The 67,800-nt window shown below is 43.5% G+C and overlaps 3 protein-coding genes across 14 annotated transcripts; 1 reads left to right on the top strand and 2 right to left on the bottom strand.

Moving 5' to 3' along the window:
* The first annotated feature begins 10,202 nt into the window (after positions 1-10,202).
* On the top strand, positions 10,203-35,031 carry B4GALT4 (beta-1,4-galactosyltransferase 4). 5 transcript variants are annotated; one of them, XM_035116204.2, is made up of 9 exons: positions 10,203-10,501; positions 12,197-12,269; positions 15,285-15,465; positions 19,261-19,730; positions 21,554-21,786; positions 24,849-25,036; positions 26,020-26,142; positions 33,735-33,839; positions 34,289-35,031. In XM_035116204.2, exons 4-9 carry the CDS (start codon positions 19,460-19,462, stop codon positions 34,428-34,430), a joined length of 1,062 nt encoding a protein of 353 aa, XP_034972095.1. In that variant the 5' UTR covers positions 10,203-10,501; positions 12,197-12,269; positions 15,285-15,465; positions 19,261-19,459; the 3' UTR covers positions 34,431-35,031. The 5 variants fall into 5 exon arrangements, with proteins under 5 accessions (XP_034972095.1, XP_034972097.1, XP_034972091.1 ...); XM_060273771.1 differs by lacking the exon at positions 10,203-10,501 and adding an exon at positions 11,567-12,096; XM_035116206.2 differs by lacking the exon at positions 12,197-12,269 and having other exon boundaries at positions 10,203-10,385.
* A 440-nt stretch (positions 35,032-35,471) lies between these two features.
* LOC118085305 (beta-1,4-galactosyltransferase 3) lies at positions 35,472-54,005 on the bottom strand. 2 transcript variants are annotated; one of them, XM_035115825.2, is made up of 7 exons: positions 53,900-54,005; positions 48,765-49,242; positions 42,680-42,915; positions 41,570-41,760; positions 40,460-40,582; positions 38,600-38,704; positions 35,472-37,836 (listed from the first exon to the last, which is right to left on the bottom strand). In XM_035115825.2, the coding sequence occupies exons 2-7, from the start codon at positions 49,015-49,017 to the stop codon at positions 37,668-37,670; spliced, it is 1,077 nt and encodes a 358-aa protein (XP_034971716.1). In that variant the 5' UTR covers positions 49,018-49,242; positions 53,900-54,005; the 3' UTR covers positions 35,472-37,667. The 2 variants fall into 2 exon arrangements, with proteins under 2 accessions (XP_034971716.1, XP_034971717.1); XM_035115826.2 differs by lacking the exon at positions 53,900-54,005 and adding an exon at positions 53,140-53,692.
* Positions 54,006-56,449: 2,444 nt separating this feature from the next.
* On the bottom strand, positions 56,450-67,179 carry LOC118085304 (galactosylgalactosylxylosylprotein 3-beta-glucuronosyltransferase 1-like). 7 transcript variants are annotated; one of them, XM_060273769.1, is made up of 5 exons: positions 67,042-67,179; positions 65,136-65,280; positions 64,441-64,927; positions 64,064-64,390; positions 56,450-61,220 (listed from the first exon to the last, which is right to left on the bottom strand). In XM_060273769.1, exons 2-5 carry the CDS (start codon positions 65,198-65,200, stop codon positions 61,134-61,136), a joined length of 966 nt encoding a protein of 321 aa, XP_060129752.1. In that variant the 5' UTR covers positions 65,201-65,280; positions 67,042-67,179; the 3' UTR covers positions 56,450-61,133. The 7 variants fall into 7 exon arrangements, with proteins under 7 accessions (XP_060129752.1, XP_060129751.1, XP_060129746.1 ...); XM_060273763.1 differs by having other exon boundaries at positions 56,451-61,220; positions 64,441-64,973; XM_060273765.1 differs by having other exon boundaries at positions 56,451-61,220; positions 64,441-64,973; positions 65,136-66,501; positions 67,042-67,159.
* Positions 67,180-67,800: the final 621 nt, after the last annotated feature.

Below are 67,800 nucleotides of genomic sequence, written 5' to 3'. Positions count from 1 at the left end.
CCTACATTACGTGAATGTGTGCCAGCATTTGGAACAGAAATTGAATTTATATGGTAGCCCGCCTAGATTCTACCACTTACGTTAGGAATGGATTTTGGGGCGCAGCTACGAGTTACCTTTGTGTGATCCTTAGTAGAAGTAAAAGTTGAATGTTCTCCCTGCACCCCTGCTAATAGTAAAAATATAATAATAAATCAAACTAGAGAAACTGTTTGAGCAACCTCCTTTCGTTGAGTGTTGCAAATTTTTGTCTGAGCCTCACCGTGCCCCATAATAGTAGGCAGAAACCATGTTTCAGATGTAGTACTTTCAAGCCTATATCCAGGCAGAGAGCCGGAGGACAAGTTTCTGGTTTGTTTGCTGTACTGGGATGGGGGCGGTGATGCTGATAAGTTTATGATTAGCAGTACTTTATATTTCAATAGGGTCTTTCATCCCAGAATTATGAAGCATTTACGTCAAACAAGCTAGATTCTACGGCTAGGAAAATTTAAACAGGCACACGTTGAGGAACAAGCATTATATCTGCCTTGGAATTTCTATCTCTAAAATTCCCTTGCATTGTTCACATCAATTAAGTTGTTAGCAGTGCTAACAACCCCAATGCCCCTGACAATTCATAGTAGATCAAAGTACCGATGGCTATGCTAGTCCTACAGAGATAGCAATGCAAAAATCAACCAAATGATCTATTTTATTGGGCCAGTCAGTAACCTAATGGTGATGCGCAAGCTTCTCTGTGTCAAAGGAACTATTAAACAACTAAAATGTATTCATTTCAGTTTCTCTGTGTGTTTAAGCTGCATATTAGTTATGGACAGAAGGCAGGCATTTCTTCAGCGCCAGTGGTGGGAGCAAGCCTGGGTCCTTGGCTCAAAAATAAAAACAGCTTGCAAAATATTGACTCAGTAGGTCCCAATTTGTTTCTGTCAGCAACAATATGAGATATGCTTTGACAAGAAATGACACGGGGCAGGGCATTTGCACCATAAACACACATTTTAATGGGTATTTCATTTTGTTGTGTATTGTGTTTTGAATTGTTGTGACCAGCCTCCATGTACGACGATGGGGCTGTGATATAAACCTTGTTTATTTATAAGTTCAGCTTTGGTTGCCGAGTTTGCTGAATGTTGCAGGATAAAATGTTGATAGGTTTCCACATGGGGCCATGGTGTTGTGTATTCTTGGGTGGAAAATGGGTGGGATGGTCATAGTTTCATAGAGAGCCAAGTGTGGTATAGTGGTTAGAGTGTTGGACTAGGACCTGAGAGACCAGGGTTTCAAATCCCCACTTGGGCACGAGGTGAAGGCACACCACGTCCCCAAACAGCACACTAGGTCTCAACTTTCAGCACTGGAATAATTGGTTCTACTGAGCCAACATTTCACCCTCTTCTGTTGCAACAGCAAGCATGTAGCACCTCTGCTTGGGAAGAGACAAAAATCGGAGAAAGCAATCCTCCCTGCCCTCTGCTTTATAGCTAATCATAAAAGTGCTTCATCTGGCCTTGATGATTTGTACAAACTGCACTGGGTTTCCATGCTGTGATATTAGTAATGTTTATTGCTGAGAATTCAGCTGGGTAAGTGCCGAACGACTCTGCTCAACCAATCAAGCAATGGATATTGCTTTACCAATATGGCTCCACAGCCACTAGAGTGGCTTTTAGGATGATAGTGGTCTGCTTGATTGAAAGCCACAGATGCATTTCTAGAAAAGAAAAAGGGCCCATTTGTTTCTGTTTCAAAGATACAGAGAGACTTACATGCATTCCGAAAACCTAAATCGTTCACTCCTAGTTTTTTGTCTGTTCGATATGCATCGATATACTATGAAAGTAGCTGTTAAGTATATACTGTCCAAAATATTATTCAGAAGAGTAACCTTACAAACCGTATAAAGACATATTCAAAGGTTAGGCTTCTCCAGGACAATGGATGGATAACAGCTATAGAGAAATGCTGCTGTTTGATGCATTATCCCTTCACCAGCTTCCGTCCAATTAAAAAAATTAAGCTGTGGTTCCATGGAGATGCAAAAATTCGAGACATCCCTTGCATGTGCGTGGACACCCACAGATGACACCTTCATTGTTTGGGGGGGCGGGGTTTGCAGACGCGGGGCAACAAATCAGGTGATGAGCATTGAATGAAGTACTTCCTCACCTTCTCTCTGGTATGTACAACAAGTGCATATGTGACTTGCTCAAATACAGTGCGGAGAAAACGACCTTGCTGCTAATATGTGGCACATCCTCACTCTCTAAATGTATTGAACCATAGAATTGTACAGCTGGAATTGTTCCTGAGGGTCATCTAGTCCAATGCAGGAATCTCAACTAAATCTTACATGACAGATGGCCATCCACCCTCTGCTTAAGAACCCCAAAGGAAGGAGAGTCTACCACCTCTTGTGGGAGTCTGTTCCACTGTTAAACAGCTCTTACTGTCAGAAAATGTATAGAAGGACCAATAAAAAAACCAAACCAAACAACAACACTTTAGTGGGAAAGTAGAAAAGGGGGAGGAAGATATGGGGGTGTTCCTGAATGGTGGATATCAAAGCTGGAGGAGAGAAATTTCCCCCTTTCTACCCTGACTTCAGTTGCTTTGGAAGAGATAACAGGGATCTCACCTTCCTGTGGAGCAGGAAGCCTCAGTGGAAACTTTGATCAGTTACGGTAATAGAGGAGGCAGAACAGGAGCTGGCAGTGACTGAATGGGAGCCTGAACAGGAGGGGCACAGTATTGTTGCCTAGAACCAGGCACTGCTTTTGGAGATGAGATCACACCCACCCACCCTGACAGAGCATGTGTTTGCAACCTCAGCATTCCTACAAGGCCTTGTCTTTAAAAGCTTGGCAAGCAGGGTGGGGCAGCTTGTTGGGACACCTTCGCCACTTCTGTCCAGTTCCGAACTTCTTGCCTTGCTCCTGAACTGTAACCCCTGAGCCTTGTGTCTGCTGCTGAGCCTGCACTGTTACCTGCTGAAAGAAATGTATTTTTCTTGCATGCAAGCTAGAGCCTCTGTCTGCATGTATTGGGTGAGAGCTAAGACATGGCATGAGATTGGCTGTCTATTTTCACCTGTCCTGCAACCTAGAGGATTATAGGCTATGGCCTGTGAATCTCTCTGCAGTTTACTCTCCTGGTGAATTATTCTGGGGTGCTCTAGTACCTGATTCACAGGAGTCCTAATTCAACAACACCTGATAAGGACTGAGAGAACTTTCCATGCAAGAATGGGCAGGAGATTACATTGAAACTTGTGAGTCTGGTACACATCTCATAAGCTGTTTCTTCCTCAGCAAAGATATTTGAGCTCTGGTGGTATTTTTTTGGGGAGGGGGTAGCATGTAAGCAAAGGGGTCCAGTAACCAATAGAAGCTAGTAGACTGACTCCCAGGACATCTACTGAAGTATAAAGAGCGCCCTGAACTTCACTTTCCTTCTGGTTGTTACCCTCTGGGGTAAGCATTTTCAAGGCAGCCTTGAGTATGTAAAGAATCTCCACATCAGGTGGCGTACTGGAACAGGAAATAAAAAATGCAATGATATTTATTCTCAGAAGAAAGGCTGGTGCTGTTTTCATGAAATCACTAGCAGAGTGTAATTTAAGGAGCTTGGTGTGCAGATATGAAGTTTACATTAACACTCTGAAGGTCAAATAAGCATGCAGGGTCAAATAATTATATACCTAATTGATTAAAAGAGTACAGATTACATTACTTCACTTCAAAATGTCTACATTCAGAGACAGGTTGCAGTCATTGGATTTGTATTTAGGTTTTTTGTTTGGACCAAGGTTGCTTTAAGACATTTGATCATTTAGCTTCTGTTTGTTGTGCTGCTAGTACTATGAGTTTATTATAAAAGGTTTGCAAATGCTGATTTATTGTTAGTAAGGAATGCATGTTCTATCATGAAGCTGACAAACCAATCCAAACTCTTGCCCTAAGACATCCCATAACTAAAATACCCCCAAAGGGAGCTTGGGTCATGGTTGAACTGCCGCTTATAAATTTGTTTCCTATGGTTCTCCAACAATCAAAATCTCTAATAAAATATGGTTTAAGGCAGTATAGTGAGTCAAGAGCAATTGCTCAGGGTACATTGAAATTGTCAGTATTTATTGGTCCCAAGTTTGTAGGGTTCCTTTGTATATATTACTTTTCTATGAAACCTTTCTATGAGTGTCACTAAAATATGCAAGTTTCAAAAAATTTAGGTTTGTACAAGTATTCAGGGACATGATGAAAAGCCACTGCTAAAAATAATTGCAATATCTCTTTCATTTTCAAGCACAATGACATGGTGTTTATAAAACTATTTATGAAATAAAGAAAAAGAATCCCTCTGCACATGCAACATCTTCATTTAAAGATCCATTCCTGGGATGCCAGCAAGATTTCACTCTCATAACTCATCACCTTAAAATTAAAGCATGTGAAATATTTCAATTATTTCATAGACGGGTAAACCGAGCCATGGAGAGGCCAGTGAACTGTTTAAGATTACAGAATAATTAATGTTGCCAAGAATAACAGCCAAAGGTTACAGATTCCTGTCTGTCCTCCTTGTTTGTACACTAATTATTCCTGTTGCTTTTGTTTAAAAGGCATTTAGTTTAACGAACTCTTAAACAGGAAATATGAGATTGTCATTACAAACCACTGAACTATTAAACAATGAAGTTCATAATACCCAACATTTTCAGATAGGAGAGAAATTGGACTTGACAAATAAGCCACGAAAACTGGAGATCAACTGGAGGATAACTTGGGAGACAAAAATAAAAGTGAAATTAAATCTTATTTCAGAACGGGAGGAATGGATGCCCCTGCTGTGGAGACTTCTTACCTTCCTTAATGAGAGTTTCTGAAGTGCCCATTTTAGGATGATAACAGACCAGAGGGCTCATATTTACTACCTTCATGGTCGAAGAAGAATTTGAAGCCAGGTTCTCCTGCTCAAAAATCAAACATTAGCCCCAACACAATCTTTGACTAGGGTTGCCATATTTCAAAAAGTGAAAATCCGGACACAAAAGTTGTTGAGCCAAAAAAGCAAACACTTCTGATATTTGAAGGACGAATCCTAGCTATGTCTGGGAAATTCCAGACGTACGGCAGCCTTATCTTTGACCATCAGTATAGCTCTGAATATCATATGTTTTGTTTTTTTAAAAAAAAAGAAATGAGGAAGTTGAAAAACCCTACCTGGTATGTTAACACACAGCAGACAAAAAATAAAATAAAAAATAAAAAACAAGACGAAGGGAAAAGAATGGGGACCAATGGTGGACAAACTACCCCAGAAGGAACACAATGTATCTTCTACCAGAGGTACTACCCCTCCCCATACACCTCAAACACTACCTTCTCCTTTGAAACACTAATCACTTCCTGGATGCATCCAGTCAACCTCTTTTGGTTAATTCTAATAAGCAAAGTTTAGCAAGGCAAGGGTCAAGGGGGCGGCTGATTGGCCACACTCCTTTATGAGTTATGAGGTTACAAAAATGTACAGGTATAGGCAAATTGGCACTTAGCATGAATTAATAGCCTGTGACATTCAAAAAAGAGAGATTAAAATTAATTTTAAAGGCACTTCCTGTTATAGTAATAAAGTTTAATAACTGTAGTTGCATAAGTAGCAATAAAAATGGGGCTGGAGTTTGTATTCCCCCCCCCCATGCACAATTTCATGACTTATTTTAAAATAATGTTTTGGACTACAATCCACAGGGAAATATTATTCTTAACAATAATGTTATAGTGCTTTCTAATCTATGAAGTAGTTATTTATATGCTGTTTAATGGTGCATTTATCTTTAGCAGTTTCTAATAATGTATGTTTGACATGGATATATGTCGAAGATGCATGCAGAACATTTGACTATACTGTTTAGTTATTTCCGAGCCAATTACTATCTCGTTTAGTTTAACTGCCTGAGTAATCCTCGGGGCTTTATATACATTTGTATTCAGGATCAATTATATCTCTGGCAGGTTTACCACAAATTAGTTTCGTGCTGCAAACAGAAGCAAATCCACAGATTAGTTTTTAAATTAGGACAACATCTGAAGGGCTACAGGTTTCCTACTTTTGGTTTATGTGAAATACCTGGTGGGATCTCTAGATTTATGTGACACTGTGAAATGTAGCAGAAACGTGAGTCATATAAATCATTTGACAGAGGTGTAGCTGTGTAGAATCTTGCAGAGTTGACACCTCCCCAAAATATACCTGGTTACCCCACACATTCATCTTTACAGAGCTATATTTGGGGGAGGGGTCATTTTGTTGCTGCTATAAATAATTGGCAATCAGAAATTCTTTTTTTTTTTTCAGAAATTCTTGTCAAACTACCGGTACAGTACTAATAATCCAGAGATATTCTGCTCGCCCTGTTTTAGAGTTTTCAGGTAAGATTTGCATAAATCAGTTAGTTAGCACCACCTAGTGTTTGATTGTGTTTTTAAATATATATGTATGTACCATGCATATTGCTTTGGGTAAGACTAGATCTAGATCTAAGCTGGTGATTATGAGTAGGGTTGCCAGACTCAATAGAGGACAGGGCTTCTGTGCCTTTAATTGCCCTGCTCTCTTTTAAGTCTGGAAACCTTAAAGAGAAACCAGCAGACCTGGTTTTTCTTTAAGGTTTCCAGACTCAAAAGAGAGCAGGGCAATTAAAGGCACAGAAGTCCTGTCCTCTATTGAGTCCGGCAACCCTAATTATAAGTTGTGGATCTGAATCTTTACATCACCTGCCTCTAGAGTCCCCTGCTACATCCCTAGGATCCCAATCCTTATCCTTTAGCACCACCCTTATTTTATGTATGCCACCACGTCAAAAACACTACAAGTGCATAGTGTATGTTTTTAAAGGCTGTTGCTTGGTAATAAATAAATAAGATGTGACTTACCATAACATACCTTAAAGTAGGGTATAGGAAGAAGTTTTCCAAGTGCCAAAAGTTAAAAGAAAATATCTAAACTAAAATCTCTTCTACCAAGCGCATTCCTTGTTGTTGTGGGCAAATATGCGCATATGATCAATTTGCACTGAAAGGTCGGCAGTGCAGTTAATTAAAACTTGCTTTCACACTTCTACTGTAGGTATTGTATTAACAAATGTCATATGTGGGATAAATAGAATAAGCAAGACAACTGGTGTATCTTGGAAAGCTGTTTTCATGGAACCTGTCTTTAGAAATGTTTTAAATAAATAATTACATAAAGCCAATACAGCCTTAATAAGAAAATCACACCCAATTACCTAGTGAACACATCAGTGCAGAGGACAACTGGCTGCAATATTTATTAATTTAATTTAAATGTATATGCCGCTTTTCCATGCAAATATGATCAAAGCAGCTCTCGACACAACAGAGGTGCAAGTCATACCTGCACCTTCCTTCCTCAGGAGGAGGATGGGGAATCCCCAACATAGAAGCATATTACACTGCCAACCAAGTACCTGAATGCCATATAATCTCATACATACTAGAAGATGAGATAAAACAATGGATACACCTAGAGAAGGACACAATTGAAAAAAACCTCCACCTCAGCATACCCATTACCCACTCCTCCCAAACAAACTAAGGAAAATACCCACAACACTTAACAGGTACACACAGACCATGCTAAAAGCATGGAAGGCAGAAATAGGCAAACTATCCCCATCCCCATCCCCACCCCCATCCCCACTAATTCCCCTGGCGTACCACCCATTATTCCATCATGCAGCACAAAATCTGGCAAACCAAAGGCTTATATTGCCTAATAAACTTCTGTAAAAATAACAAACCTTTGTCAACACAAGAAATACAGGACAAACTAGAAGACACCCAAATGCCCTGGTTAGCACACCACCAATTACATGCCCTCTTAAACAATCCAGTAGTAAAATCAGCAGCAACTAGACCCCTGACAACCTTCGAAAACCTCTTCCTAACGACAAAGGGACACGGCAAAGGGATGGTAATCCACAATATACAAAATACTACTCCAAAATCCTACGAACCCCCCTAGATGCAATTAAAAAACATTGGAAGTACAACATAGGCTCTGAGATTAACCCAACCCAGTGGACCAGAATATGGTCTAAACCCCCCTTTAAATCCACATCAATGAAAAGGAAATAACTCACTCTGAAACTCACCTACAGGTGGTACCTAACACCAAGAAAACTAGCGCTAATGCGCCCAGGAACTTCACCTAAATGCTGGAGAGGGTGCACCGCCACAAGCACATACCTCCACAAGTGGTGGGAATGCCCCAAAATCCAACTATTCTGGACAACAGCCATACGAGAAATATGTAAAATAACTAAGCAAGTATTAGAAATCACCCCAGAATTGGCCCTGCTAAACATCTTCCAAGACAATAACGCCCATTCACATCACAAAGAACTCATAACCCACCTACTTTCAGCAGCCAGAAACATCAGAACCAAACACTGGAGAGACCTGTCAGGAGTAAGCATGGACCAATGGTACCAAGTAGTGTGGGAAACAGTCCTAATAGAAAAATGAAAAAAATGAAACTGACACGGGGACAAATAGAAGAAGATGCCTTCACCCTGGTATGGCTCCCCTTTATCACATACACAGCCCAACAAGATGACAAGAACCCACCAACTATATTGTTTACCCTTATGTGGAGATAAATTAGACATTGCATGTAATTTTGTCAGCAGGTTGTGTTTTTTGTGGTTTATGTTTGAACTGTACGTGACCTAGGTTTGTTTGGTGTTGGATTGTAAGAATCCACCAACAGCATACGAATCAGTATGGCTAACCTGATCCAAAACACCCACCTACCCCACTCACACCTGAAAACAAAGCTCACCACAGCCAATCACAAACAAACAACCACACCCTTGTACACCCGCAACCTCCCTCCCCACCAAAGGAACACAAGCGAATAGCAGAGAACCTGCACATGCGACGCTGACACGAAACCCCACACATATATTAAGTAAAATAGAAACATCGCCACCATAGCTGCCAAGTTTTCCCTTTTCTCGCGAGGAAGCCTATTCAGCATAAGGGAAAATCCCTTAAAATAAGGGAGAACTTGGCAGCTATGACGCCACCCAACCCCAACCCCACTCGCCTTTCCCCCCTCCACCTCTCTCCCCCTTTTCTTCCTAATGCCTCAACAAATGAAACTGATCTGTAAAATGTTACTTGGAATAAAAATTTACAAAAAAACAACAACCACCATCAAAGATGCAAGTCGATACATAATGACTATAACCAACAAATATTGAACAACTTCAAAGCATAGCATGGTAATCCAAGTAACTCACTTTGAGTATACAGTATGAACATAATTTTTTAAGTTGTTGTAAAACAAGCTATAAAGGATTGAAACATCAGTTAATTATAAATAAGCATTCCAACCCAATCACATACCAGCAATAAAACCATTGCGGCCTGTGTTTTGTTAGCCCTAAAATGGAAAACGGGTGAGGTTCCAACCAAAGAAGAATAGCAACTCAAATTGACAGAATATGCTTGCAGACTTAACATACAGAATAAGAGAACAAGAAGAACATACGTTCAAAGAAGATTGGAAAACGTTTATTGAATATATGGGAAATAACGGTGTACAGCTAAAAACGGTGGCAGCATTAAGATCAATTCAACAGTGTAAATAAGTTTTGATGGATGGAATACTGAATGGTATAGTTTCTGTAAAATATGCAGGGATTTATGATACGTAAAATGAACCATGGAAAGAGGAGGGAAGTCATTGCTATTTTAAGGATGTTTAAATGAGTACTTTAAATTGTAAAACAAAATATAATTATCTATCATAAAAGCAGCTGCCACTGCGAGTTACTGAATACAGGGGAAACAATATCACCACTGTTATTTCAATATGGCTTCATTTGGTATTATGTCATAGGCTGAAGCAGTCCTATTTCAATCGAGGACATCTGTTGGAGGAGAATTGACAAGGTCACGGTTGTCTGTGGTTGGGTCTACTGTATATACAATATGGAGTGCAATTTCAACACAGAGACGGAAGAGGAGCCTTTGGAAGGAGACGCCAAGCGCGCTAACCAGGACGCACCGCTATTTGCGCGCGCGCGCGAGCGAAACGCCGGGTCTCGTTTCCAGGCAACCGTGGCGGGGGTGGGGAGGTGGGGGTGGGCAAAGCTCTGTGACGCTCTATCTGCCGGGAGGAATCTCTCTATGGTCATCGGAGGCTGCCGTTCTGTCCGTGTCTCTGTGGTTGGCGGGGGATTTGGGTTGATACCCGAAGCCCCATGTAACAGCCGGACCAGAGGCGCCCGGCTGGGCGGCGCGTAAAGGACTCGGGTTGCGCCGCGGCCCGCTTCCCGCGTACCAGCTTCCAGCGTAAGAGCAGCGGCCTCTTCAGGGAGCGGGGAAGGGATGCTCTGGGGCTGCCCGAGCCCGTGGGCGCCTTCTCGGGCGTAAACCCCCCCGCTGTGGTCGGCAAGCCTCCTCCGAAGGTAAATAGGCAGTCCGGTCGCCTCCTGAGGGCCGGAACCCTTTGAGCGCGGCGGGACTTGCCTGTGAGGAGACAGGCTGCAGCGTGGCGGGGCAACGGATTTATGGGCACACCGCTCCGTCGAAGTGTCCGTGGTTTGGGGGGTGGTGGTGGTGGCGAGTAAGAACAGGCGTGTTGGGGCGTAATTACAGCAGCCGGGCGCTTTTCAAGCCGGAGGTGCGTAAAATGCGCGTCTCACAACACAAGCAGCGCCGCTCCGTGGGGACAGGAGAGGAATGGGCTCTTAGCGTTTGGGAGGGTCCTCACAGGAGATCCTGCTATACCTGGGTGGTATATAAAACGACCTGTGGAAACGCATGTGTGTTTAATGCATTCTCTCTGTGTGTGTTTTAAAAACAGAACTGTATAATAGAGCTCTGGTTGGGATAGTGCATGGACTTGGGTGGCTGTCAGGGGGAAATTCAAGGAATGTGCCTGGAATGCTGTGAATCTGTACATAAGGCCTCGGTTGATGGCTGATTCGAAAAGGGAGGCTTGTCTGGGAGGAGGCTGACTTCCATACAGTTGTTTGTCTCTGTTAGCTGTGTGAGCCGGATGACAACCATTTGAGGTAGGCTAAGCTAGAGTGAGTGGATGATTTGCCCGGGGCTACTCAGTGAGCCTTTATATATGAATAGGGATTTGAACCTGATCCTCTGCTTCTCGAATAGGATACCTTTTTCAACTCAAAGGATGTGTTTCCTTTTGGGCAACCTGAGGATTGCATGCCCAGGTGGGTGGGGCAGGGACCAAAGTAGGGGGGGGCAGGGTATGCACCCTTTGTACAGTTGGCCACAAGCTAGGCATGCAAAACTCAAGAGGTTTCTTACATGCACATAGGGTTGCCAGACTCCATAGTGGACAGGGCTTCTGTGCCTTTAATTGCCCTGCTCTCTGTTGAGTTTGGAAACCTTGAAGAGAAGCCAGCAGACCCTTTGTTTAATTTCCAAGCAAAGGGTCTGCTGGTTTCTCTTTAAGGTTTCCAGACTCAAAAGAGAGCAGGGCAATTAAAGACACAGAAGTCCTGTCCACTATTGAGTCTGGCAACCCTACATGCACAACTCAGCATCCTCCGTTTGGACAAGCAAGACTCATTATACTTCCAAGAACTCATTCTAGCCAGACAAAAACACTCAAGAAAGAGCAGGATCAGCCCCTTGACCTAAGGTTTCTGGGCATTGTACCCAGCTGGCTGAATGATCCTTTTACTCCAAAAGTCGTTCATCTGCACTATTACGTGCTATTAAGAACTGTATGTTAAAACAGTTTACATTGGATGATTAATCTCATTTTTTTTTTGACATTTGCAGAAATACATTTGATACTTGAGCTTAACTTCTATAAAGCGCAGTTACTTGTATTAGTAAATATAATTCCAACATTTGATACTTTACAGATTACATTCTAGAATAGGGACAACGCCCATAATCCCCAATCATTGGTTTACTTACTTAGCAGCTGTGGCCTTTTCTCCCTCCTTTCCCTATTTCCTCTATTAGTTGCTTTCATTTTCAGTTCAAAAGATCACCATTACATTGCTGATGTGATTCTCCTTAGGTAAGTTTGCAGACCTGTTGGGAATAACACTCTTGTTTAAAAACCAGTGCTCTAGAAGAATAATACAACTGAACATTTCATTTATTACCCAAAAAACTAGGATGCAAGATTTGTAACAGAATTTCCGATAGATAGGGAGAAATGGAACATTTGTGGAAACACATTTTTCAAAAGTAAGTAGAATTCCATATATGCTGTTTTAATTTTTAAAAAGCCTTTAGCCAAGAGGTATAAACTTTTTTGTGGCTTGAAGTCATTTTACCAGTGTTAATTTGTTAGGACAAGTGTTATAGACAAACACTGGTAAGCATGTATGTTGTCCTCCTACGACTACACAGCATGTGAGGATTACTTAGACACTAATACAGAGGCATATGCATTAATTCTCAGTGCTTCCATTCCTTCCTCATCAACAATTGAATACAACAGAGCAAAGCCTGAGTTTTTCCCTTCCAGTCAGTGAAAAGCACTATTGGGAGACAGGAAGTTATTCCTATCTCTCATTTCCTCCTGCAAATTCCTTTTAGGGGACAAATCATACTTCGTTTTAATCATGTTTTTTTAAAAAGCGCACCTAATGTTGCCGTTTCTTAATAAAAAGAAGCCTTGGGTTTGGGGGTAATATGAATTGAGCTCACAACAGAGCCTGTCACACTGGTTTCCCACAAAACCCCCACCCCACCCCACCACAGCATTCCAGGCACCTGCTGTTTGCTCTCAAATATGCTGAGCCAGTTTGACACAACTGAGACAGCTGAAGTGTGCTTTGCTTTGACAGAAGGATTGCGCAGTTTGAGTTGTGCTTCTCTATGTGTTCCTCTATCTGGAGCAAACTCCTGGCCATTTTCTTTAGTAACCCCGGTCCTTGAAGTTGGCAGCAGGGCCAAAAGTGGGTAGTGGCTACAAGGTGAAGTTGCGAGCAGTGAAAATGAAAAGAGAGGGGCTCTTTAGGGTTGCTCCTACTAACCTTGCCTTATAGCCCCACCGTAAGCATCATTATGTGGCAGCACCAGGGAATGCACCAGGATTAGGATTGCAGCTGTTGTACATCAAATGAGTGCTGACAGTGCCTCAACAGACAGGAGACGGAAGTTCAGTGCTTGCTATTTAATTTGCTGTCTCTCCCATCCCAGCATGGGTCATTTTATTGCTCCCTTTTATTGCTGAAACTTAATGAGTGTTTGTGCGCAGGAGTTGCTGCACCTCTTTTAATTGAACCAACTTCTAATTAATTTTCTGGATGCAACCATCACCTGAGGAAATAATTTGTCTCGATATGTGTGGCTGACTTTTTCTTTGGTTTTGCTAATAGAAACTGCCTTGCCCTCTGGCATCTGCAAGGTACACTGCTTTTTCTCACCAGGGCAGCAGTTCCAAAAGATTCCCAGAATGAATTGGATCCTTTGCTTTCCATCTCCCAGGAGCAGGATATTTATATACTCAGAAAGTTTATCACATTTGAAATTAATATTAGTAATTGCTCTAAGTGTTGGAGCCAAGCCAGATAAATTTAATGATGCCCAAAGCCCCACATAATGAATAGAATATGCTTGGATTACAACTAACCAGCCTCATTGATTTCAATGGAGCAAGAACAGATTACTTTTCCTAAATTAAGGTCATTGTTTAAGTACCTTCCAGCTGGAAGCTGTAGGAGGACAAAAGGAAATTACATTGTCTGCTTGACACCTGTCATCCAGAGTCTGTTGTCTTATCTGGCACAGGGAATTTCAATAATTATGCCTAATGTACAGGAGAAGGCAGCAGAAAAAATGTTTTCCTTTACAGACTGGCAAAGAGATAATAAAACTAGAGTTTATTACTATTTGTCAGAGGACATCTGAAATTCTAGATTTCCTAAGCACCAAGGGGGAGGAAACATTTCCTAGGATGTATCATAAGTTTAGTTTGAAACAAGAATGACTGTTAATTGTTAAATGGCTTTAAAGTGATTTTTAGGGGGTGAATGAACCAAATTAAACAAGACAGGTGTTAGTAATGCAGCTGCATTGTGGTGCTCAGATCACATATAATCTTAAGTGTTAACCTGGTTAAAGCCTGGTTGAAATCCTGCTCCTAGGCATTCACTTGAATCCTCAGGTTTCATTTCCAGACCAGATTATACAAACTGTTTGTTACAAACATGTTGGACTTCCTGGGCAACTTGCTGCTTACATAACTCTTGAATTTTGTTAGCACTTTGGCTGCTAAAACTCCTTAGCAGGATTTGTAACATGTAAGTGAAGAAGCAAAGTGCAGGGTAAGGAGGGTGGGAAGCTGCTATTCCTATGCTGGGGTGGCATCAATTGAGCTCAGAGTAGACCTATTGAAATTAATGGACCTAATTTAGTCATGTTGATTAATTTCAGTGTGTCTACTAAGTAAAAATTGATTCCCACTCTGGTCTTTATATGTTGTTTCCCTGTTCATGCTTATGGACTAGGAACATAGGAAGCTGACCTTATTCTGAGTCAGGCCAATGGTTCATTGAGCTCTGTATTGTCTACTCACTGACTAGCAGCTGCTCTCCATGGTTTAAGGCATGGAACCTTCTTACCCCTTCTTGAAGACAGCGGGGATTGTACTTTGGGCTGTCTGCATTCAAAGCACATGCCTGACTACTGTTACAGAAAAACCAGCTCTTCCCCAAACTAGTTTTATTTATTATTAACCCAGGAGCTATGCTGTGTGGGTGGCATATATGGTACATTTAACTCACAAAGGAATTGGTGGTATATCTTGAAGCTGGGACAGCTCACTTGGCAGAGCATGAGACTCCTACCCTCAGGGTTGTGGGTTTAAGCGTCACATTGGGCAAAATGACCTCAGGGTCATGGACATTGGGCAAAAGATTCCTGCATTGCAGGGGGTTGGGCTAGATGACCCTCGTGACCCCTTCCAGCTCTACAATTCTGTGATCTATGACTTCCTACAAAGGCAGAGAAACTTGCAGGACAGAAATAAAACCGGGCTTGTATGTTTTGGTAACCCGATTCTGTCAGGCCACTTTTGCACAGGCATCTGTGAGTGTTTGCCTGCTCCAGCTCTCCAGAATTTCCCCGATGTTGCTTCTTTTCACGTCTTGCTAGAAAGAAAAGAGAAGGGGTGGGAGGAATTAAATGTATCAGAAGGGGTGAGGGAGTGGCTTTCTAATAGGGGAAGGCTGAAACTGTTGACTTTTCTTTCAGTGGCTCCTGCAGTTTTGAGCAGACTCCTCCTGAATCCCTGAGAGGCAACAGAGGCTCCTTTATGGTGTGGGGTTTCAGGTCTGAAAAGTGCCCTGCCACCTGGCACTGGAGTCCTCGTAGCTGTGATAAGGACAAAACAGCTTCACCGCAGCAGGAAGAGGAGCAGCGGTGGCAGGATCAAGTAAGTATAAGGGGCTCGGTTTCTCTTGGCTCAAGCAGCAGGAAGGAAACGGGAGCGAGTGGATGAGCTGCATCTTTGACTCGAGTCTCTGTTGCAGGCTGAATGGACCAGGCTAAATGGGGGCTTGATCACATTTACTCCAGTGGAGGGATTTTCAGCGTAGAGAGCAAGAAGAGGAGCTGAAGCCATATTAGAAATTATGAAAGTTAGGAAAGGGGTGAATTTTAAAGCATTCATTGAACTCAGGTCTTAGTTGTTCTTTCAGTTTCAGGTTATCTCTTGTTGGTATTTTGAGCTTACCTTGCCTTCAGGGTTTTTTTTGTTAAGTAGAAGTGTATCTGCCTGCAAGTGTAAGGAATGCAAATGAACTTAGTCTGTGCTTTCCAGCCCTTTCTAATGTTCTTCTGAAATTTCTTTTGGGAGCATAGGAAGCTGCCCTTATACTAAGTCAGACTCTTAGTCCATCTAGCTCCCTATTGAACTGACTGGCAGCTTCTCTCCAGTCCTACCTGGAGATGCTGGGGATTAAACCTAAGACCTTCTGCATGCAAAGTAAGTGCTCTGTTATAATAATTACACCATCTTTTCCCCTGACAGGGACTTAAGGCGACTTACAGATAAAATAAGAACAGCTGAAAGTGAGGTGGGGGTGGAATAATTAAAAAACAAGTAAGCGTTGATAGAAAACACATACAAATAATTGCAATAAAAACAGCATAGCCCAGTCAGTACAGTCATACCTCATGCTGCATCCGCTTCAGGTTACGTGTTTTCGTGTTGCATCCCGCGGCACCCCAGAAGTACCGTAACGGGATACTTCCATGTTTCGCTGCATGCGCAGAAGCGCTAAATTGCACTGTGCGCAGACATGGCACTTCAGCTTGTGTCAGTTCCGTGTTACGGACGGGTCTCCGGAATGGATCTTGTCCGTAACACAAGGTTCCACTGTATATTATTTCCTGCTAGCACCACATGTCTTTCTGTATGGGATATCCTAACACAGAAGTGGGGAACCCAAGGCTTGGGTGCGTCTTTGTCTGGTCCTTGGGACTTTCCCCAGGCTGCAGCCTCACTGGCCCTGCCCTGCCCTGCTCTCTCCTTGAGAGCTTTTGCATGGCTGGAAGGTGTCCTTGAGTGCCTGGGTGGAAGTGTGTGTGCACGTAGAAAGCTCTGAATTTTTCTTTGCTGGAATTTAGCCTTCTGTACAAAACTGAGAGTCACATCTGTTGCCTCACCCTCTTTTTTGCCACCCAGCTCTGACATATGGCATCCGGAAGGTTGCTTGCAAGAGCATGCAGCCCCTGGAATGAAAAACCGTTCCCCTCTCCAGCTTTATACATTTATTTATGCAGTGTGTTTGCGTCTGTGGTTCTTCTGCAGAAGCATTATTTTCTGATTTTCAAATGCTTAAAATGGGCCATTAGTTACCAAAGGAGAAAAACACAGGCCATTTCCATTCAATGGCGTATGTCCACACCAAGCCAGTACAAAACCTTGCAGTCTCCTATTTGCAGCTATTTCTCAATACACGAAAACACCATTGCTATATATAATTGTGAATAAATAAATGAGCATTACTGCCAAAGCTGCAGTCCATAGTTAATACTGGAAAACAACAAATCATCTTCAGATAATACTGGCATAGTAGCTACACCATGTCCTGAGGTCTCACGATCACAATGCCTTTTCGCCATATTGCTTATTTTGAATGTGTACTATTTATTATCTGCCCTTCACCCTAAGGTCTCATGGGGGGGGGGGTTGCAACAGTTTAAAAATACATTAAAAACAGTTAAAGCAAAAACATACAATTACAAGAAAAAATGACAAAATGTAGTGGACCCTGAAACTACACATCTCATGAGTTGGCGGTATGGGAAAAAGCTCTTTTTGTCATCTTCTCTTGTATATTCCGCTTGGTTAGTTAGTTGCAGGTTTGTTGCAAAACATTATTTGCTTAGAGGGCAGGTGCAAATTTTAGTTTGCCGGTTTCAGAGCTTGCCACAAACTAGTAACTTAAATACTGTAAGTGGAAACAAGATAGTGCATGTGAAAAACTGTCCATGCAGTGGCTTAGTTCTTGTACTTTTTTATTTCTCTATCCCTGTTGCATATTTAATCACTTTCTACAACTTTTTTAAAATTTCTGCTTGGTGGACATTGGACTTTTTAACCCCAGTGTATTTTTCTCTCTCTTTTTCCTGCATCATATGCTTGGCACATAGCATTGCAAAGATGCATTCCTCAAAATCACGTACCTTGCCTATCTACCGGACATCAGACCATATATTCAGCCTCCCTACTTCCTTTTTGCATAGCTGTTTGCTGAGCTGAGACTGAAATGTCACACTTGAACTTGCAGATTGATCAGTGTGTGTGTGTGTGTGTGTGTTTAGCATTTAATGAGCTTGTTTTTTACCCTTCAGTATTGCATTTCTCCTACTGTTGTATTAATAGTGTACTTGCAGGGGAAAGAACCATTGGTGACTTGCCCTATTTGAATGCTACCTTGTCATCTTAGGATGATATGGCTGATGAGGAGGATCCGGGGTGGGGTGGGGGTGGGCGTTTAAGGCTTCTTTCAGATGTATATGAAAATAGGAGTCCTCATGTGTTTTGGTTCCATGGGATGTGTCTGGCTTCCCTTTATCTTCCCTTTCCTACGTATGATTGTTTAAACATGCAATCATATTGTGCCCAATTTTTCTATTTAGGCTTAAAAACTACTCTGGGGAGATGTGAGGGAGTTTTGTGCCCCAGTTGTCCAGCCAATAAGCACTCTTTCATCTTTTCTTTTTCAAGCTGAGATAACTTGTTCCCCCTGGGCTGGGTCCCCAGCAAGAAAACTGTCCACCTGACAACTATTTATTTTAAATCATCACATGCCACCTTTCACCAAAATGATTACAAGCTGGTTTACCTGCTACTTCCCCTCCACAAACAAAAAAAGGTTGCCCATCACAGGAGTATACCTCCTGTTTTTATGTACTATAACTCCCATCATCCCTGACCATTAGCTGTGATGGAACCAATAGACCAAAATATCTGCAGGGCACCAAGATGGGAAAGGCTGCTTTAAACTCTACCTGACCCAGAGTGCTTTTTTTGAATCACCCAAGAAAAGTGGAGATCATACATTTCTTGAACAGCTTGTAACTTGTGACTACTTCAGGCAAAAAGATTCCTGCATTGGAGGAGGTTGAATTAGATGACCCTTGTGGTCCCTTCCAACTCTGCAATTCTCTGATTCCAGGTTCTTAGGTAATTCATATGTTTCTTGAACTGCATTTATACTAATTGGTTGCTATAACATCTGTTCTCAACTTAATAGACTCTGTACTCACTGGGGGCATAATCCAAAATCTCCACTCATGCAGCTCACATACTCTCTTGCCCCACAGAATATAGGAACACCAGAAGCTTCCTTATACCAGGCGATACTGCTCTCTACCTACCCCAGTTGTCTATTTAGCAGCTGTCCAGGCTGTTAGGTAGAGGGGTCTTTCCTACTCTATTCATTGTCTTTTGCCAGGGATCCTCTGCATGCAAAAATACGCTCTGTCACTGAGCTATGGTTTCTTCACGACACAACTGCTTGCCTAACACTTGGGAAATTAAGATTTTTTTTCTATGTATGAAGCTTAGTTTTGGAGCTTGTTTTACTACAGAGGGAGGAAGAAAACCCCACTTTCCCACGACCTTTGTGTTTTGGTATCATAGCTTTTGCACAACTCTTCTGTTTAGAGGTTGGAGGGGTGATGGCATAGAATGACCTTTTCGTCTCTCTCTGAACAGGTCGACTCTTGTAATGCCTGCCTTCCGCTTATCATTGAGCTAGAAAGACATGAGTTCAAAAGTCAGAGGAGACTTGTCAGAATGCGGCATCACAGAACTCCTTGTTTCATCTTGACTTTCCTGCTCTCCTCGAAGTGCACTGTGACAAGGAGACGTCAAGGACAGTGTCGAGGGAGCTGCGTATAAACCAGGCAAGGCCATGGGCTTGAGCTATGCCAGCCTTCACGTCTCCTACAAGCTCAAGCTGCTCATGCTATTCACCTTGTGTGTCTTATTGGTGGGCTGGGCCACTTCCACTTACCTAGTGGATGCTGTGCACGAAACTCCAAGAGCAAAAAGCATCGTGGGGAGTTTCCGAAAACCAACCACTATCACAGAGGAGCGAACGGAAAATCCAAACAAGAACACCATGCCTACTGTGAAACTGCCCATAATGAAGCCCCTGTGTCCCTCTCTGTCTCCGTATCTGCGTAAGTTGATTCAAGTTTTCCAATCTCAGTCTTAAGGCAAGACTTCATGGATTTTGGGGCTTTAGCTTAAAAGTCAAAGAGGGGAGAATCCCCCCCTAAAATCCTTAAGGCATTGGTGTGTTGGGGGGGGGAGACTTCAGGCTTGTGTGCCTAATCAGGCCTGCCAGGCCTCCCCATTGGACCTGCAAGGCTGATTTGACCAAGCCATATCCACCTGCCATACCCCAATGTTATACAGGGTGTTGGGAGTGAGGCAGGTAAAGTCGCAGCTGAGCCAAAAAGAAGATTGCGCCTGCAGAGCCCTGTGTATGGTGCTCTGTGTGGCTCTTGCAAGCCACCAATGATCAGGTAATTGGTGGTGCTAGCAGGGAGCTGTCCATAAGGCTTTGAAGCCTCAACTATCAACAGATTGTCAGGGCTTCAAAGAGCTGTGCAGCGCTCTCTGCAGACACCAATGATCAGCTGATTGTCAGGGCTTGCAGGCCTTGTGGGATGGAAACAGGTCAACTGGTGTCATTATAATGTCAGGTGACTGACAGGTGGGCAGTCCCTCCCACCTTTCAAATTTGGCCCACAGTAGGTGGGGGAGAAGGGACGCGGGTGGCGCTGTGGCTTAAACCACAGAGCCTAGGGCTTGCTGATCAGAAGGTCGGTGGTTCGAATCCCCGCAACGGGGTGAGCTCCCGTTGCTCGGTCCCTGCTCCTGCCCACCTAGCAGTTCGAAAGCACAGCAAAGTGCAAGTAGATAAATGGGTATCGCTCTGGTGGGAAGGTAAACAGTGTTTCCGTGTGCTGCTCTGGTTTGCCAGAAGCGGCTTAGTCATGTTGGCCACATGACCTGGAAGCTGTACGCTGGCTCCCTCGGCCAATAAAGCGAGATGAGCGCCACAACCCCAGAGTCATCTGCGACTGGACCTAATGGTCAGGGGTACTTTTACCTTTACCTAGGTGGGGGAAGATAGGGATCCAGCCTGCTGTCCAGATCCAGTTCCTATCCCTGTCTTAAGGATAATTTGTCATTTGCACATAGATGAGAAAACACTTGTAGCTTGTAAAAATCAGCCTTCTGTTTTCCTCTTGGCATTACATTTCTCTGTCTGACATAATATCTTCTAGTACTATTCAAAAAAGTGATTCATATGTCACAGTTCTGTGGCTGAATCCTATGCCAACAAATATTAGAATTGCATAGAGATCCTTTTCCATTTCTGTGCTGAAACCTGTGAGATGGCAGCCAACCGTGCTAACGCGAGCATCTCCTCCATAATCGAGGCACCCCACGTGATTCCACTATTCAGATATTGCTGGACCAAGTGGAAAAGCCATTCCTGTACCACATCAATAATGTATGAGTCTGACCTTGATAACAGGGATGATGAACTTGTGGTCGTCTTACCTTCCACTGCTTTACAATTTTTGCAGAGTTCCCTTTAGGGTTTGCGGTTACTAGTTCCCAGTTTGGGGGTTATGTTTCTAGCCTGCTCTTAGGATTATGGTACAGAGTCAAAGGTAGGAGCCCCAGGGAACCTCTGGATGGAAGGCTTAATTGACAGCTGACCACACTGAGGAAGAATCTTGCTTGCCCGCCCCAATCATCCTCCCCCAGGTCACTTAAAGAGTAGCTTGCTGGCCAAATCCAGCTGCTTACAAAAGATTTTAGTGTATAGTTCCAAGTTAAAAAAACAAAGCATCAAATAAACCTCCTCAGTCTCCGAAATGGCTTTGCAGATTCCTAAGCATTTAAGTTAATTTGCTCTTATGACTTACAGCAGCTGTGTTTATAGTTTAGGAAGATGAGACTGAAGTCGTGCTTTTTCCCATAGGAGGCCCTAGCAAGCTTTTCTTTAAGGCATCTCTCACCCTGGAGGAGGTGCAGAAAGAGAATCCTCAAGTGTCAAAGGGGCGCCATCGCCCAGAAGGCTGCTCAGCTCAGCAACGTGTCGCAATATTGATTCCACATCGCAACCGAGAGAAGCACCTGTTGTACCTGCTGGAGCACCTTCACCCATTTCTGCAGCGGCAGCAGCTGGACTATGGCATTTATATCATCCACCAGGTGGGTCCATATAGAACATCTGCAGCTAGAGACGAGGGGTGAATCCAAACCTTCCTGCCCTGTGGTTGTGTCTTGCGGTCTTTTGACTGTTGTCTGTTTGTGCAATTGGCAGTCAGAACACCGCTTCAGGCACATTCCACATCCCATCCCCCAGTCCTGATACAAATCCATATCAGTGTGTTACCAGCGGTTAGGAGTCCCCGTGTGCACTGATGCTGATGTGTTTCGTCTTCTGCTGCAAGAGCTTAGAGCAGATCAAATGAATTAAGCGGAGCGGGTGGCAAATTAACTTTATGCACTGTTGGTAGAGCATTGTTCTCAAAGCTGCCAGGCTTGAGAAATGTGTCTTGCTCAAATAATTGGCTGTTTGTGTCCTGGGGCTTGGCTCGCGTTTTTGTGTGTGCCTGACTTCCTTCGGCTATGCTTGGTGAAATTCCCTTGCACTCACTGCTTTAGAGGTGGTGGTTTTTTTGTAAAGAATAAAATGTTCTTTGGCCTTCATCTTCCCTTGAGTGCAAAAGGTGGCAGCATTTATAGCAGTAGTGACATATATTCTTGGCTCACGCTTCATGTTTCATAAGTCAGTCTCCTATTAATAAATAATATGTTATCTATTCAATTTTTTATTTTTTTAAAAAAAGATTACAGTGGAAACTGGAGATGGTATATCTGGGTCTCTTGTTCTCCAGAGCTGCTTTACCTATCCATTATTTTATTGGCTGCTCCTGTTCCTAGGCTTGTAAGCTACATGGATCAAGATGGGGTCAGAGGGGGTATAATGCAGCCACATCGCTGTAGCAAAGCAGGTTGGGTCTGGTCAGGGCTTGGATAGGAGGCTGGAGAATCCCATGTACACCACCTTGAGTTCCATGATGGATGCAAATACTCTTAAGTAGACCAAATTGACATTGGTTTGATGCTATTTTGTACACAATTACATTCTGGCTTAGTGGGAACCTAAATGAGGTTAAATGTGATAACAATTTCCAAATCTCCTGAAATAATACAAATGGGGCTAGGAGATGAGAGTTCCATTCCTTAAACTGCACCACTCTTCTGCTCAGAAGTAATATTTGCACATATATTTGCCATCTAATCAGCTGAGGTGGGCTAAAATTTTAGATAAGCTCTCCTGGCGGAACATTGAAGTATGTTGCAAGTGTTGTACACTTGGCTAGAACTTCTTCCTTAAGGTGTCTGAAGCTGTGAAGATCTGCTTCCAAGTCATTGTAGGCCTGGATTAGGGAACCTCTGGCCTAGGGGACAAATGTGGCCCTCCAGGCCCCTCTCTGTGGCCCTCAGACCTCTACCCAGGTCTGTTCCAGCTTCACACCCTTCTTGAGTTTGTTTGCCTGGCTGTAATGCATCCTTGAACTCAGAAGGACATCTGAAGGCAGCCCTGTATAGGGAACCTTTTATGTTTTTATATATGCTAGAAGCCATCCAGAGTGCCTGGGGCAACCCAGTCAGATGGGCGGGGTGATAATAATAATAATAATAATAATAATAATAATAATAATAATAATAATATGCCTCTTGCTCATCTGGATAGTGGATAAGATGAGAGTGTGAATGTGTGTAGAACTATTATATATGTGTGTATAGAACCCTACTATAGAAGGGTAGGATTTTCATTTCATTTCATTTTCACCAAGGCATTACATTTTGCCTTTGGCCCTGGCCCCTACTGACACATGGCCCTTGGGAGGCTGCCCAGGAACAAATGCGGCTCTTGAGTTCAAAGTTTCCTTTCCCCTGTTGGAGACAAAAATGAGCTAGGTGGACGTCTTGTCCTTTTGCAGCACCTACTTTTTGCCTGAAGCTGCCTAGAATCTCCAGTTCAGTGCTGAAGTGACAACTTGCTTCATCTTGGCAGTCTCAGTCTAATTTAAAACAAAAGCAGCTAATAGTATGGCTTTAATATTCGTCAATACTTGGTTTTTATAAAACCAGCTCTGTATGACAGAGAAAAGAGGAGCTCTTTTTTCCTTTTAAGAAGGCGTTTCATCTTTTATTCATTTCCTGTTTGCCTGGTGAATGCTATTCCGGAAGAGTTCTGAATGCTTTTGTGAGTGTCTCTGTTCTCCATAAAAAAGTATACACATCCTTGCCATTGTAACAGGCGTTAGGTTGCTGAAGGAGTTTCTCTCAATTTCAAAAGAGAGAAGGAAAATATGTATTTTTATTTATGTTTGTAGAAGAGTAAGTGGGGGCAAAACAATATTGTCTCAGTTACACAGAAAAGAAATTAATATTCAATTTTAAATCATCTTTTATTGTAGAGTGAATGAAATACTAGTGAACTTTAGAATGCAAAATATAAGTTTGATGCTGCAGTCCTAATTATTCTTACTAGTGAATAAGCCCCATTGAACACAGTGGGACTTACTTCTGGGTAAACAAGCAGATGATTAAGATTGTAATTCCAAGAAAGGAGTCCATACCCATGTATTTTAAAACTTAAGTTGCAAACTGAATGCCAAATGTTTACATTATCATACCTCTGTTGTTGTCAATGGCTATGGGTTGTGGAGATCTTCCCCAGCAACTTAACAATTCTGTTATAAGGTAAACAAGTAAAACGACAAGAACAAAAAATAAAATTTCCAATGTAGCCCAAGACCTAGGTAAAAACAACCACAAGGCATTTGAATAGATTAAGCAGCCAGTAGTCTTAGCAATATTTCAGAGGGCATAGCTACTGACTGAGGCAGTTCTAGGAGGGGAGCAGCCAAATGGTAGCTGGTCTCAGCCAAGTTAATGGAGGGCACCTTTGTTGCCCTATGTTCTCCTTTACAGGCAGCCAGGAAGGGTGGCTGCTGATGGGATGAGAGACACTGTACATGCAAGACGAGTTGTTTGCAGCTAGAGCTGGATTGGGCTCAAAACAAGCATATGTTTTTTATTCATTTATAATATTTGCATTACCTTTTCTCTCAACCCCACAGCTGCTTTTCTGGTACAGTTGCTGTGAGCCAGGAAAGGATACTGTAAACGTGTGATAGGAAGTTCACTTAGTTTTAACAGGTCTGACGTGAATTGCTTCCTTTTCTTGTTTGTAGGCTGGCAGTGCCACGTTTAACAGAGCAAAACTGCTGAATGTGGGGTACTTGGAGGCCCTGAAGGAAGAGAACTGGGATTGTTTCATATTCCATGACGTGGACTTGGTACCAGAGAATGACTTCAACATTTACATGTGTGGCAGTCAGCCAAAGCACTTGGTGGTGGGTAGAAACAGTACAGGCTACAGGTAGGAGCTAGGAGAGAGAACTTGCATCTTCGGAAGAAGAGTTGATTTGCATGCCCTTTTCATAGTGATAGAAGTAGGGGCACTAACAACAGGTGATTACCATTGCTTGAATTTTGCAAGCAGAATTGAAGCAGGCACCCTAGCCACCCATTATATTCTGTATCCTGTGTGTGTGTGTGCGTGTGTGTGCGTGCACACACACTGCAACCCATGAGAAAAAAGCTTGCCTTGGGAGCCATGATAAGACAGAAGGTGGATACAGTTTCTGGGCAGGTGAGAGAGACCTGGCATGACTCACTTTTTCCTCTGCATGTTTTTCTAAGCAGTGGGGTGAGCAACTCTGCTCCCTCTTGAGTGTAATCTGTAAGGGACCGCATGTCATCTGAGAGTGAACATGAAGCCAGAAGCAGGTGGGGCCAGATCAAAGTGTGGGTGGGACTACCCCATTCTCTTTCTACACCTCTCTTTTCCTGTGCAGTAGGCTGCTGGTGGATGGATGGGTTATTCTTACAGGTGGTATGAGCTGCATGCTGGCAGAGGGCTTCTGAAATTAGACCAACAGCTACATAAAATTAGCCTGAGGGCTGCTGGTTGCCAGCCTGGGAGAAAGATGTGGAGTGCCTTTTATGTATATATGTACATAGCCTTACCCATCTTCAAGGAGCTTCCCCTACCAGTTGTCCTGTCCATTGTCCATCATTTTTTATATCTGTAGGACTTTTCTCATTTCACAGAATGAAATGTCTTTGAGTCATATTTCATGCCATAGGAGAGCTAACACTGAGCAATTGTTACCTTGCTCAGGACATGGCAAGGCCCCTGAGAGCATATCTCTACACACACTTCATTATTCATTTTTTTGCTTCAACAGATGGGTAACTGAACTTTTTTTTAGCTATAAAATAGTTTTTTTTGATAGAGGCTATGTTTGGGTTTATGCCACTTTCTGAAAAGACTTTTCTCCACCACTTATGTGTTCCTAGGTTGCGTTACCAAGGATACTTTGGAGGCGTAACTGCTCTAACAAGAGAGCAATTTTCCAAGGTGAATGGATTTTCTAACAACTACTGGGGCTGGGGAGCAGAGGATGATGACCTCCGCATCAGGTAATTGCGCACCTAAGCAAAGTGGGTGATGTGTAGACTGTGGATGATGGGAGCTCCTTGGCTATGACTCATACATTGCTTAAGATGAATGCAGAAGGGGAAGAGAAGTGCTATGGGTGAGTTGGAGATGAGAAGCTTGTGCAATATAAATAGCCTAAATAGGTATATGAAATCTTGACAGGAGTACAGACACTAGTTTGAATTGACTGCACTTAGATGAGATCGTTACTGGTTGACTAGTGACCAGAAACTGTCTGCTTGCTGGAAGGGTTGTAGCTCAGTGATAGAGCATTGGCTTTGCATGCAGAAGGCCCCAGGTTCAGACTCCAGGTAGGGCTGGGAACAACTCCTGCCTGAAACCCTGGACAGCCACTGCCTTTCAGTGTAAACAATTCTGAGCTAGATGAGCCAATGGTATGGCAGGTTCCTATGCCCCTATCTTTTAAATTGACCCCCTTGTACCTAACTATTACTTAAGGCCTTACCTAATGTGGGTAGTGGGAAAGAATCCTGCTTTCTCTTTATTACATATATATGCTTAAGTACTAAAATTGGTGAGGACCACCCACCAAAGAAATATTAAAAGGAGGAGGGGAAGAAGGACTGTAAAATGGGCACAGCATTCAAAATGAGATGGAGGAGGGGGGGGCTTGTAATGCACTTTTGCTTCAAACACCAAAGCACCATCTAAGAAACATCTATGATGCTTCCACAATTTATTTCCAGCTGGCAAAACACAACTGCATTATTGCCCTTGAAAAGCAGGTGCATCGCAGCAACTAAGGACAAAGCATAACTTGAGGGGAAGCCCCCCTCCCCCCAAAGAAAACAAACTTATGGTTGGAGCTAATGGTGGTTATAATCCAAAATACATGGAGGGCACCATGGGGAAGGTCATTCATATTTATTAACATCACTTTCCCAGAAGGATGGAGGAATGGTGGTGGTGATTGTGAATTCAGAAGGTATCTTGTGCTATTGAATGACAGCTTTGAATTCACAAAGGGCATGGCGTTCATGGAGACAGACTTCTTTCATCGTTTTTTTTTTAGACCTCAGATATTGAGCAGGTCAAGTTAGTTGACTAAACTTCAAAAAAATGCAGCTGATCTCTTTCTCAACTTGCTTTTATCAACCTGAATGCTGGCAAAACAACTATTTTCCCCGCAACACAGTTGGAATGATGTCATTGGACGGTTCAGTGATGGTTGTGGTGTCCCCCCCCAATAAATTGCATAACCTGGAACGGCGCTTAATAGCAGCGTTATCACAAATTCTGTCTGTCACAAATATCTTGTGCTCACTATTAGCGGCAAACTCTGCATATATTTTAAGAGTACAGTGGTTCCTTGGTAGTCGAACACCTTTGTTGTTGAACAAATCAGCTCCCGAACGCCGCAAACCCGGAAGTGATTGTTCTGGTTTGCGAACGTTTGTCGGAAGCCGGATGTCTGACATGGCTTCCGATTGAGTGCAGGAAGCTCCTGCAGCCAATCAGAAGCCACGCCTTGGTTTTTGAACCGTTCCAGGAGTCAAACGAACGTCCGGAATGGATTAAGTTCAACAACCAAGGTACCACTGTATTTCAAATTTTTAACTTCTTGTGTAGAAATTTGAGAAACTTCTGGACATTGATAGCTTTGCACTGAGAGAGGTGCAAATGTCTAGCATGCAGTCGCTAGAAAAAGCAATTTCTAACACATTGAAGCCACAGAAATGTGCAGTGTGTGGAATTAAAAAAAAAACAGTAATCATGGTAATATTAAAGCATTAAGTCTCCTGTAAGATGTGTACCATAATCAAATTTCTCATAAGTCAGCATTTCTCAACTGCTGGCTCTTCTTGCTGTTGTTAGGGAGTCTTGCTTGCCAGCTGCATTGACAGTTTGATTGGCTTTTGCTTACAGGATCTGTTTACTGCTGCCTCAGAGAACTTATCCTTTCTGTTTACCTTCCTCTCTGAATGTCAACAGAACTGCCATTTACAAGAAAATAAATACTGCAAGCTGATAAAAAGGAAAGATAGAAGCATTGTTCCTCTTGACTGAATGCTAAAAAGGGACGGGCTGGGATTGAGAGGCAGTCTTTTTCTGTAGATGGCAGCAATTTCCAGTCGCAGCTGTGTTTATCTCTTGCAGGAAATACAGCAATGAGTCTTGTTGCACCTTAAAAACTAGCACGTTTATTATGGTATAAGCCTCTTTTAAAAAAACAACCAGAGTCAACTTTGGCTCCTTTTGAAAGTTTATTCATCAGCTGGGTCCTGAGGGAAGGCATTTAGTTTCTTCTTTCTTGCATCTTGTGAACCAACTGTTTAAAAAAGGAGTTATTTTTCAACCATGTCAGTTGGCAATTTGATCCGGTGTCTCTCCATATTTCTGGCTTCTCTTTCTCCCTATACCCTTCACTGAGGTCTGTTTATTTGCCAGTGAAGGTTTTATCAATAAGTGCATGGATGCTGCACATGCCCAGCTCTATCAGTCACCACCAGCTACTTATTTTATGATTCCAAGATGAAATAGCCAAAAGGAATGGCTCTTAATTTTTTTATGATGATCTGCAGACCATCTTATTCCAGAGTCTAGATAAATTGTTGCTGCCAGCTTACGGTCCCTGGTGCATATAACCCTCCCCCTGAGATGAGTACACCAAAGCCTGGAGGAGCTGAAATCCAGCGCTGGCAGCAATTTCTAGTTCCCCAGAGCTCTGGTGGACATGGAGTAGGACAGGCATCCCCAAACTTCGGCCCTCCAGATGTTTTGGACTACAATTCCCATCATCCCTGACCACTGGTCCTGTTAGCTAGGGATCATGGGAGTTGTAGGCCAAAACATCTGGAGGGCCGCAGCAACATGCAGCAACATCTGCAATTGTGTGGTCTGAGCAGCAGCTGTGCATTTCTGGGTGGGGCTCACCATGGGCAGAACTACATGTTACACAGACATGCCCGCTCCTGGTGGCTTCTCCTCCTCCTCCCCCTTCTAAGGAAAAACAGAGTTGAGAGGAGAAGCTAAGGAACATGCAAGTGGTGTGTGCAATTGTGCTTCCTCCTCTGTACTCCCAATCTCTGCTGCGCCTCCTGCAGGGTCCTACTTGAATTTTGCAAATGGAGGTAAAGTCTTGTCTAGAATTCTGCAAAGGGGAAAAAATCAGCTGGGGGAACAAAATCTTTCTGGGGAAATGTGGTGGGCAGGCTTCTGTGCTCCTAATCTCCTCATCAGAAAACTGTTTTTCCTTGGGTGGGGGATTCCTATGTATTCTTGCATGTAATTTGCAGTTTGTGGCTAGAGCAGTGGTTCCCAGATAGCTAATTATTGAGGATTCCCTATTTTTTTAAAAGCCAAAGCCCATGGACCCCCTACTTTGGGGAGGGGACCCCTCTATGGTCGTTACCTGTGCAAAGCAATTTTTTGAAGAAAATGTGGGTTAGCCCCTATTAAGCAAAGGATTGTAGGTATACTAAAAACAGACCATAAAATTTGTGATATTGCCACAAATTTCCTATCCCCAGACAGTAGGAAAAACTTGTCTCCATCGCTCCACTACAACTGAATAAAACATAAAAAGCAATTGTGTACCTAACTTGCAAGTGTTCTTTTTGCTGAAGGCTTTTTTTATATGAGAGAGTATTCAAACATGCCATTCCTTACTTGTAATCGGAGATGGTACATCTTAGCAAAACATTGCAGCATATGGTTCTGCTAACTGAGGGAGAAATGTAAGGTACTACACTTGGGCAAAAAAATGAAAAGCACAAATACAGGATGGGTGACACCTGGCTTGAGAGCAGTACATGTGAAAAGGATCTAGGAGTCTTGGTAGACCACAGACTTGACATGAGTCAGCAGTGTGATGCAGCAGCTAAAAAAGCCAATGCAATTCTGGGCTGCATCAATAGGAGTGTAGCATCTAGATCTAGGGAAGTAATAGTACCACTGTATTCTGCTCTGGTCAGACCTCACCTGGAGTACTGTGTCCAGTTCTGGGCACCACAGTTCAAGAAGGATACTGACAAGCTGGAACGTGTCTAGAAGAGGGCAACCAAAATGGTCAAAGGCCTGGAAACGATGCCTTATGAGGAACGGCTTAGGGAGCTGGGTATGTTTAGCCTGGAGAAGAGAAGGTTAAGGGGTGATATGATTAGCCATGTTCAAATATATGAAAGGATGTCATATGGAGGAGGGAGAAAGATTGTTTTCTGCTGCTCCAGAGAAGCGGACACGGAGCAATGGATTCAAACTTCAAGAAAGAAGATTCCACCTAAACATTAGGAAGAACTTCCTGACAGTAAGAGCTGTTTGGCAGTGGAATTTGCTACCAAGGAGTGTGGTGGAGTCTCCTTCTTTGGAGGTCTTTAAGCAGAGGCTTGACAGGCATATGTCAAGAATGCTTTGATGGTGTTTCCTGCTTGGCAGGGGGTTGGACTGGATGGCCCTTGTGGTCTCTTCCAACTCTATGATTCTATGATTCTATGATCTTGCACCTTCAAGACATAGGTGAAGGCATGGTCAGGGCTTGATACAGTATTGGTGAAGATTAAATAAAAAACAGCTGGAATTATGTAATGTTGGTAACAGTAGTAGTAGTAGCAGCAGCAGTAGTAGTGATAATAATCATTTTTTATTATTTAGTCCTCCTGTGCCCAAGTTCCATCCCTGGCTTAAAGAGACTAATTAGTTAAATACAGTACTTATTTCGAGTGAGGTTTTTATTTTTGCTGTTTGCCTAATAGGAACAACCAACTTCTTTATTTATTAGGATTCTGCCGTACATCTGTTTCCTCCCACCCCCTAATGTAGCTGCATAGCTTCCCACAGAAAACATGGAAACAACATCCACCCAGGCTGCCTTTTCCACTAAATAGACCTGGGTGATGTATTGATGAGGAGCAGACCGTGGCGCTGGTAGCACAGTGGCGGTGGTTTCACCAGTGATATACCGCCGACTGAAGCCACTATCCCACTCTGCCCTCATGGCGAGGCATGATGCAGCTTGTTCCTTCCTCTGCTTCTTTAAACTGCTCAGCTGAGGGGTGCATGGTTGCCGCTCCCTTTAGCCAAGCAGTTAGTGGAGCCTCCAGTTGGGGGGCGGGAGGCCTCTTCCACCCCCCAGCTGAGCAGTTCAGCAAAGCCAGCCCCAATGCTCCTCGGCTCGCATATGAGCCTGAGAGGCATCAGGACTCGTTCGCTGTGTAGGACTGGGCCATGTATCTCGGCTGCTTCTTCCTTCCCAAAGGTGGGAACAAGCAGCCGAGATAAATTCCAGTCATGGTGATATGTCAGCATGTACTGGTATTTAGCTGCTGCTATATATCACTATGTTGAAAAGAAACTAGCACTACTGTAAACTAAATCATCAGAGGGTGAGCTGTTGTGCTAACCATAGTGGCAATTTGCTTAGCTCAGATGTTTTCAACCTTTTTGAGTCCACGGCTCCCTTGACCAACTACATTCTTTCTGTGACTCCCCTGTGGGAAAACATGCTCCGAGCCTCAGAAGCCTAGTTAAGCCACCCTTTCCCTGAAGAGCCAGCAGCCCCTCACCCCTTCCTTGTGAAGTGCTCTTTCTTCTCCCCTCTTCTCGGCAGGCATTGCACACAGCAAGCACAAGAAAGTGCAGCGTCTGCCTGCCTGCCTGCCCAGCCTCCCACTTGTCTGTCCATTCCCAACAGCAAGGGCTTGGTGGACTGGCTGGCTCCAAGGCTGCCTCAGCTCATGGCAACCAGCACCCCCCCCCCCCCCGGTCAGCCCTAGAGGCACCATTTGCCTGGGGAGCTTGTAGCCAGGGCTGCTGCAACAAACAGCTATGCAAGCCTTTGGGCGGCAGGGATGTAAGAGGGTATCAGCACCCCTGACCATCAGAGGGTATCACCACCCCTGACCCCTGCAGCACCCCTGACCATCATTTAAGGCACCCCAGGGTGCCACGGCACACTGGTTGAAAACCACTGACTTAGCTATTTCCCCTGTTGGATTTCCAAGATGAGACAAGAATCCCAAACACATAAGGCAAGAAAACCCTACCTACAAGCAGTGGGATAGACCATTAAACTGATAGTCGTTGAATCCAAATACTGTAGAAGTTCTTTTCAGTTAAAAAGTAGAGAGCAAGGGGAAGGGATCCCTTACATTTTTTTTTTAATGATAAGCATGTGAATCTACAAGTTGTTTGTGCTCTCTCTTCCCCCATCCCCCTCCAATTGCAAGAGCTGTAAGAAACTGTATCAGAGGTTTTTGTTCAATCCCAGCTCACTTTCCACCCAGAAACTTTTTCACAAGTTTTTCCCCTGCCAGCAAGGAGGTGCTGGTCTTCAGCAGAGGCTGGATGATCCATAGAAGACTTTCACTGTGCAGTTAACAAGATAAGTGAGTCCCTGGCAGGGGACCCCCTGGGTGTGTGTCCCCTGAACCCCCCAGGTATCCCCGGACCCCTGATTGGGAACCACTGGGCTAGAGAATGTCCGTACTCAAAAAGAATGTCCTTGGTGCTGCTGTCATCCATGAGTCCGATAGAGGGCAGCAGTTCCCTCGGATATACTGTACTCTTACAAAATGAAGTCGGGTTATAGAGCAGAGTGGGAAAGGGTTTTGGATTTGTTTGTTTTTTTGAGAACTTGTTTTTGCTCAGTGCTGTGCTGCCGTGCTGCTTTTTGAGTCTGTTAGTGATTAGTTAGGCCTTGTCCTTCAACAAACTGCTTCTAATTGTAAAAAGCCTTCCGTGGATTTTGTCCCTTCAACGTGACTCCCTAGAATCCCTAAGCAAATGAAGTCTTGAGCTGTAATAACATCATCATTGGTTTTCTTTCACTGGTTGTTTTACAGCTCTAGGTATCTCTGTTTGGCATGTGCACTATAGGAAGATAGGAACCTATGTTATACCGAATTAAGGCGCTGGTCTGTCTAGCTCAGTATTGTCTACAGCAGGGGTCAGGAGCCAACCACCCACAAAGACATTTTAAAGGCCATAGAATGTTAATCAGCCAAAGCCCTGGATATAGAAAAACCCTTTTACCTGTACAGTATGTAATTAATCTGCTATACTCAATAGCTAAGGTCAGGTGCAAGCTGCATTCCCCCTCCCACCCGCCCGCCCATGAACTCTTTCAGTGCATGCCATTGGGTGAAATGGGGTTCTAACCAGAATATGATGGCTTTTTAAATCAGTGGATGGATGACCTGTCTATGGCCCACCCACAAGGAAATGGGATTAGGAAGAAGCAAACGAGCACTTGCTAGCCTTGTTTCTCTTATTTGCATAGCCAGATTGGGAGCGCTAAATGAATTTAAAAGGCCCCAAAGTTTGCCCCACCCCATTTAGGGATATCAGAAAATTTGAGATGGTGCCCCACATTTTTAATAGCAGAGGTAACAGTTAAAGGTCTTCCATTACAGCTTGTACAAAAATGTACAGTGTGGCTGCCATTTCAGTTGAAGGTAATAGGGACCTGCGCACTGCTGCACTAGTCAGGTGCCTATTGTTTTATAGTTTTGAGCTGGGGGAGGTTGGGAGGTTCTGATAATCATTCTCAAGCCTCATTCTCTCTGCCCCCCCCCTCCATGACATGCTTGCAAATCATTGCTATATTTGCATTTAGAGTTGAAATGCAGAAGATGAAGGTTATCCGGCCTTCTCCTCATGTGGCCAAATACACGATGATCTTCCACACAAGAGACCGAGGCAATGAAGCAAATCGACAGAGGTGAGTCAATGGGAGGAAACGTGACATACGGTCTAAACCAGGGTGGCCATTATGGTGCCCACCAGAAGTTTTGGACTAAAATTTCCAACAGCCCAGCCAGCATTTCCAATGGTCAGGGATGATGGGCATTGTCTCCTGCAACAACTGCAGGGCACAATGTTGACTACGCCTGGTCTAAGCATAGTGTGGGCACGGTACCCATATGAGTGGATTGTGAAACACCAAGACTGCCAATATATCATATATAGAAGTTGTCCTTGCTCAGGTCTGTATTGCCTCTTAAACTGCAGTTTGCATCTTCAACCACTGGAACTTAAGATTCGTCTGCTTTCAAAGTTTTACATAGTGTACCTGTCTCTAAAACAGAACCTTCATGACGTTTTAATTCATGCCCTCTTTTCTGTTCTCTCTCCACCCCACCCTACCCATTTTTATTTTTAATTGTTCAGAATGAAACTCTTGCGTCAGGTACCTCAAGTGTGGAAAACAGACGGGCTGAACTCCTGCTCTTACAAGCTGCTCTCCGTGGAACACAACCCTTTGTACACCAACATCACAGTGGACTTTGGCAGGCCGACCAAGATTTCATAACCATCTCTTGTGCCTAATGAACTGTATGGGTAACGGAAGACAACTTCCAGGACCGACAACAAGCACCTACCTTTTTGTTGGTGGTTTCAACTGAATCAAGTACATTACAGGGGGAAGAATAGGGTTCCCCCCGCACCCGATCTCTAGTAGCTTTGTTAGATGTTTCTTCCTGGACTTCAGGACAGTACTGGCCAGTTGGCGACTGCAGTTAACTTGAATAACTCTATGATCATGGTTTTTTCTTTGATTAAAAATATTAATTCCTTCCTCTGGAGGGAATTGACTTCCACTGCCTGAAAGCTATCTGTTTTGATAGCTGATGTTGAATCTCCACCATTTTAAAGTGGAAACAGGGATATAAGGACAATACTGCCATGCTTTTTCCAAGGTGCAAAGATAAAGGGCTTCTTTACCCAATGGACAATTCTTTTTAAAATAGAATAGCCATGTTGGAAATGGCTTTTTCTTCAGCCAGTTGAACAAGCATTCATCATAACCTCTTGAGGTAAAGGTATTTGATGCCATTGTGTTAAGAATACCCACAGTGAGAATGAGGGAGATTTGAAAACTCTGAATAAAATATGGAGCATATTGAAAAGCATTCCATTGTCTTGGTGAAGCTTTCCAATTACATTGTCAGCTTAAGGGTGTGTGAGAAACCTTATTTAATTCTGCAGCTGGTTTGTAAAAATGTTTGTGGTGCCGTTGCCTAAGGACAGCAAGAGAATGCAGAGAGGTTGTGCAAGTAAATATTGAAGCTCCTCCATGCATTTCCTCAAAGGCATAATGCACACATGCAAAGTGGTCTGGAAACAACTGCTGGGGGGGGCATGACAAAGTGGTTGTATAGCTTCTAGGTGCATCTAATGCATTTCAGGCTACAGTACTAAAAGTAGAACCTATTTTTGGGGAGGGGGAGTAAAGTTTCAACAGTTCCTAGAAGGAAATGTTTTGCATTTTAAAGAAATTATACAACTGATATTTGCCCACTGATCCTGAGCGTTTTTCAATAAAATAGTACAGTAATTGGATTTGGGTGGGTGTTCAAAATGAAAGTGGGCTGTAATGCTTAGAATAGATAAATCACTGAGACTTGCATCAAGTCATGACTAAGTTGCATAGACTTCATTAGGTCTGCTCCTATGATTAAGCCTTTGTTGTTACAATTTCAAGTTGTCTGTCTGCAAGTCGCTCCGTAGATACCACCTGCCACTTCTCTTAGTGGATATGTTATCGTTTCCCCAGTATGCAAGGCAGATACAAGCCATGACTGTCTGCACATGCGTGCATCACGGCAACCTGGAAGTGGTCAGAAAATGGGCTGGACAGAGGTGGGGCGGACTTACCCGTGCTCCGCTGACACATGCAGGGGTCAGGAACACAACCCCTGTGCAAAATGGCCTCCACCTATACACAATGCGTACTGTATTTCGTGGGTGAAGTGGCCAATAGGAACTTGTGTTGGCCTCACCCTCAGTGATGCTGCACAATGCATAATCGATTAGCTGAAGAGAGCTTTTATGTGCACTGAAAAAGTGAGGTCATTTGCATCCCTGTGGAGCAAACCATGCCCTTATTGAAGCAGCTCCCTTAATAATATAGGGAGCTGTTTCATACGAAGTCATACTATTGTCCATCTAGCTCTCTAGTGCCCATACTTGCTGGCAGTGGCTCTTCCAAGATTTCAGACAGGCAGCCTTTTCCAGGCCTGCTTGAAGATCCTAGGGATTGAACCAGGGACCTTCTCTATGCAAGCCAGATGCTCCCTTCAGAATAATTGTGCAGTGGGGGGAATCCGGCCAGTACACAGGGCTACCCTTACGTTCCTGTTGCCTGCTTCACACCTAACAAACATTGTAATATGGTTGTTCTACACAAGATGAAGTACTGATGCATCTTCACTGTACAGTACATTACTGAATGCACTGCATAAGCAATTTGCAAATGCTTAATCTCTCACATGTCAAGTCCCCCTGCCATTTGCACTGAAATAAGTAAAGATGATCACCACCTGTTTATGGCGCAATCATCAGATCTCAAGGCATAATGAAGCGATGGAGTAAAAGCTTCTGTTGACTGCTTTGAATAGAAAGGTTATTAATTCTGCTAGAGGCTTGTGGGGGGAAAGGAAAGAAAAACCGAGAGTTGGTACCAGAAAGTTTAGCAGCACATTCCCAAGAGCTGACTGGTCCACATCAGGGATGCTCTAAAGAAAAGAGGCACAGTACAGGATGCCCTAATGGAAGACGCAGAAGCACTGTGCACCTTCTGTAAAGCAAAACCCAGCATTCTGACAAGCGCTTATATTGTGCATGGTCTCAAAGAGGACTAGGTGATCCTCATGGTCCCTTCCAACTTGACAATTCTACGATTCTATGAATATAGCAGAGTGCTACAGAGCTACATACACCTAGAAGCAGGTGTCTTAATTTTTACAACAAACGTCCACATGGGGTGCAAACCTTGGCCACTCTCACTCCTCAACTATCATTTATCTCTGTTTAAGATGGAATTGCTTTAGGGAGGAATGTGAACTAGGGAGTTAGCTCCTAACACCCATGCCTTACTGTAAAATGGCCATGTGCTCTTTTATATGGGAAAGAGGCAAATAACTCATTGGCTATAGTTTTCCCTTGCCGTGTACTGTATATCAGAAACCTCTGGAACAAATCAAAGCCCCTAAGGAGAGAAATGATCCTTCAGAAAAGCAGGTAATGATTGCAGCTGAGACAAAATCCTAATACTCAGTGCAGTTTATTTAAATTCATTGAAAAATAAACTTTTTTACAAAATTAACACTTTGAAACACATTTAATACTTAAGTGCCATCTTAAAGCGTTAACACTGGTGCAAGAGAACAGAATTTATAATGCAAAATGCAAGAGGTCTAAAATAGAACAAACACATGAATTTACGTTACATTCATACGGTTAAGAGGATACAGTAATGCCAAGTATCCACATCACAGTGTAACTGGTTATAAGATCTAACACTTGCTCTTCAAGAACTGTGCAGGTGAGTTAAGAATGCAGGGTTCAGTAGACATCGCACTTTACAGTGGCTGCATGCTTTTCCAAAAATACACAAACTTAATACTCGCGTGTTCATTCGTGGTGACTTTTATTATTATTTTACTTGTAAATAGACGCTTTAAAAATGCATCTTCATGTCTCTGTACCACACAATCCTTCTGTACCCAGCAAACTCCAGCACTGCAAGAGTCCAATGCTGCCAGAGTCAAGCTTTGTTTCCTTTGCTTTCGCCCTCAGGTGGTAGTACTGGTGGAGCCCCAATATCCACAGTAATGTTAACATACAGGTGGTACTTCTTCTTTCCCAAGAGTTTGTACTCCAGAGAATTCATCCCATCATCTTTCCATGTTTTTTTAGTGTTCAGTTCAGCAGGGCTAGAGGGGAAAGTAAAGGTGGAATTATGTGAGGCAGGGACAATAGAGAGAAAAATGCTAATCAGATATCAATGTTACAGGTCTAGGTTTTTAAGCAGAAATGAAGAGGAAGTTTTCTAGGGCTATGAAATGTGGATAGATAGAAGTTTTCCTTTGCAAGAATTTGCCTAAGTAGGAGGTGCCTCACCCAGGAATGTGCTATCAAGCACATGAAGCTCTTTCGGGAAATTTGGTGGCAGACTGAATACCTTCACGAGCAGAGCCTTCAATACCAAAAAGGCAAGGTGCAGCCAAAAAGCGGCATGGTTTTCAATCTATCTGAGTGCTATGAACCAAGGGCAGTCCAGTAATCTGCTTGGTGTGCCTCTGAGCATATACAGTATCTCTCAGCTCAGAGCAGCCACAACAGCTAAGGCTGAGAAGAGTTTCTGCGTCAGATGATGTAGCTGAAAGGCACCTCTGCTCTTCATTTATCTCCATTCCAGTAGAGCTGCTGGAATGCCTCAACTCTGGCTGTTGGCGAGATGTTTACCAATCAGGTATTTAAATATTTTGCTCCATCCTGCTGGTAGTTACATTGATAAACAATGAATTTGAGGTGCCAAAGACTACAAGTCTCTACTACTAAAATATATATCCTGGCTCAAAGGTGATGGTATGGTTTGATCTGGTGCGGATGCAATGTGTTACAAGCCCTGTCTGCTGGGAAGGGAAGTGTAGTGCACATAAAACTGGTTATGAAAAGAAGAAAATCTGTATTCACCTTCTAAGGTTCTGTACACGTTTAGCAGCTTGTCCATAGTCTATCATTTTGTAATGCCCAACATAAAGTGGAACGCGATCTATTCCCATTCCTGCTATAGCAATCCTTTTGAAGTGAAGAGATGGTGAAAACGTTAATTTACGAGCATAAGTACATGCATTTCATAAAAGTACATGCATTTCATAAAAATGGCAAAATCAAGGCAGACAGCAACAAAGGTGAAATGGTTAGGACTGGCATATTCTAAGAGTTCATGATTATCAATTATTTTCTGTCTAGCAGTGACACAGACATAAGATGGCTGGATAATTTGCTCTTGGTGGGTGGAATTATATAAGATCAGGTCATCCGTTTTCTTTCTTGTCCTACCTTGGGTGCATTGCTCTGTCTCTGCTCAAAAATGCCTCGCGAAACCCGAAATAACAGATTTTAGCACCAGCCTCCACTCTATATCAGGGTTAGATATAGCAAGCCGGTTCTTTGAAGTTCAATCTGATGAGCTTCAATGCTGTTCCTTAGAAATGGTTTTTCCTTTTTTTGAAAGGGGGGCAGGCATAGGAGTAACATTGTCCTAATACAACCACATATGCTGACAATGGCTTCACAGTCTCAGTGGCCAGAATGAAAGTCTATCAGGTCGGCGATGCCGTGTCAGATTTCTCTGCTTTAACTGCCTGATGAAGCACTGGGCCAAAGTGAGAACTGCAGTTATCAAGTCTACTTTCCAAAATACTTTCCCATCTGCTATTCTGCACTATTTTAAATTATTTATCATTCATTAACAAATTTTTAAAGGAGGAATTAGAGAAGGGGGTCTTTGGTGTCAAAAAAATTATTAGGCACCATAGAATCACAGGACGAGATCCTCAGGAATGGTCATTAATAACAATAAAATAATAATAATGTTATTTTTTTTAAAAAAAGGGCAAATAGGGAGCATGAAGAGCACAAAAACAATTTGGCATCACACTAAAGTTAATAATACATTTTTAACAACTAGAAAAATGGGGAAATAATTTTGTCTTTCAACAAAAATTAAATTTGGGGCCATCTTGAGGGGCGCAAAACATGGGTGGGAGGGGAGGCCTGGATACTGCCCACAGATTAGCCACATTTGCTTTGAACAGTGGTTAGAACAAAGTGTTCCATTTACATTTTTATATTCTGTCAACCATGTTTGGGAACAGGAAAAAACCCAGGAAAGATGAACAGAAATTTCACAAGACTTTGCCACATTAATGTTTGATAGGGCTGATCTTTGCTCAAATTAGCAACTGGCTGACATTTAATTCAACGCCCAGTAAGAAACCACCTTGTAGCCCCCTGTACACATCCCAATCTATTTAGCTGTCTGCAAAGGCTTGTATGGTGCCCCTTTATCTCAGACAGCAGTATTCTACCCTTTATCATAAACTGCTTTGGAAATTCCTGAGCAGCTTGTCACATCTTACAAGGAGTTTGGATTTAAAAACAAACAAACAACAGAGTGAAATTTTCTGTTTCCTGCAGTGCAGCTTCAGACTTGTTTATAGATTGTACAATAGAGCCCCGCCAAAGTCCTTGGAATAGCAGCTTTCAGAGGACGGTTTTTGAATGTTCTGCCATTTCAGCCAACTTTTCTCACACTTTTCTAGCTAAAGGTGCAAAACAGTACTTCTTTGAATGGAAAACACATTCCACACGCAAAAGGGCACCTTTAAATCCAACCCATCAAATGAAGTAATTACCAACCACTTTCTGAACAGAGGTCCTATTGAGTGATGGAGAGCTCTCACATCATTCTTTTAAACAGGCACAACTTAACTGTTGTTATGTTTGAATTTATCACAACCTTTTTCAACGCCTGTTCCTCAATAGTACCTTTCAGCAATGTCATCATCTTCACCATCTTTGTCCCAGAAGGTATTTGGAAACCCATTTATCTTCATGTAATGTTCTGGGGTCAAAGCAATTACACCACCAAAAAAGGACCAATATGGGAAACTACAAAGAAAAATAAACCTAGATCAGTTTACCAAAATAATAATATTGCACTGCACTGTGGAAAGCAAAGAGTACATTTGTCTGGCACAACAAACTAGACTACTATTTTTCTTTGGTCCTACAGGGAGCATCAGGACACAATGACTTTCACATTCATGCAAGTTTAGTGCTCCTGATGCTGTACCAGAAGTGTTGTGAATACAGGGAGTACTGTACGGTATTAGTTCTGGAAAAAGTTCAAGACTTCAGTATGCTTCAAAACACACCTTCCAAGTTTCTTCTCTTTTACATCTCAAGGTTAAGGCCATGATTTAAGCATACTTAGAAGTAAGAGAATACCAGAAAACAGTTTTTCCTTGCAACAGAAACAAAGCACTTTGAAATGTGCTTCCAATGAACACCAGGAAGGCACTTGCAGTATTGGCGCTTATACACCTCCTGAAAACTCATTGGCTTTCCTGTGTTGATGTATTTTCTACTTGTTTTATGAAGAACATTTTATTGTTGATTGTATGCTTCTCACTGCCACATTTTCCCTAAAGGTTTGTTGTATTTGCAAATAAAAATAAATTGCAAATACTGTAAATTCAATGGGACTTACAATCCCAAGTAAGATTGCAGTTCAAAGTGCCATACAAAAGAAGCGCATGCAGGAGAACACCTGTGTGGTTTTATGCTCCATACCCTAATTGATATGCATGCAATGTTAGAAGGTGAAAAGGAGTAGATGTATTCTATCCAACTGCTTCATAAACAATGAAATTGCCAGAACCTGCAAAAGTGCTGGTTGACTGCAAAGCACTTGGCCCAGTGTTAACCCTTATAATTTTTTAACATTATTATTTAATAAATTCATTTTAATTTGTACTATTTGCATTTTTGTACTACTTGTGTTACATTTCTTCTCCTCTCTCCTGCCCGACCCCAACCAATGGTAATATTATGGTTTATGGGCCTAGTATACCCTTTCCTTAGGATATTTATTACCTGTAGTATAACTTGTCAATAGCAGTGGAAAGGTGTTTGGGGAAATATTCATCACAGACATAAACATTATAATCATTCTCTGGAATGAGGTCCACATCATGCAGAAGCAGGCAGTCCCAGTCATCGTCTTTCATGGCCTCGCGGACTCCAATGTTAAGAAGCTTTGCTCGGTTAAATGGGCCACTTCCAGCCTGAAAAGAGAAAATGAAAATCAGCCTTAGAACACAATGATGGATTGGTTAGAGGGCACTCATAATATATTGTGTTGCTTTTGTGACACTGAGATATTTGGCATGCTAGGCGTATCAATCGTTGAAGAAACTAGTTTGCAGTCCAGCAACTGTGAGGAAAGACAAAACTAGTGGTTAGGAAGGGATCGCCACCTCACACAAGCAGCTGGACTATGGGACGAGAGATAAGGAGGCTAAAATAAGGGTGAAGAATAGCTATTAAGTAAAGAAGAACATGAAGAAAGGTAAGTGGAGAATGAGGATCTGAGGAAATGGAAGAAGCAAAATGGAGCTAATAATCACTGGACCAAGATTGCCAGCATTTCAGGACTGGAATTGCATGCAATATGTTAACAGCTGTAAAATGAAGTTTACATGGTTAATAATTAGTGTGACGGCCACAGAATTTGTAACATTCAAGCCTGATATCAATTGTACACATTCACGCCTAGAAATGCAAAACAACAAATTAATCCCTCCCCAAATGGCCTTCTCTTCAGTACTTCCCTTGTTTCTGATCTTTACATGTGATTTTATTTTTAATTTTTTAAAATCCCCAGCAGATCACGTTATTTTCATAGAAACATCCATAGGAAGAGTTTGGACTAAGCAGCACTCATAGCATGTACTCCATCTGGCATTAAAAAAGCAGCATGGCTGATTAGAAGATGAACACTTGCAATTTAGAAAGCAGCAGCATCCTTGACATTTCAACTTTTCAGATTTTGATTTTATGAGGAGCACTTTATAGACAGCCGTATATTGAAACTGCAGGCACATTCCCGTATTCTGTACTTATCAGACAACATTTGCGTTAGCTCATTTTATTAAAAAAAAATCATGTTAAAGAGACTTTCAGCGTGCCTTTGGTTTGGCTTACCTGATGAATCAAGTAGATACAGTAGTTAATCTGCTGACGCTGAAGGAAAGGATGGAGATAATAGAGGAAATGCTGCAAGTGTTTCTCATGATTCTTGTGTGGCACAATGACAGCAGTTTTGTAGCGAGCCTCACAATGGGGAGGGCTGTAGCGACCGCCTGACTGGACATACGGGTTTTTGCTGATGATCGTTTCTTCACTGGGTAGTGTGTCAAATGTGACGGATAAGGGTCCAACTGTATGAGAAGAAGGGTTAAGTGGGTGAGGAAGTGAGAAAAACCACTTTGAAAACCTGTCCAAATCTTACAAGTTTCAGAATAAGTTATTCATTGAGATAAAGTCTCCTACAAGGATAGTTGGTAGAGCACAGGTGCTGATTTAAACATTTTTCTTCTAAAAGAATGCGTGTGGGAGGCTCTGGCTGAGCTCAGACATAACTGACTAAACCACTAATTAGCATTAGGAGAGCAAGCCTTTGCAAGCCTCAGGCCTGTGCATTTCCCATCTCCTCTAATAAGGATGCAGAGGGGATTAGAAGCTTCTACTTCCATTTAAGATTAACTGGTTTAGCATTCCATCCAAACTCTAAACTGTGGCTAAACTAAACTGAAGCAAGCCAGCTTCATAAGAGTACAATTTGATTTGCAGCTTGCCTGAGCTTAGATGCCCCAGCAAGCTGCTGATAGTTTAAAATGAATGCTTCTTTGCAGTTGTGCAAGGATGAGTACATGATCCCAAGGCTCATCCAAACAAGGCCATTATGTCAGAATGCAAAATCAATTAGGGACAGGCACAAATCACCCAATTCCTTGCAATAACAAGCTAGTCAACTGCTTTCTTACAAACTCTAGGTAGATTTTTTAATTCCAACATGTTTTTTATATAAGTACTTCACAGAAAATATAAATAATTGTGGAATCAGTACTTAATTTGCCTTTAAATAGCAAGAGCTATTAAGTATACAATGCAGCTTCCTTGGGTCAGTGGGATCATAGCGCTTCAATTAACATTTTTAAATTAAAAGTGTTCCATTTTCACAATCAATAGCAGCCTTGATACCAGAGGCTGGTATAAAGCTATACATTGACCAACTCTATTTACTATTCTGATGGACTGATCCTTCTTATGCCAAGGGAACACCAATTGCTATGCCAGCACGTAGTTCAACATGACATTGCAGCAGCACAGCAAGGACACTACAACTAAATTGCAGATATAAGCTGGTTTAGAGCAGCGTTTCTCAACCGGTGTTCCGCGGCACACTACTGTGCCGCGGCACACTGGCTGGTGTGCCGCGACAAGAAGGGCGATTTGCACTGTCACGTCACTGACCCGCCGGAAAGGAAGCCGGCCGGGTCACGACGCGAGGCGAGCGCCCGCGTCGTGACCCGGCCGGCTTCCTTTCCGGCGGGTCAGCGCTGCCAATTGGCAGCCGCCAGGCACGTGACAATGCAAATCGCCCTCCTGGGGAGGAGGAGGCAGGCGGGGAAGGCTGCGCAGGGCTTCCCTTCGCCGGGCCAGAGCGGCGGCGGCTGCCTGGGGTGGCTGGGAGGGAGGCGGCAGCAGCTGCACGCCCGTGTCTGCCCGCCTGGGGTCTGTCCCCGCTCGCTCCGCAGGCTCTGCGCCTGGTGGGTCCGCCTGGCTACCGCGCAGCAGTTCTTCAGCGGCATGCTTTACCGGTACGTCTCCCCTCCAAACTAAACTAAATATAGGGCGGCACAGAGTTGGTGTGCCGCGGGATTTTTTTTCATAGAAAAGTGTGCTGTGGCCTAAAAAAGGTTGAGAAACACTGGTTTAGAGTGAAGGAGGAATGTAAAGAATGGATTTACTGCAGACTAGAGTATCCCTATACTCTAATCCTGTACAGTATAGAACAAACACTGGGTTCCTTCAACTCAAGCAAATCCAATGATTGCACCTGTACAAGGAAGAAACAGAAAACAGGAAGAGCATACTGTGTGTCTTCATGTATCCACAGGAGACAGACCACACTGGGACAAGCATTGTGAGTAACAACACTTGGCCACACTGTTTGTTGATCTCTTTTAATAGCTGAATAAATCACATAATTAGAATGGTCTGGAAAATAGTGACAACACCAGTAAGAATAAGCTATCCAGAACAAGGAGGATTAAACGGTTCAAGATATTCAGTTGGCTTCATGGGGAGGGAAAGGGTAAGGAGAGCATAGGAAGTCAAACCACACTTACTTAAGGAATATAAAATTAAAGCTAACATACCAAGTAATGATGATGATGATGATAATAATCCCCTGCCCATCTGAATGGGTTGCCCCAGCCACTCTGGGCAGCTTCCAACAAACTCTCTAAACTAGGAGGGTTCAGATCTGCTCTGAAAATTACACTGATTCACGTGGAAAAGGCTAAAGAACAGTTCTCAGTAAGAGTAATGGCAGGGGAGGACTTTGGTAATATGGCACCCTGGGCAAGGACAGATTTTGGCACATACCCCCCCCCCCCAAATATTCCTTATCTTCACAATAATTCTTTTTAGTGCTGTTGCTTTTTAAATGGATCTTCTCAGTAGGTGCCTGTATAAATATAGGTTTCATTATCATCACCATCATCACTACCATTATTATTTATTATTATTTTGCGCCCCCTCAGCTCAGCACCCTGTGCAAGGGAACCGCCTGCACCACACTACAATCCAGCACTAGTTATGGCCATGGTTGGTGCAGGAAGACTTCATTGATAACTAAGCAGATTATACTGATGATTCAATCATGGGTACACTCATCTTCTCAAAAAGCAGCACAGCCTACTGCAAACCTTACCCTTCAAGAATATGGAAATGAAGTTATTTCTTCTCACTACTAATGAGGACCCTAGACATTAACTGCATACAAAAGCAAAGAACACCATCTCTTCCACAACCTGACTACACCATTTCGATTGATTCAGCTATTATTCTTTTTTTTCCCTAGACAAGGACTGAAAGATTGACAGTGTCACTTTTTAAAGTGTGTGAATTTCATTACTGCAAATCTACTGCTTTCCCATCAGGAGTCACAGAATGGGAACTATACTTTGTCTGGCTCCTATTTGCTGATATTGCCACTGCCGCACAGAATGATTTGCACAAGCTTTATCAAAACCAAATGAATGCTGCCTAGGATATAGTACCGTCACAACTCCCTCTCATCTCACTCCCCACCTTATAATACTGGCTTAATTGGAATGTAATGAGAAGAAACGGAGGAACTTATAGTCCTCCAGATGTTGCTGAACTACAACTCACTCATATCTGATGGGAGGACAGGGACTGATGGGAGTTTGAGTCCAAGTCAGCATGCTTTTGCTAACCATAGTTAAGATTAAACACAGTTTGGGTTTGGATGACACAGCAAACTGGAGGTTATTCTAAAACATTAATAAACAATTCTGAACTCCCCGTCATGTGGAAAAACACAAGCCGAGGGTGATGACTTCGCTGCAAAGAAAGAATTGGTCAACTGAAATCATAGTGATGTTGGGTGATGGACAGGTGAGAGGCCTGTCAGAGTTGGGGGGGGGGCACAAGGAATCGTCCTGTCAGCCAGATCCTGTTCCCTACTCCTGTGCTAAACTAGGGCGAGCATTATGTCAAAACCAGTTTAGCAGTAAGAAAAACAGGCATTGGAATAGACAATGCAAGCACAAGAGCCGGTTCCCTACCCCTGTGCTAAACTATGGTTTAGCCTTATGTCAAAACCAGTCCAGCAGTAAAAAAAACAGTCAGTGGAGCAGACAATGCAAGCACAAATCCAGAGTTAGGCAGTTATTCAGAAGTAGTTACTGAAAAAGATTAAGTTTTTAAAAATAGCAATATGCAAGATAAGAGGTACTGGATGCTAACATCTAGCACACTGAAAAACATCTTAAGATGAACAGCAATTGTAAAAAAGGATAGCTACTTATAGCAAAAGCAACTGCTTCCAATGGAAGATTAATATAGGAAAGTAATGCAAAAAGAACACAATCCTACAACCCAATACAAAAGCAAGTTCACCAGCCCAATTAACATAGGGTTTCTTAAATTTCAACGACAAAGGCAAAAAGTTAAAAGGACAATCAAAATCTCTTGTCAGACTAATGTAGACTAATGTAGACTGAGTCTCAAACACCTTATGTATAAAAAGTCCAAGTGTTGGGCAGCATTTGTGAGTTCAGATTAAGATACAGTACATCAATGGAGCTTTGCTCATGAGGTAGCTTTAATAGCAAAGCAATACAAAGCCACTAAGGGATGCGGGTGGCGCTGTGGGTTAAACCATAGAGCCTAGGGCTTGCCGATCAGAAGGTTGGCGGTTCGAATCCCCGTGACAGGGTGAGCTCCCGTTGCTCGGTCCCAGCTCCTGCCAACCTAGCAGTTCGAAAGCAAGTCAAAGATAAATAGGTACCGCTACAGCGGGAAGGTAAATGGCGTTTCTGTGTGCTGCTCTGGTTCGCCAGAAGCGGCTTTGTCATGCTGGCCATGACCTGGAAGCTGTACGCTGGCTCCCTCGGCTAATAATGCGAGATGAGCGCCGCAACCCCAGAGTCGGTCACGACTGGACCTAATGGTCAGGGGTCCCTTTACCTTTAATACAAAGCCAAAGTTGTGTATCTGCTGTTGTATGGCAGATGTGTGAGTATGAATATTTGGAAGGCCTGGGATACCAAAATCATATCTCATCAAAGCCCAAGTTATGCAGAAAGTCAGATCATTGACTGCCCCTGTAGCATACAGCTATGACATCATCTAGAAGAAGGGAACAGTTGCTAAACCTGTCCCCCAGGCATAGCCCGGAATGCCTGAATATAAATTTGTCTGCTTTTGTGCCTGCATTTTGAGGATATAAAACTGAAAACACTCCTGAAGTAAACTGCCTTACTTTCATTAGTAATGTATAATGTAATGTATAATTGAGGGGGGGGGCAGTAAATACACACAGTACACTACCGGTACTTTATTGACTCAATAAAGTCAAAACTTATTTTACTGTTTTAACAACACAAAATGTATAATTTATTACCTAATTAGCATATCAAAATTGTATTATCATAGAATCATACAATCGTAGAGTTGGAAGGGACCCAAGGGCCATCTAGTCCAACCCCCTGCAATGCAGGAATCTCAGCTAAAGCATCCATGGCAGATGACCATCCAACCTCCGCTTAAAATCCTCCAAGGAAGGAGACTCTCCAACTTCCAGAGGGCAACTGTTCCACAGTCAAACAGCTCAAACACATGGGTCCACTGGAAGGTCATCCAATATCAAATCAATGTTTCCTGTACTAGCCAAGGTTCTCTAAGCACAACAAAACAACCATTTATGAAACACATAACAAAGACAATCCCCTGCCAGTCAAGGACAGAAACAAAGTAGTTGTTATACCGGTAGCTACAGGTATTTATGATGTTGTTTGTTGACTCAAAAAAGGAAGCACATACCGGTACATTGTTTAATGAAAATTCTGCAATTCCAGCACTGGAAAATACAAGCAAACAGGTGCAATTTCCCATCTAAATTATATATTCTAAAAGATTGATGTAATATTTGAAATTAATGCTACTAGGAAAGATGCTTTCACACATTGGTCCCAGTACAATAACCACCCAACATCGACATATAGGTAAAGCAATCCTAAAACTCAATCAGCTTAACTGGAGAGATGGAACGCAGCAGAGGTTTCCCTCTACCCAGTCCTGGCAGTGTGGGGTATGCTCTGTGAACAAGGTGGATCCCACTGCACCCAGCTGAGGTTCTTCTGGAGCCTAAGTCAGTCCAGCTACTACCAATGGGCCTGATCCAGGCCCCTCTGCTGCACCAGCCAGGAGCTGGCACAGTGAAAATTGGAAATTTTACTGTGTGTGTCCCTCCTTCTCCCTGAGCAGTACAACCAGGAAATGGAAGAGATGGTGGCTCCACTACTTCATAGAGCACTGCTGCTCCTAAATGGGAGTTAGGATCACAGCCAAATACAGCTTTCATGTGTAACTCAAATCATTAGGATGCATTACCAACATCAAGCTGCAAACAATAAGAGTGAGGAAGACAAAAGCAAGAATCCTTATTGTGTCTTTTTTATTTTATACATACCTAATATTGATGAATCAGTGCAGTACCGCATATTTGCCTTATCAGGAGCACGAGTGAACAAACTGAGATTTGTATAGACATCCTCTGTTTGTGAATAGTCCAATGGGGGAGGTAGCGGAAAAGAAGTCCGATATACAGTTGAATTGCTGCCTCGATACAGGATCAAGATGAATATTGCTTGAAAGATTATCAAAAAAAGCAGAAAGCAGGGATTTTCTACTCGAGAAAGGGACATTTTCTTTCCAAAAGCCATACTCAGGCTAAACACTTAATTCTTCAAGACACACCAACATTTTAACTTCATGGGTACAGTGCAATGGAACAGTAAATGTTCTCATTGGGCAGCTGAAGAAGGGAGCTAGCATCTTTGGAAAATGCCCAATGTTTTCACAGGATATAATGCAACCTTATTGCCGATCAAACATCTTAGATTTTAAACATCTTCTGTGCATATTTATTCATTCTTCTATTATCCAACCTGCAATTAAAATGAGAAAAGCAATGAAACGGTGCTAACAATACATTTGACTTCTAACTAGATATAATGGCATATGAACTATAAACTAACAATTGTTTGACCTCTTAGAATCATAGTTCCAGTCTAACCCCCTGCCAAGCAGGAACCATGTTAGGTGGGGTCCCATGTTCATCTGTTAGTGTGGTCCCAGATGAACCTGGGACCATGTTAGGTGGTCCCAGGTTCATCTGGTGTCTCCAGTCAAAAGCAGTTCAGCTAACATGACTATGAAAGCCCTCTGCCAGAAGCTTTAGAGCAGGGGTTGGCAAAAATTTTTAGCCGCGGGCCGGCCCACTGTCCCTCAGACATTGTGGCGGGCTGGAGAAGCGGGACGGGGGGGGGGGGGACAGGACGGGAAGAAGAGGCGAAGGAGGCAAGTAGTTCTCCTCCCCACCCCAGCCGCTGCGCTTACCTTACCTTACCTTACCTGCCGCAGCCGCTGCTGCTTCTCGTGGGTACAAGGCAGAAGAGGCTGAGTGGCAGCGGGAGGAAGAGGCCAAGCAGCGCGGGGACGTCTCTGTCAATCAAACACCACTGAGGTAAACCAGGCGTGGCGTTTGATTGGCAGAGCCGCCGCCGCTTGGTCTCTTCCTCCCGTCACTGAGATGATTTTGGCTCCACGCTGCGGGGCAGCCGCTGATCACGTGCAGCCACTGCCCACACATTGGCCAAGGCCTCACACACCTTTGCAGGCAATTGGCCACGATTGGCGCCCACCTTTGCTCGCACTTTTAATAGGAGGGAGGAGGAGGAGGTGCAATACATGAGAGGGAGGGGGGAAATGGCGGCACAGGAAAAAAATGGCAGCACAAAAAAAAATGAACAAAATCCCCACGGCGCATGCTGATCCACAGACCGTCCGTGGGCTGGATCCTGAAAGCAATTAGGCTGGATCCGGCCCACAGACCGTAGTTTGCCGACCCCTGCTTTAGAGAACAGCCACCAGTCAAGGCTTGATGAAACTGAGTTAGATGGATAAAAAGGCTGACAGCAGAAGCAGTTCCTTCTAGCCAAAGTAGGAGGGCTGTGACTTTCAGTTCATTTACGTATCTAATTTATATAAATGTATGAGCATTTATTGGAGGCAATCTATAGTCACCTGTTTCCCACTTGCCACTGTGGTGTGGAAGTAGGAACAGTTTCAAAATGCTGGTATTTAAAATTACGTTTTGGTGCGGATCACGATCTCCACACTTCAGATAAAATTCTGTTTTTTTAGCCAATAAAGTTTATTTCTGTTACTGAAACTCTTGTTTCAGGAGAAAGATTAACCCAAACATAATTATTACATATAATACAATAGGATCTAAAGCAGGGGTCCCCAGACTTACCGAGCGGCGGGCCAGTGCCCGCCGCGCCGACCGCGCGGTGGGCCGGACGGCAGGGGAGTGCGCGCGCAGCGGGCCGGAGGGCGGGGGAGTGCGCGCCCGTGCGCACGCGCACACGGGCGGAAAAAAAATCGGCGAAAATCGCTTGTGCGCATGCGTATGGGCCTCCCCCGACCCGGAAGTGCACCAGAAATGACCTCTTCCGGGTCGGGAGAGGCCCGTACGCATGCGCACAAAGGATTTTCGGCGATTTTTTGCCGATTTTTCAGATCGCCGCTGCGCCGCGCGCCTGTGAGAGCGGGCGGCGGCAGCGGGCGGCGGGGGTCGTCGCGGGCCGGATTGGAAGGCCGATTGGGCCGCATCCGGCCCGGGGGCCGTAGTTTGGGGACCCCTGATCTAAAGCAATATTGCAGTGTAGAGTACTCCTATTCAGGGTTCCAGTCAGTTGGCCCGGCCCTCCTTCAGGAATCAGAATAATCTACAGTATTTCTCCTCCCAACCCTAAGTTTTATGTTTCTCTTTTCCAACTGAGACTCAGCATTCTTTCGCTGCTAAGCATGAGCCAGTCCTTTTTGGTGGTGTGTTTGCCTAGATTTAAAATTTTAGAAACTGTGAATCCCAGGCTTCCAATTCAGTGAGAAATTCAAATATATTCAATACTTACTTAATTATTTATCAAACCTAAAATTGTTTTGCTGCTTTAACAATACAAAATACATAATTTAACACTTAATTAGCATAATATTATATTTATTTGTCATTTTTCTTAATTTTACAAAGCAATGCTATGCATACTTTATTCAGAAGAACAGCCCATTTTGCAAAGTGCATGTAAATGCAATATAGGACTGGACCCCTACTTTTGTACAAGCAAATATAACCAATACTGTACTAGCAAGTGAATGAGAGGCAGCACCCTATGCTACTTAAAACACAGGCATTTTAATTTTTGCCACCTAAGACATAGGCAAATAAAACTTGAAAATAGAAATTACAAATGTTGTAGTAAACAGACAAACCAAATGCATTACTTGGGAAGAAACCGCATTGCATACTCACAATATTAAGGACTGGCAACATATTTGGGTATCAAGATAAACTTGCAACAGCAATGAAAACACTGAGCACACCTCGCATGAATGTTCACAGGAATTATCATTTTCTAACACAGTAAAATAGATTGCTGTACATAAAACCATTACAAAACGTGTTTTAAGTAAACTGTTGTCCTAAAAAGCATTTTACTCATCCAGAAGAAAAAAAGAATTATTAATAATATATTTTCTCATTGCTGTTCTCATATATTATCATTTTTATTTGCTAAGCAATTGTACTTTATGGCCTTTCTTGCTGTTCTATGAATTATTATGGCAGCTGGGTGTTTTGAACTACTTGAATATAATCCCAGTAGTGCAAGAGTTTCAGTGTGGTTCACTGCTAGCTGGTTGACCCTCTCCATTCATCTGAGAACAGGTGTTTTTTCAACCAGACAGGGAAAGTTGAATGTAATTTGATCTGGCACTCAAACATGTCCTAGGTCACTGAAACAAGAATGACTGTTCTTTCAAATGGTCTTTGACTCTCAGGGTTTTCAAAATCCAGAACACAGCGTCCGTGAAGCACAGGGGAAATACTCACTTGATCTTATAGAACAGTGTAGCACACTATTAGAATATATCATGCCTGAACCCCCAATACTCTTTTTAATATCAGGAGTCAGTCATGGAACATGGGGGTGGGGAGGAATACAGAAAGATCGATACAAAGACTTTCAACCATATGCAGACTCTTCACAACCGCTGAGAATCAGCAGGATTGGTGGGGACATCTTAAAAGGAGGTAAAAGAGCCCTGCCAGCTCACCCTTTTCATAGCCAAGTGACCCAAGTCACATGCACAGATGCAAGTGGCAAGAAGCCTCTTGGAGAAAACTGCCTACTATACAACAGAACGGAATAAACCATCAATTGTGCAAACAGGGAGCTTGCGCATTCACACTGGAAGCCATTTTTGAATCTTCCATTAGGGTGAAGCTGGGTGAGCCATTTTTGAATCTTCCATTAGGGTGAAGCTGGGTGAGAGCTTCCTATTGAACACAATTGAGAACCTCAGGATTTTACCATAGCTGTGAATCAGTAATCCTCTAGCCGGTGGGGCAGGGAGAATTTTATTCTAGCCTGTATTCTTACAATGGTGGCTATTTCATCATGACATCTTGCCTTGACTCTGTTTGTACACTGCTTTGTGAGTCCTCAAAAAGTGACGAAAGCTGCTTTTAAAAAGCAAACCCCTCGCAGGTCTTTTGCAACTCGGATCTTCTTCTACCGTACATATGTGTGGTGGTGGGGGAACCCCTTATTAATTTATTTCTCACAAACATGGGCATAACCAAATCATTCAAAAGCTGCCCTCCCCAAATCAATCAAAACCAATACAAATCTGAAGTTTGCCCCTCCCTCCCCTCTTACAAAAGCCTGCCCCCGGCCCCACTAACAAAAATCCTGGCTTTGCCATTTTTAAAAATCACGTACCAAGGCCAGGAACACAGCCTGTTATCCCCACAATGCGTCTCTGAGAGGGATTAAGTCAGCGTATGACAGCTTGGACTCCTTTATTATCATCATTATTGTCACCCATAACTGTGACGTTTCGTATTTTTCCTCTGAGGGGAAAACAACCGTGGGGGGTGAGGGTGGAAGAGGAGGGTTGAGAAGCGGACGCAGCAGCGCTGGCAGAGGCGGGAAAATTTTAATTTAACCCACCCCCCCAAAAAACCACCCCATAAAAGTTGAAGCGCAAAGTCCCACCATCGCCTTACAATTCGCCACACAGCCCAAATCCAGGGCTGAATCCCGCGCCTTGAAATGTTTCACACCCAGCAAGACCCGAGTTAGGAAAAGCTACTCCGTGTTTGTGTGTGGAGACCGAGAGCGAAGCGAAAACCCCTCGATTTAGCTTTCGGTGCCAGTAGTAGGCGGCCGTCCCTCACCCCTATCTGCCCGTTTGCTTGTTTATACAAAGTATTTTTTTAATTATTATTTTAAAGGCTGCAGTCGAGCAGACTTTGAGAGTCGCGTAACTCACTCTTGCGGGACAAAGGGCAACTTTATATGTATTGCCTTCTTCCCCAACCCCCGGCCTGCTTGGGTTCCCGGCCCCCACCCGCCACCTCTGGACGGTTCACACGATGCCCCCGTTCCCTCCCCCCCCCCCGCAACCCACCCCGGCTCCCAGAGAAGCCTGACAAGCGAACAGGTGTCGCCGCCGAGGGCGAGGGATGGGGCTGCTCACCTGCCCGCCTGAGAGAACGCGCGTGTGCAACACTTCCGTCCAGAGGGCTGTCGTCGGGACCCTCCCACCTCCTCGCTTCATCCCCGTGTTTTTTGCATAACAAGGGTTTCTAGGACTACAGCTCCCGAGATGCAACGTGACGACTAGGCCCTCACGGTGGGGTTGCATGCTGGGAAACGGAGTCCACTAGGGCTCCTGCCTTAGCCTACGGAGAAGGAATCGGCGCCTGTCAGACGGAGTCTCTCCCTCTCCCTCTCCCTCTCCCTCTCCCTCTCCCTCTCTCTCAACTGACTCCTCCTCAAGCGAATCCTTCCCTCTCGTTCTCTGTAACACATTCATGCCACATACTTGTTTTTTCTTCTTCTTATCTAAAAAGCCTCACATGCAAAAGGCCCTTAAAAGCCATTTCCCGACCCCTCCCCATAGGGCAAGTGTTCCACCCTCCACATTATATTGGCTGTCCTGTTTTGCAACTTTCGCTGTGTGTTGCAAAACATAAGAGATATAAGTTGCACAGCTCTCGGGGCTATAACAATGTGAGAGTATCAACATTTCATAGCAGAAACATAACAATGCCTTTAGATTAAAAGAAAAAGTTGAGAAGCAGCAAATGCATCAGAATGACTAGTAGATCATGTGGCTGCCAGCTTCCACTACATTTATAGACATGCTACAATTGTTTTTAAGTATCATCACCATCAATTATTAAAACCAAGTTTATGCTTCCCAGTTAGTTTTTAAAATGCGACTTTATTTGGTAGGTTCAAGCTTAGTATATTGCTGCCTTAAACCCCTTTGGGTTGATTCCACTATCTCACCAGTTTTGCTAGGAGGACAGATCCTGAAGCTAAGGCTCCAATACTTTGGCCACCTCATGAGAAGATAAGACTCCCTGGAAAAGACCCTGATGTTGGGAAAGATGGAGGGCACAAGGAGAAGGAGACGACAGAGGACGAGATGGTTCTCGAAGCTACCAACATGAGTCTGACCAAACTGTGGGAGGCAGTGGAAGACAGGAGTGCCTGGCGTGCTCTGGTCCATGGGGTCACAAAGAGCCGGACACGACTAAACGACTAAACAACAACAATATACACCACCAATCTTTGCAAATCTGATTTTGGGACCTTAGTGCTGTATTCAGGAATGAGACAGACCTGCTAAGTTAGCCCAAGGCCACAGAGACTGCACATGGCACAGCAAACTTACTGACGCAAAGCAGTCTGTCAGAAAGAAGGGTAGTCTGTGCTTGATGAAATCCTTCACCAGAATACTTTACAGATATGTTTTCAAGCTAGATCCCAATACTCAGTCCAATTTAGAAGGTCTGCTGTCATTGAAGCAAAGCAGCATTCTGAAAGCGAGAATGGACAAGGGTAGTTTATCCAGAGAAGAGGGTCTGCATTATAGGTAGGTCTCTCAGGAGATGTGTAAGGTAATGGAACAGTAACCATAAGACAGGGAACATCTTTTCAGATATTGTTCTGTGTAGAAAATAAACTCTACACATTCTCCAAGGATCTCAAGGTAGCATTCAATGCATCATTCCTCCCCCTCCATTTTTATCCTCACAGCCCATCCTATAAGGTGGGCTGAGAAAAGTAGGTGACTAGCCCAAATTCTCCCAGTGTGTCTGATGGGTGAGTGGCGATTTGAGCCTTGGTTTCCTTGAACCTATTCTGACACTGTTACTACAGCGCCAGCACCAAAGGGAGGGGCAGTCTACATGAATTCATTTTCATGTCTGAAATACTGTAAGCCTCTGTGCATACAGATTTGTGTTTGTAGGCCTCTCTCCATTCTATCTGAAACTGCCATTCTTTCTACACCAAATAACTTTTGAATAGGAGCTACGTGATGATGCAAATCAAGAAGATAGGGTGCAGCAGAAGGAGAGAAACAAGAACCCCATGGAAAAGGAGGTGGGAAGTCGACAAAAATAAGAGAAAAGACGGAATGCTGTTTTTATTGTATTTCTTTAAAAAATGTTGAAACTTAATATTTTTTTAAAAAAATATCCAAATCAATCACCTTTCCACATGAGGTTGAAATTTAATTACAACTGTTTTGCAATGCAAATGAGAAACTGGCATTGGGCAAAATGCTCATTCAAATGACAAATGTATTTCTTCGTTCTACTCTGCTTTAACAGCAATCATTCATTTACAAATAGACAGTCAGATCAAGCCACATACTTTGTTTTTTAAGCCACAGGCTGTAATACACACTTTGTAGGACTAAGCAGCATGAAATCAGTGGAACTTGCTGTGGGTGGATGAGGAACAATAATAAGATTGGGCTGCCAGAATGTCAACACACACACACAACACCAGGGGCGAACGAATGCGTTGTGACACCCGGGGCAGCAAACCGCTATGTACAGCGCGTGTGCGGCATCGCTACGTACGGCACATGTGCTGTACATAGCTGTTTGCCGCCGGCGCCGCTCCAGCGTTGTATGGATGGTGCTGGGATCCTCTGCTCGCGGCTGCAGATGCAAATGGAGGGTCCTCCGTTTGCGGCTGTAGCAGCAACGGAGGGATCCCACCGCTGTCCGTACAGAGCTCGAGTGACGCCGGCGGCAAACCGCTATGTACAGTGCATGTGCGGTGTCACTACATACTGCACATGCGCTGCACATAGCGGTTTGCCTCTGGCACTGGGCTCCTCTGCGAATGGCTGCAACTGCGAATGGAGGATCCACGTGCGGTTGCGGTGGCGCGGTGGCTGTTCATGCTGTTGTGAGCCCCCGCAGTGTGCCTTCTTGTCACCCCGCCCCCAGACATGGCATCTGGGGCACGCCGCCGCCGCCGCCGCCGCGACACCACTGACACCACCAATTTTTAAGTACTTCTTTTCATCCATAAGAGGTGGATGCTTTTATTTTTAAAGTAAAAGTAGAGTGAGGGCACAAACTTGCAGCCCCAGACAGCTTCACTGCTAATTTGACTCTTGGTCATAAATCCCCTGCTGTTCTTTGATGGGTGCACCTCAAAACCAAGAAACTTGTGTAATGAAGAATCGTGAAGAACCTGCATGAATCCTCATAACTAACTTTTTAATAAAACATGGCCATTTCTAGATAGCCATAATCGGCAGTCTAGACAGGTGGATAGCACACAATTCTCAAGGTGCTCTTCTACACAGAACAACCTAGCTTCAGAGTGCTTAATCAAACATTGAAGCAAACGGGAACATTTGTTGCAAGCAATAACCCCCTTTTTATTGGTCCCCAGGAACTGTCAGCCAAGAAGAGACAGACTCAGATGGTTTCCATCTTAGCCCATGTAAATAGAAAGATTGGAGGCTGAACAAACAAACAAACATGGCCCAAAGCAAATGCCCCAATTACTCCAATGTGAACGCACACAAAAATGTTTTGATCCTATTTTGGTTTTCAGAGAAACCCAACCTTCGTTAAAGGTAATTAATATCCATTAAGGCTCTCCCAAATGCTATGCCAATATAAAAACAGGGTTGTCAAATGGACAAAATGTTACCCTTGAAGCTAGGAAGCCTGTGCGGTTGGTTGATGTTGCATGATTTTGGGGAATCATGTCCAAAGCATCAGACGTTGGTGTGCGTATGTGTGTTTGAGGCCTTCAGAGCGGCGGGTGAACAGAGGTGGGGTGTTTTTGTTTTTGTCAGGTGAAGTGGGAATGTTCGGATTCCTTTGCTTCTGTGTGACACCATTTTTAATACCTTTTGTGGGTGTGTGGGGGCCTGGGGGTACAAAACATGTAAATTGGAAGGTGGGCAGCTGGGTAGGTGAAATATACTCTGAGAGAACCTTCAGTTTTGTGGAGTTTATTTCAGTTTGTAATAAAAACAGTCAGTCATCGGGTGTGTCTCTCAGGGCTTACTTTGTCAGCCCCTCCCATACCCCAGGCTATATATATCCTTTGTTCACACCCCAGGTCACACCTGATAGGCTGGTTCAAACTTTCCTTCTGGAGCTGGATTGGACAGCTCCCATGGCCAATCAGTTTACTACATTCTGAAGTCCTACCTGCCTATTATTCTAGGATTAAAGCTCCAGACAACACTCCTCCCCTCTAAGTTCCCATTGCTACCGGTGGCCGAGGCATTTGTGGCAAATGCACTGCTTGTTTTTGCCGCTGCACTCGGTGTACATCTTCCAAGTTGGATTCTGAGCTGTCTGTGAGGTCCTCGCAGTAGGCCCTTGGTTGGAACGATAGGCTCGCTTGGGAGCTTTGCACAGACCTCTCTGCTGCTTCGGTTTCCAGGGTTTCCTCCAGAGCAAGCTGGAACGTTAGGCCCTTCTTGGCATAGAGGCACTGCTGCAACTTCTTGTCCCTCGGGCCACCCATGAGCATGTTCCCAAACTCTATAAAATTACAGAGCCGGGCGGCATGACCGAGGGAGGTCACATACCCGGTTATGGTTTCCCCAGGGGCCTGCCACTTGTAATAGAAGGTGCTGCAGCAAGCTACCCCCAAGGGCTGTGGCGAGAAGTGCCCCTTCAGCCATTCCATGATTGTATCATAAGGAACGGTGACAACCTCTTGGGGCGCAAGGAGCACCTGTGTGATCTGAAACGTTTCCTCTCCACAGATGCTAAAGAAGGTCACCCTCTTCTTGGCAGCGTCAGTGATATCCTTTGCTTCTAGGAGAAACTGGAACCGGTTAGTGTACCCATCCCAGTCTCCTGAAGCTGGGCTGAACAGCGTGAAGCTGCAGTTGGTGGACATCTGGGCTCCTTGGGTCCCAGAGCTGAAGCCTGGATACACGGCGCACTGAGGCGATGTGGGCAGCAGTCAACTGTGGTGTGGTGCACTGTGGTCAGCTCAGTGGAATCCCATCCGTGTTGCCAGTGAAGTATATACTCTGAGAGATCCTTCAGTTTTGTGGAGTTTATTTCAGTTTGTAATAAAAACAGTCAGTCATCGGGTGTGTCTGCCAGTGCTTGCCTGGCTATATATCCTTTGTTCACACCCCAGGTCACACCTGATAGGCTGGTTCAAACTTCCCTTATGGAGCCGGATTGGACGGCTCCCACGGCCAATCAGAATACTACATTATAAAGCCCTACTTGCCTATTATTCTAGGATTAAAGCTCCAGATACAACAGTGGGTGACGGCAGGAGCAGCTGCAGAAGGTTGAACAGACCTGGCGAAGCCTCAAAACATGCTGTCAGCATCTCCATGGTTTGCTTCCTTTTTCCTATTGCTTGCTGTTTATCAGCAGCATCACTGCAGACACTGCTTCCTGGAACCAGTTTCATTTCTTTCTTTGTTAGGGCGTATGGCAGCCCTAACAAATAGTAATAATAAATAAGTACTGTGCTGGAACTAGACACATCAAAGAAGTGTTTCAGTTAAATGCGTTGTAAATTTAAACAGGGAAAACAGGTACAGAAAAAATGGTACCTCACAGCGCCATCTGGTGGCACACTGTTATATTGCACATAAAGGTTTAGACAGTTAAGTCCAGTCGCGAACGATTCTAGGGTTGCAGTGCTCATCTCGCTTTACTGGCTGAGGGAGCCGACATTTGTCCGCAGACAGTTTTTCCGGGTCATGTGACCACCATGACTATGCCGCTTCTGGCGAAACCAGAGCAGCACATGGAAATGCCGTTTACCTTCCTGCCGGAACGGTACCTATTTATCTGCTTGCACTTCAACGTGCTTTTGAATTGCTAGGTTGGCAGGAGCTGGGGGTGAGCAATGGAAGTTCACCCCGTTGCAGGGATTTGAACTGCCAACCTTCCGATCGGCAAGCCCTAGGCTCAGTGGTTTAGACCACAGCGCCATCCACTTTGCACATACAACACATATAAATCGCTTATTCTACACCAGTCTAGCTGAGTCCCCTGATTAGGATCATAAGATCTAAGTTGTTCACGTCTGTGAAATTCCTTCCACTTGCTGAAGTGAATCTTCAGCCGGCTCACCCCTTTCTAATTAATTGTGGATGTTCTGGATGTAAACATGCCAAACTACCACAGTCAGATCCAGTCTGGACCTCTTCTACCATCACCTTGTAAGCTTGTCTAGTCATAGTCATTATAGTCAGGTTCCCAGTCAGCCTTCATAATAGTTCTATACTGGTTTCATTAGTATGAACATTTGAGTCTCAGATTATTCCATGTACTCAAGACCTTTCCCTTTATTTTCCAGGTCTTCTTAAACTGTAAGTGTGTGGAGAGGTACTGTGTTATACATTTGTAAACTGCACTGGTATCGGGTTCTAAATACTTTGATAAACAAACATTTTGCCTAGAATCCCACTGACTTCAGTTCCGTAAACCCAGTGGGGGATGGGAGAAATCACAAAACTGCACAAAAATGGGGTGGTATTCTTTTGAATGTCTGAATAGGGCTTTGAATAGCTAGACAGTAGTGGTGGTGGAATAAAAGCTGACTTTGATTAAAAGGGCGTGGCTCCAGAGTCCCTAAAAGTGATGATGCTAATAAAATGAAGAGGATATACTCTTGTTTGTATTAAGTTGTTGTGGAGTTAAGACAATAGTCCATCCTCTATTTAAAGCACGTCCCTCCAGATCTAAAGTGGTACTATATATTAAATAGGCTGCAACCCTGTGCATGCTTATTAAATTTCCGGGTAAAGGTGCATAGGTTTCACTGTTAAGTTCCTTTTTAGACTGCATTGTTTTCATCCTTCCCATCCTTTCAAATCCCAATTAAACAGGCATAGTTTTCTCAATCCGAACTGAAGTTCTTATCAAGGTCACAGGTTTCCTTTCTAAATGCAGATTTATTTATTTATTGGTCTTCTTGAACTAAGAGTTGACTTGATAGCTTTTTAAAAGCTACAACTGTCTCCATTGAAGCATGCCAAGGGTACGGTAGCTATTCTGAGTATCATCTGAGCTTAGCTGTAGTGCAGGGGGGGGGATGACAATGTTAAACTGACTATCTAAGCACCATGCATGAAGCTATCTTCACAGCCAAAGGTCCGTCTTTCTCATTTTCACGCATCTGTATCAGAAATTAAACCAGTGCATTTTTTTCCTAAACGCGCGGCTAAATACAATCTTCAACAGAGCTTGAAATTAAGTTTGTGCAAAGGATTGTGGATATCTGAAGGAGGTATCAGCATCCCTCCCCCAAATTTATTCTTGAAATATAATTTCTCTTTGAATCTGTCTTGAACTAGATTAGAGAATCAGCAACAACAAAAATACACCATACCATTTAATAACTTAAAATGCATTGCATTGTCTCTTCTTGGTTTCTTATTGATTTCCCGATTACACCTCCATATTTGGATCTGTGAATCCGTATTCGCCTTCATTACCCAGTCGTGGCCTTTCTGTCCTCGTGTGCCAGACCAAGACCTACGGAAGGAATGTGCTCCTTATTAGGATGTCATGGCTGAGCCTGGAGGCAAATATTGGCAAATATGCACGGCAGCCATCCATGAAGCCTTGGGAACGTATACATCTGAACAGAACTGTAATGTCTGAACAGAAGAATCTCTGGAACATGTATACATTGATAGCAACTGCAAGCCTTGTTGGGAGGGCATGTTGATACTGCTCTTTCTAGTAATGAATTAATGAATTAGATGTATATTCCGCCCTTTGTCACAAGATCTCAGGGCAGTTCACAGAATAAAATATAAGATAAAAACACCAAGTAAATAATCAAAACAAAAAACAAAACAAAGCAATAACCTTCCCTTTTAAAAGATGGCACAGGATATCACAAAAAACCAAAAACCAATTAAATAACAATCACTCCTGCTAATGTGGGATTAATTTGAGTTGAGGTAATTTTAATCCGTTTTAATTTTTTAACTGTGTACTCAAATTGTAATTTCATTTTATTGCTTATCTTCAGTGGGGTCACTTAGAGGAGAAGATGGTGAAATGCAAACAGGGGACAGAGAAAGGGAAGAACTCCTCAATGCCTTCTTTGCCTCAGTCTTCTCCAAAAAAAGAAAACAATGCCCGACCTGAAGAATATGGAGCAGATGATTCAGCAGGGGAAACACAGCCCAGAACAAGTAAGGAGGTAGTACAAGAATACTTGGCTAGTTTAGATGTATTCAAGTTTCCAGGGCCAGATGAACTACATCCAAGAGTATTAAAAGAACTGGCAGAGGTGATTTCAGAACCACTGGCAATAATCTTTGATAATTCCTGGAGAACAGGCGAAGTTCCAGCAGACTGGAGGAGGGCAAATGTTGTCCCTATTTTCAAAAAGGGGAAAAGAGAGGACCCAAACAATTACCGCCCAGTAAGCCTGACATCAATACCAGGAAAGATTCTAGAGCAGATCATCAAGCAAACAGTCTGTGAGCACCTAGAAAGAAACTCTGTGATCACTAAAAGTCAGCATGGGTTTCTGAAAAATAAGTCATGTCAGACTAATCTGATCTCATTTTTTGACAAAATTACAAGCCTGTTAGATGAAGGGAACGCTGTGGATGTAGCCTATCTTGATTTCAGCAAGGCCTTTGACAAGGTGCCCCATGATATTCTTGTAGGGAGGCTGGTAAAATGCGGGCTGGACAATGCTACCATTCAGTGGATTTGTAACTGGCTGACTGACCGAACCCAAAGGGTGCTCATCAATGGCTCCTCCTCATCCTGGAGAGTAGTGACTAGTGGGGTGCCACAGGGTTCTGTCTTGGGCCCAGTCTTATTCAACATCTTTATCAATGACTTGGATGATGGGCTTGAGGGCATCCTGAGCAAGTTTGCAGATGACACCAAATTGGGAGCGGTGGCTAATACCCCAGAGGACAGGATCACACTTCAAAATGACCTTAACAGATTAGACAACTGGGCCAAAGCAAACAAGATGAATTTTAACAAGGAGAAATGTAAGGTACTACACTTGGGCAAAAAAAATGAAAAGCACAAATACAGGATGGGTGACACCTGGCTTGAGAGCAGTACATGTGAAAAGGATCTAGGAGTCTTGGTAGACCACAGACTTGACATGAGTCAGCAGTGTGATGCAGCAGCTAAAAAAGCCAATGCAATTCTGGGCTGCATCAATAGGAGTATAGCATCTAGATCTAGGGAAGTAATAGTACCACTGTATTCTGCTCTGGTCAGACCTCACCTGGAGTACTGTGTCCAGTTCTGGGCACCACAGTTCAAGAAGGATACTGACAAGCTGGAACGTGTCCAGAAGAGGGCAACCAAAATGGTCAAAGGCCTGGAAACGATGCCTTATGAGGAACGGCTTAGGGAGCTGGGTATGTTTAGCCTGGAGAAGAGAAGGTTAAGGGGTGATATGATAGCCATGTTCAAATATATGAAAGGATTTCATATGGAGGAAGGAGAAGGATTGTTTTCTGCTGCTCCAGAGAAGCGGACACGGAGCAATGGATTAAAACTTCAAGAAAGAAGATTCCACCTAAACATTAGGAAGAACTTGCTGACAGTAAGAGCTGTTCGGCAGTGGAATTTGCTACCAAGGAGTGTGGTGGAGTCTCCTTCTTTGGAGGTCTTTAAGCAGAGGCTTGACAGCCATATGTCAAGAATGCTTTGATGGTGTTTCCTGCTTGGCAGGGGGATGGACTGGATGGCCCTTGTGGTCTCTTCCAACTCTATGATTCTATGATTCTATGATCTTTCTATAAACTGCTTTAAGGTGGGTTTTGTTTGTTTTTTAGAATCAAGCAGGATATAAATTTTATGAAACAAACCAACAAACAATTCCATGAGCACGGATCCCTTTGTAACCAAAACAACCCATATTTGCACAAGGGGGAGGGGGATCAGAGGGCTTGGTGGAACCCCAGTGTTTGGGAACACCCCAAATGAAGACTAAGCACACTCTGTAGCCACACAATGTTGAGCCACAAGGCATTTCATAAAATATCAGTAAAACTTTAAGGTTCATTGCCGTAAGATGCTAAAACATGCCAGAAACACTCGGCAGTGGGTGCCTACCCAGTGGCAGACCATGGTGTCTCAAATTTCAGTGGCACCCCTGTGCGACGCTAAAATCTGGTCCCCCCCCCCAAACCTTCTGTTGGATGTCATAGTTACGGCACCATCTGCGGTACCCCAGAAGCTCTGTGTCCAATGCAACAGAACTGGACGCGCTCACAAAACACTTTTGGCCTGCCTAATCTCTGATGAGAGGCACCTTCCATAGTGGAAGTGGATGGCGGGGGGGGGGGGGGAGGCAATTGCACAAACATTTTGGCCATGCTAACCTTTGTGCAGTTGGCAGCTCTGGGCTCCAGTTCATCCATTGTAACCAGATCCTTCAGCAGGCTAGTTTCTTGGTAACCTTCTTTCACGTCCAGCTTGAAAGTGGCCTGAGGCTTCTCCAGAATCAGCCTGAGGCTGCTGGCAAAGCCAGCCATGTCGATGGCAAAAGGCCGGTTAAGGTCGTACGCGACCTTCCAGCCCACCACTTTGCCTGCTGAGCTCACCTTTAGGGACTCATACCTCAGGCCCCCGGCAAAGGCAACTGGCCAGACGGACACCCTCTTTGTGTAGCGCATCTGCTTGTCAGAAAGAAAACAAAATTGTGATGCCTGAATAATGGACCCCAAAGATGAAACCACCCTAAACTCGAGTCTCATACCTCCTCAAAGAGCTCTAGGCTATAGGTGTTGTCGTCATCAGCAAAGTAGACCACACCCTCTGGTGGCGGTGTGGTGCCAAATTTCTCCCTCAACCAATGCAGTCCAAGATTCCTCTGCAACGTGCCCCTCGGTTTGTGAGATGGGAGCCCTAAAGTGTTCTTCAGACTCTTGGGAGTCTCAACATTCAGGTGTGTAAAATTGATCCTTGTCTTCTCCAGCAGATTGGATACTAGGTTGGTCCTTCTGGGAGAGTCTTCCACCACCAGCCAGTGGAGGTTCTGCACGTGGAGGAAAGTATTGGCCACACGGGTCAGCTCAGCCTTCTGCACTGGCCGGCTGTAGGTCGGGGTGATCACAAAGATGGCAGGCAGAGCCTCTGACCATGGGAGAGGCCTGGAGTACACATAGCTCCAGATTAATTTTGGAGCTGCCCCAACAGCTGGCTGCTGAGCTGATGAAAGTCCATCCTCCCTTGCGAGCGATGTGCTATTATTGAAGAGAGATTTGGCCATCACATTTTCATCTGTTTCCTCTAAGGCAAGTCGAACAGAGAGAATAAATCATAAAACACCCACTGCAGTGCCACCGAGACCTTCACCACATTCACATTCTTATTTTAATTCCCCTCCCCCTGTAATTGCTATGGGGGGAAAGTCACAGAAGCTCTTTGTAAGGCTGCGCCTGGTGCACTTACTTCTCAGAAGGCTGAGGTAGCGGGTAGTAGGGTACTGATGCCACAATGTAAGAAGAAGACCCCATGGCAAAGCAATCAGAAGTGTAGTGAGAAGGTTACGTCTCCTCAGCATGCTGCAGAGATGTCCCACTGCCTGGGCATCTCCCTACAATTCAGAAGAAGGTAGCAGGGGGAGTTATAAAAGTGTATGGATAAATATGATGACACTTGGAACACACTTGTAAAAATTATAATGACTTAATAATTATATGTATACTCGTCGGAATAATAGCATTATTTATATACCTAAATATCGCATTGTATTACAGTCCCCTCCCCCCATTTATTATTTCATTTGCATTTTCAAAAACAGGAACAGGGAGCATACTTATCCCCTTCCCCCTCTCTCCCCTTTCCCAGTCCCACTTACAACTTTGTACCAATTACAGCATGTATACATATACCATATGACTTCCCTTCCACCCTTATCCTGGTTCCTTTGCTTTTCTACTACTCTGTGTAATCCACATCTTTTTAATCATCCAATTTGTTATCTATTAAAAACTCTATTTCAACTCTGCTAGATTTACAGTCATACCTCGGTTTAAGTACGCCTCGGTTTGAGTATTTTCAGTTTAAGTACTCCGCGGACCCGTCTGGAACGGATTAATCCACTTTCCATTACTTTCAATGGGAAAGTTCACTTCAGGTTAAGTACGCTTCAGTTTAAGTACTCCACGGACCGTCTGGAACGGATTAATCCACTTTCCATTACTTTCAATGGGAAAGTTCGCTTCAGGTTAAGTACACTTCAGGTTAAGTACAGACTTCCGGAACCAATTGTGTTTGTAAACCGAGGTACCACTGTACTCAAGATCTGCTAAGCTATGTATTTGTTTATACTGGTTCTTAAACTATTCAATAAACATTATCCATTCCTCCCTGTATTACTTATCTTTATTTTCTCTTATCCTGTTCGTCAGAGCAGCCAGTTCGGCATATTGAAACATTTTACAGTGTCGTTCTTCCTTGTTGTTGTTTAGTCGTTTAGTCATGTCCGACTCTTCGTGACCCCATGGACCAGAGTACGCCAGGCACTCCTGTCTTCCACTGCCTCCCGCAGTTTAGTCAGACTCATGTTGGTGCCTTCGAGAACACTGTCCAACCATCTTGTCCTCTGTCGTCCCCTTCTCCTTGTGCCCTCCATCTTTCCCAACATCAGGGTCTTTTCCAGGGAGTCTTCTTTTCTCATGAGGTGGCCAAAGTATTGGAGCCTCAGCTTCAGGATCTGTCCTTCCAGTGAGCACTCAGGGCTGGTTTCCTTCAGAATGGATAGTGGGTACTATACTTGTTCTCTACCCTTGTGCCGATAAGGTTCTACCGGTAGCTGCGGCAGTGGCATATAGTAATAAACTCTTTTGTTTTTTTGGGACATCACAGGTGGGGAAAGTTTTCTTAATTATTTTTTAAAAAATTCATTATATATAGTTTCTCAATATTCCTTAATTACTTTACAGGACCACCACATGCGGAAAAACCCCCTCATTTTCATTACACTTCCAACATATACCTTTTTCTTTTTTTAGACATTTTCGTCAATCTGGTGGGTGTTAAATACCACCTGTGGGTCATTTTCATCATATTTTCTTTTATCGCATAACATGTCGTGAATTTCATATTTATTTTCCACAACTTTCCCCATAATTCATAATCAATATTGTGACCCACACCTTGTGCCCACTTAATCATGCTCGATTTCACAAATTCATCTTTAGTTGTATTGTACAACTGTATTGTATTACAGTTTAAAGCACTTTTTGTTTTCCTTTTTTTCATTTCTTTCACTTTATTTGTCCACTGAAACTTTTATCTCATATCACTGCCAATGTGCTCTGCTTGCTCTAAGTACAGCTATATTCCCACATACCTGGTTTTCTTTTCTCCATAGAGAAGGCATATTCCTGAGATGATTCTTTCTAGGTTTTTCAGCAGCGAATGACTCTACTCTTTACAGCTACGGTGCATGTTTAATGATTTTATTGCTGCCAGCATATGTGTAACTTTGATGACTAAAGGCTATATACTTCATATGCTTCATTTCCATGTAATAAACCAATCTTTATTTACACTCTGCTGTACAAAGGTCTTTATGGGCATAAGGGTGAAAGGTGTACACCATTTTAAATGGAGGCACGTACTGACTCCATGCAAAATATTCCAGTCCTCTCAGAGCTGTACGCTGAAGACGCATGTGTGGTAGGCATGTATGTGGGTTCAGACATACACCTTGTAACAGTATAAAATGAGACTACAGTTTTGGTCCAATTCTCACAGCGTTTGCTTCTGCATAGTGACTCTTATCCTCATCCTGCACATGATAATGTCTTCATTTGCCCCTTGAAGTAGTAAGCTCTTACATATGTAGTCTAGACAAAGGTGAAAAGAAAAACCTTAATATTGTATATGATTTTTACTTGCAAGAGATTTCACATTATGGTAAGGGTTGTGTAGACTTGGCTGGGTTCCATCCATTGGCCAAAGAAGCAGCAGTTGCTACTAATTTGTTTTCTTGCCAGAAAGAACAATCTGCTCCAATGGTCAGTTACCCTAGGATTGTAGAACTGAAAGGGAACTTCACTGGATTTTCCTAGGAGGATACACTCTATTGTTGAAGGAAAGTAAATGC

The sequence above is a fragment of the Zootoca vivipara genome, chromosome 4 (genome assembly GCF_963506605.1).
Source record: "Zootoca vivipara chromosome 4, rZooViv1.1, whole genome shotgun sequence".
Taxonomy (NCBI): Eukaryota; Metazoa; Chordata; class Lepidosauria; order Squamata; family Lacertidae; genus Zootoca; species Zootoca vivipara.
This window is presented reverse-complemented; position numbering and strand designations above follow the sequence as displayed.

Coding starts and splice junctions, on each gene's coding strand:
- LOC118085304 (XM_060273763.1), bottom strand. CDS start 67,071: ATGCCTTCTCTATGGAGAAAAGAAAACCAG. Junction 64,974..65,135: donor CTACCTCAGCCTTCTGAGAA/GTAAGTGCACCA, acceptor GACTTGCCTTAG/AGGAAACAGATGAAAATGTG. Junction 61,221..64,063: donor GAGCTGCCAACTGCACAAAG/GTTAGCATGGCC, acceptor TTCCTTCCGTAG/GTCTTGGTCTGGCACACGAG.
- B4GALT4 (XM_035116206.2), top strand. CDS start 19,460: ATGGGCTTGAGCTATGCCAGCCTTCACGTCTCCTACAAGCTCAAGCTG. Junction 19,731..21,553: donor CTCTCTGTCTCCGTATCTGC/GTAAGTTGATTC, acceptor TTTTTCCCATAG/GAGGCCCTAGCAAGCTTTTC. Junction 33,840..34,288: donor AATGAAGCAAATCGACAGAG/GTGAGTCAATGG, acceptor TTAATTGTTCAG/AATGAAACTCTTGCGTCAGG.
- LOC118085305 (XM_035115825.2), bottom strand. CDS start 49,017: ATGGCTTTTGGAAAGAAAATGTCCCTTTCTCGAGTAGAAAATCCCTGC. Junction 41,761..42,679: donor GTATCTACTTGATTCATCAG/GTAAGCCAAACC, acceptor TTCTCTTTTCAG/GCTGGAAGTGGCCCATTTAA. Junction 40,583..41,569: donor ATTGACAAGTTATACTACAG/GTAATAAATATC, acceptor TTTTCTTTGTAG/TTTCCCATATTGGTCCTTTT.